This window comes from Capsicum annuum, chromosome 8 (assembly GCF_002878395.1).
Source record: "Capsicum annuum cultivar UCD-10X-F1 chromosome 8, UCD10Xv1.1, whole genome shotgun sequence".
Taxonomy (NCBI): domain Eukaryota; kingdom Viridiplantae; phylum Streptophyta; class Magnoliopsida; order Solanales; family Solanaceae; genus Capsicum; species Capsicum annuum.
In genome coordinates, this window is record NC_061118.1 from 4,414,377 (window position 1) to 4,486,465 (window position 72,089).

The following is a 72,089-nucleotide window of genomic DNA, read 5'->3' on the forward strand; positions in this document are numbered from 1 at the left end:
AATAACAAATTGTCAAAAGAATTGACGAAAATCTTTTTGCATTTTTCAGGTTTAAACTCCCTATACAAAACGAAACCTATGATTACCAAAGAAAAATCTTTTTGAGTTTTCAATTTTTGATTTTCATACGAAAATGAGATTTGAAGCTATTAACAAAAAATCTTTTTGTGATTTTCTTTTAAAAATGTATAGGAAACACCGACTTTAAAGGAAGAGTGAAGAAAATATTTTTTTTTTTGGATTTTTCAAATAAGATCCCCGAACCCACAATAGGCTGCCTACGTATCTCACTCCCGAGAAAGGAGAATCAGGGGTACATAGTTCGTCCAGATAGGACAATTAAGGATTAAATAACAAACTATACCCTGACTTGAGAGACACGACCAAAGACAGACGATGAACAATGTAAATAGAATCTTTTTCTTTCTAAGTTTTCAGTTTGACACGTAAAATAAAAATGACAACAACAAGTATGAAAGGAAAATCTTTTTGATATTTTTCCTATATGAAATGAACAAAATTTCTACCATCTTTTTGCATTTTCTTTTATAAAAACCTCCTATTGTAAAAAAAAAACTTTTTGGGGTTTTCGAATTGTGAATGCTTGCTAAAGGAAACAAAAAGAAAATCTTTTTGATGTTTTTTTATTTTTGAAAAATGAGTGCAAAAAGTAAAAATCTTTTTTTTTTTGAATTCTGAATTGTGGAAAACAAAAGTCATAAAGAACTGTAAAAACTACGAAACACTTTTTTGATTCACCTTTTTCTTTTTTTTCCTTTTTTTGATTTTTCCATGCCTACACACCCTACTTCTGACACAAGTTTTCCCCAAATCAGTCCATCATGACCACGTTGCCCTCAGATATGCAAAATTTAGCACGTAGGGATGCTTTAGAGGTGAGTTTCCTACGAAGGACCAAGTGGGCCCCACTAAGTATCAATGTGATGCACATAAGCATGACCTAAAGGCTGACCTACCTCGGGGTTCACTAACAAGGTTATTAGGGGGAGCGTATGGTCGATAGTGGCTGCGACAACTTTCCACCCACTCCATACGTCCGACGGCTCGCCCTCCTAAAATAAGAGCGACTCAACTAGAGTTCGTATACACGATGTGCACTTTGAGACTTGTTGTAGAAAGAATTGACTCGGGTAATGCAAATAATGCCAGATATAAAACGGTAACACATAAAGAAAAACCATAAATAAAGAGCACATAGACACTCAACAATGATAAAATAAATACAAACGATAATACGAACAATGTCTATACACCCCTAATGCCAAACTAATCCGATAAAACTCCCAAAAATAAGCTCGAATTCTGAAAAATCCCCAGCAGAGTCGCCAGAGCTGTCACACCCCTTATTTTTAACAAATCAGATATTGTTTTTGAGGTTTCAAAAGGGTTTTTTTATTGGGTGACAAAAGATGATTTTTTGTTTAGAAAAAAAGGATTGTTTTCATTTAAACTCAGAGTCGCCACCTGGCATAATTCGGGTGTGCCAAGTCACCCGTGGATATCCTTTTTCAAAATAATTTTGACTCTATAAAACTGATCCGTGAACAGAGATTCTGGTTAACAAATTCTGTTGACCGAGGGGAAGGTGTTAGGCACCCCTCAATCCCATGGTTTGACCACGATCGCTTGGTAGACAATATCGGCTAATTTGACACTAAGAATGTATAAACCACACAAAACACATAAACAAGCATCCAAACACACGAAACAAAATAAATTCAAAGTATAGTGTTTAGTCCAATTATACAGTCCAAAATAAATAAAATGCAAAAGTAAATCCTATCTAACCTACACTAATCCTAACTACGCTCCCGTGTTTTACCCGATGCCTCGGACCTTCATCACGAACATCTTCCACCAATATAATACGTCGGAGCATTTTTCGATGAATAAATACAAATGGCCTCGGGGCATTCCCCGGCTAAATGAATAAAATTGATCCAAATGCGGTAAACAAAACCACTCAACACATATTTCAAACATTCCATCAATCCACAATCCCTAAACTTGCCTACCCGAATTACCGTTTGCCTATCAACTCTTGATTTATCGTAATTCTATCACATCCAACATCATCAACGTAGCAAAATTAAAACAAATTCCTTATCAAGATTCACCCTTCCCAAATTTCTTTTTAATCCACAAATGTTCATGTTAAAATAACTATTCACCCATATCAACATCAAAGTTCCACCATGATAGTCTATTCAATCACCAAAGATTCACAAAAAGGGGAACTAAACATAATAATCAACCCACAATCACAACATCAATCACATATAATAAAATAAAAATGACAAGAGATAGAATTAGACCTCGATTCCGCTTTCAAATAAGTATTCTTTCATCAAACGGGATAGAGTCCGCATCGGAACCTTAACTCGAAACTCAATCACGTCAAACGGGTTAGGAGTTTCGCCAACAAACGACGTTGTAGTCATAGGGATGGACTGTTACGGCTTCAAATGGAGCTCCGACAAGCCTCAACAATGACGAACCCGATGGGGTTGAGCAGAATTGGGTCACGGGACTTGGTGCTAGTTATTAGAACTGGTAGTCTAGGCCAAAATCTGGTGGATTTTGACGTATTCCAGCGAGAGTTTGCCGAAAAAACTATTCACCATTGCTCTTTTCTCTCTCGACGCACCTCTCTCTCTATCTGGTTTCTCTACTTATTGGTCTTCTCTCTCCTTGCCTTTGGGTGCTTGTTTGCTTTAATGGAGTGTATGTAAATGTGTGTGTATCATCGTGAGAGGGTGTGTGGTTCTGTGTGTAATTCCAAGAATAAGAAAGGGAAAGATTATAGAATCCCCCCCCTGGTGAGTGTGTATGTATCTATTTATATAGTGATGAATGGGGGGTGAATTCTGTTTTGTACAGCTGTCTATTTTTTGTGTATATTCTTTTATGATGGATAAAAAAAAATGTGTGTAAAGGTAGGTGGAGACCACGTGGGTAGGTTGTTAGGATGAGGTATAAAGTTGGTTAGGATAGCATTAAAACAAAAATAGAATTTGTTAGAGATTATGTTAAGGGTTGTTATTTTTTATATTTTTGTAGGGTATAATCACATGGGTGAGGGTATATGGTAAGATGAGGGTAAAAATGGATAAAAATATTTTTGGGGAGGGACAAAATTAGGTGTCTACAGCTATGGAGAAGCTCAAACGGTGAAGATAAGAATAAATATGGAAAATGACCTGAAGGGCCATTACAATTTAAAATTTACTAAAGTAAAAGGTACATGCCATGGTAAACTTGGAGTTTGCTAGAATAAAAGTTCATAAATTGATATGAACGATTGTGACATCCCAAAGATGTGCATACTGAGTATTGAACATATGTTGAAGAATTAGAAAATTCTTCATTACTTTTAATGTTGCCTCTTCTCATGATAAGTTGGTTGGACCAACTAATTTTGGGATTAGATTTCTTAAAATCTGAAAAGTATAAAAGGTGAATAAGGGTCCGTTCACCTATCATGTGATATATTGAAAAGATATGCATCAATAAGATGATCACATGTACATTTATTATCAACCTACAGTTTGAAATTCATAAAGTTGCACAGTAAAATTAAGTTAAGAGCATAACTTTCAGACTGTGTAATCAAGATAATTCTTCTTGATGATGATGGTTTAGCATTGAATACCTTCGATAAATAGCTAAACCATTATAAAGTAATGTATCATAAGATTTTTAGCTTTCAATACAATGTAAGTAAATTAAATATAATAATGTATTAGTAATCACAAATAACTATAATGTGTCATGAACTGTAGTGTATCATGAACTCAATGTTATTAAATGAGATACTTGTTATCATTATACAATATATCATAAGTTTTCACATAATAGGAAAACTTATGATATTTGTTATCATAAGTTATTAAATGACGTATATTATGCAATTTAAATGGCAATTTCTTTAATTAAGTGCATTAATTGCTAAATTGTAGGCTTAATATTGTTTCTTTCCATTTTTAACCACAATTAAAGATTTTTTAATGTATCATAAACTAATGTATAATGACGTTAACTAATGTATCATATCCGAGATTTTATGTAATTATTATAAAAGTAGGGAGAGAGGGTAATTAGGTAGTAAAGTGTTGGGGTTTATGTTGTTTATACAATTTTTTCAGTTTTTGTATAGTTAACGGGCCTACTTGTGCAATGGCAAAATTAAAGGTCATAGTTATAATGTGTCTTTTTTTATTAGGTGACAACATTTGAGTGGCTTACTAATCCACGTAGGAACGATTGAGTTTTACGCCTGTAAGTTGCAGAATTGGAGTGTTTTTTGTTTCAACTTTTATATAGTTAAAGGGTTTTTTTGTGCACTGACAAAGTTAAAGGGCATTGTTATAATTTGGTATCAAGTTAAAGGTCCTGTTTATGTATTGTACTTTTTTTGCCACAGGAAAAATTAGATGAATATCTAGTTGATATTCAGTATCTGTATCAATGCTCGATTATATCTGAATTATGCATTGCATTGCAAGAGCGCTCATTCTCGAGGCAATACTCTCAATACAAATTTATTTGGCTATCATTAACACATTTGAAACATCATTGCTCCATTTGATCGATATTCAGGTATCTGTATTAAAACTCGATTATATCCGAATCATGCATTGCATTGCAAGGGCGCTCATCCTCAAGGCAACACTCCCAATAAAAATTTCTTTGGCTATGATTAACACATTTTAAACGAATGATGAGATACGTAAAGGCTGAGATAGAGGCAAAGCCATGATTTCAATTAAGGGGTTCAATATTTAAAGAAAACCTAGTCGAACAGGGGTTTGACACTTACTATAGATGCATAAAAAATAAATTTAATCATGTATAAATAGTATATTTTTCCATCGAAAAAGATTCGAATGAACCCCCTAGCTGAAGGCTGGCTTCGTCCCAGTGTGAGGGTTGATGGTGATAGGTTTGAGGAGATCGAGAGATCGAGGTAGACTAACAAAAAAATTGGAGATACATAATTAGACAGAATATGACACATCTTCAACTCACTGATCGAGGACATTGTCACACCCCTTTTTCAACTCCAAAAAGAATTATTTTTATGGGTTGCGAAAGGATTTTCATTATTAAAGTGACAAAATGAAGATAATTTGTTTTGAAAAGGACCTTTTACATTCAAAACTCAGAGTCGCCACTTGGCATAATCTGGTGTGCCAAGTCACCATTGGAAAATCCTTTTCAAAATCATTTGACTCTTTAAACTAGTTTGCGAACAGAGATTCCAGCCAAGGAATTCTGTTGACCGAGGGGAAGATGTTAGGCACCCCTCGATCCCGTGGTTCGACCATGGTCGCTTGGTGGAGCGTATCGACTAATTTTGACACTACGAATGTACAAACCACACAAAACATGTAAAACAATCTAACAAACAAACAAAACAAAACAAAAAAATGAATCAAAAGTACAGTGTCTAGTCCAATTTATACAGTCCAAAATAGAAAAATGCAAAAATAAATCCTATCTAACCTACACTAATACTAACTACGCTCCTGTGCTTTACCCGACACCTCAGGCCTTCCTCACGAACGTCTTCCTCCAACATAGCACGTCGGGGCATTCCCCAGTGAATAAATACATTGTGTCTCGGGGCATTCCTGGCTAAATAAATACATTTGAATTAAACACGATAAACTAGAAACCAAACATTCACACACACATTAAACATTCAAAACATTTAATAAACACATCACTCCGAAGTTTTGCCTACCCAAACCGACATTTGCCTATCCATTTCAACATATCATAATTCTATCACATTCCAACAATATTCATGCTCATTATGAATTAAACAAAACAACAATAAACCAAAGTTAATCTAAACTCAACTTTTTATCAATTTCTCAATTCCATCCCCAAATAATCAATTTTAATTCTCAAACGAGATACCATTTCACCAAACCATAATCAAGCAAACCAATCACGAGTCAAAATAAACACGCATTCATCACCAACAAGGACCAAATAACATGTAATATTCAATCCAACACCAAATATAATAAACAATGAAATAAAAAGAGAAAGAGAGTAAAATTGGACCCCAATTTGAAGCTTTCAAACTAAATGTTATTCGAATAAACCGCACCCAAGAACCTCAAGCCAAACCTTAACACCAACAATCCAACTCGATAATGTGAAATAATGACCCGTTCATCGTCACTTTTCACCGGCACTGTTCACCAACACTGTTCACACCGTTATTGTTCACTTTGTTACTGTTCACTCCGTTATTGTTCACGTTGTTACTGTTCACTCCATTGTTGTTCACGTTGTTACTATTCACTCCATTACTGTTCACGCTATTATTGTTCACCGGCACTGTTTACGTCGGATTCCCATTGTCCAGACCCTTTTTCTCTCTTTATTTTTTTCTCTCGCGCGATTCTCTCTTTCTCTCCCTCATTGTTTTTTTGTTCTTGTGAGGAAGATGATTTGGTGATTGTTGTTATTGTGGAGAAGAAGATGATGAAAGAATGAGTCTCCCTATTTTCCCCTTTTAGAATTTTCTTTTTATATTTTTTATTTAATTTTTCTTTTTCTTTATTTATTATCCTATGTGGAAGCATATAATTGGTGGCTTGTGGGAATAAGTGTGTGGCATATGGAAAAGTTAGTGTGGCATGTGGAAAGATGAGGGTGGCGTGTGGAAAAATGAGTGGGGCGTGTGTCTTTTGCATGTATCCAATGAGAAATGGAAAGTGAAGTGTTGAGGTGGCATAGTGAGGTGATAAAGATGCTATGTATTTAATTATTTTCAATTTTTTTGGGGGGGGATAAATTATCAATTAAACAAAAGTATGGTAGGGTGAATAAGATAAAATAAAAAAAATTAAATTAAAAAAATAAAATAAAAATAATCAAAATATTTATGGGAAAGGACAAAATTACGTGTCTACATCATGCCCCCTTTGGATGTAAACACATGGTGTTTTCATACGAAGCAGTAGACAACGAGACAGAATTTTATCCTGACCTTTATTCAAAAGCACGGAGCACGAGGAAGGAGGGAAACCAGGTCATGACTTAGGACATCCTACCTACCCAATTTATGAGGGAATCGAGTGACAGTTATCTCAAAGGATTGGAAGGAGATGGACTATGCCGAGTTAGAGAGTCGAGTGAGGTTCCATCGAGGTTTCGGTCCGCGGCTCTGTTATTACATCAAAAATGAAAATTACAAGTTAAAAACATAAATGAAATTACAAAATCCTATGTACGCAGCTTCTGTTGGACTCTTGACTTGAGTTTCATCACCCTATTCTTTAGGCGGGCTCCTGATTTGAAATTCCTTCAACTTGTTGCTTGGTTTTCAATTTCATCACCTGTTCTCCAGGTGGGCTCCTGACTTGATATTTTTGATCTGTTGACTTTCATTTTCTTCACTTTGTTACTTGACTTTCAACTTCTTCACCTTGTTGCTTGACTTTCAATTTCTTCTCCTTGCTGCTTGACTTTTCATTTATTCTCACTGTGCTTCAGGCGGGCTCCTGAAATCACATTAAAACTAGAAATAAAATTATCCCAAATAAAATTATTGTAAAGAGAAAATCGTTTGCCAAAAAAGTAAAGTTCCAAAACAGATATTAAATTTTATTTTTTTGCCCCAATTTACCATCAGAAGATTTTTGAGAAAGTTAGATCATACCTACTTGCATGTTGCAATAATGAATCAAGACTCTGACCAAGAAATGCATTTCTTGAGAGTAAAATTGATTGACCAAGACTAGGAAGTGCGTTTCCTAAGAATTAAAGTGAGGAATTCTGACTAGAAAGTGCGTCATCTAGAGATAGAATTTTAAATTAAAAAGTGTGTCACCTGACAAATGAAAACTAACAAGGAAGTGTGTCTCATAATGATTAAGTGCAATGACTCGACTAGAAAGTACATTTTCTAGAAATCAAGGAGAATAACTCGACTAAAAGGTATGTCTTATAGGAATCAAAAGAAATAACTCGACTAAAAGGTACGTCTTATAGGAATCAAAGGGAGATGGCTCGACTAAAAGGTACGTCTTATAGGAATCCAGGGAAATGACTCGACTAAAAGGTATGCCTTATAGGAATCAAGGGATATGACTCGACTAAAAGTTACGTCTTCTAGAGGTCAAGGGGAATGACTCAACTAAAAAGTATGTCTTATAGAAATCAAAGGGAGATGACTCAACTAAGAGGTACGTCTTATAGGAATCAAGAGGGATGACTCGACTAAAAGGTACGTCTTATAGGAATCAAGGGAGATTATTCGACTAAAAGGTACGTCTTACAGGAATCAAAGGGAGATGACCGACTAAAAGGTATGTCTTATAGAAATCCAGGGAAATAACTCGACTAAAAGGTACGCCTTGTAAGAATCAAGGAGGATGACTCGACTAAAAGGTGTGTCTTCTAGGGGTCAAGGGGGATGACTCGACTAAAAGGTACGCCTTATAGGAATCAAGGGGGATAACTCGACCAAAAGGTACATCTTCTAGGAATCAAGGGAGATGAGTCGACTAAAAGGTACGTCTTATAGGAATCAAAGAGAGATGACTCGACTAAAAGGTACGTCTTATAGGAATCCAGGGAAATGACTTGACTAAAAGGTATGCCTTGTAGGAATCAAGGGGGATGACTCGACTAAAAGGTACGTCTTCTAGGGGTCAAGGGAATGAATCAACTAAAAGAAATGCCTTATAGGAATCAACAGGGATGACTCGACTAAAAGGTACGTTTTCTAGGAATCAAAGGGGATGACTCGACTAAAAGGTACGCCTTATAGGAATAAGGGGGATGAATCGACTAAAAGGTACGTCTTATAGGAATCAAGGGGGATGACTCGACTAAAAGGTACGTCTTCTAAGAGTCAAAGGGAATGACTCGACTAGAAGGTACGTCTTCTAGGATTCAAGGGGGATGAATCAACTAAAAGGTACGTCTTATAGAAATCAAGGGGGATGACTCGACTAAAAGGTACGTCTTATAAGAATCAAGGGGGATGACTTGACTAAAAGGTACGTATTCTAAGAGTCAAAGGGAATGACTCGAATAGAAGGTACGTCTTCTAGGAGTGCAGGTTCAATTTAAGAAGTGCATCACCCAGCAAATGAAAACTAAAATCCCTGGACAGGAAAGTGTGTCTCCGAGGGATATAAGATGATGAATTTTTACCATGATTTAATTATCAAACAAGTGCAGCAACATTGCTTCCTGCATTTGTAAAAGCGAGAAATTAGGGGCCTTGATGTTTAGGCTTTGAAATCCTTGATTTAAAGGTAACATGTGTTCCTGTTTCATCAAATAAAACTTGTGAGTTTAAAACATGGTGGTTGATTTGTGTCTTTAGCTTTCGTGGCGATCACTCTTGCCCTCGACACATTTAACCTTGCTTCCAACCATTAGCATATATCATTGACTTGCTGAATCATTGACCCGAGCTCAGCTTATTAAGAGTGACTAAAACAAACACAGTATCTCTGCTTTGCCATGCTTCTCAGATAGACCCTTTGAACCTTGGTATTTCCATGAGTTCCCTGACTTCTCTGTTGACAAAACTTTCTGCATTCCCTCTTTTGGCTCACAATCATGTCTCTTTCATGTGCTAGCTTTTGTCTTACTTTGTCCAATTAAAGAAGCTGGTAGCTAGTTTTAAAATCTTTTCTCACTTCTTTTGACACGGACTAGACTTAAAGACGAGAAAAATAATGACAATGGTTAATATTTGGATAATTGACTCAATAAAATAAAAATAAAAAATAAATAAAAGACAATGAATGTCCTTATTTGAAACAAACAAGTAAAAATTTATCTAAAAATGACAGTCAACTCTAATGATTATGCCATGAATTTTGGATTAAGTTGCCTGATCTTTTCATCCAAATTTTCTGCCAATTGTTCTTGAGTTAACTGGGCTTGAAACTGAGTTGTTTCCTTAGATCAACTGCATTTATGACCCCATTCGGCTAGTGGCGCGTTGAAGGGTTTTCGCCAAAAAGCTTCTCTTATTTTTTTTTATCACCTCACCATTGCCTTATGGTATCCGAGAGGATTTTTCACCAATAAGATTCTCTTATTTTCATTTCTCTTAACTCACAGTCGTCTTACAGTGCCTGTAAGGGTTTTCACCGACAAGACTCTCTCATTTTAATCTCTCTCAACTTACCATCATCTTACGGTGCCCGTGAGGGTTTTCACTAATAAGATGCTCTCATTTTTATTTCTCTCCTAATTTCATGAGGAAGATGAGTAGTTCCCAATGTTATCATATCCATAGCATGCTTAGCCTTAACATTCTCAAAAATTGATCCGAAGGTCTTTCTTTGGTTGTAACTTGGCTTTTGGATAGGGTTGGAAAGAAAGGATGACATGGGGCCCAAACGATACTAAAAGTGGGGTAAGACTTACAACTTTTAGAATCAACTCAAACAATGAGGATTAACTCATGCCCCAGTTTCTTTTGACTGGGAAATTCTAAATTTTATTTGGTTGGACCTAGCCCAGAGTAGGGCAGCCTACGTATCTCACCCCCAAAAGAGGAGAATCAGGTCACGCGTAGTTCCGGCGGCTTGTTCTTTTGCTTGATTCTGATTTTTTCTTTTTTTTTTTCTTTTGTTGACTCTTTTATTGACTTTTTTTGTCTTTTTGGGACCTTCTGACTCTATTTTTTCTTGACGCACTTTTCTTTTCCTTCTTTTGGACACATTTTTTCTCTCATTTCTTTTTGAAACTTTCTGACTCTATTGTTTTACTCGAAACTTTTCTTTTGAGCTTTACTGACCCTATCTTGATTCCAAAAGAGGGGTATGAAAGAAAATCAGACTAAAGCTCAAATGGGGTTAACAAAGGATGACACGATGTTTGGATAGCAGAATGAAATGCCTTCGTCATATCAATTCTTGAAAATGCAAGTACATATCATGCAATATGAAAGTAAGAGATGAAGATCATTTGTGATTTTTTTACAATCAATTCTTGAAAATGCAAGTACATATCATGCAATATGAAAGTAAGAGATAAAGATCATTTGTAATTTTTTTACAACACTATTTTTAACTGAGACTGTGCGTCGCTACTTCTTCTGCAAACTCCATCTTTGTTGTACATTACTCATGCTTTCGTGGAGCTAATTTTTCTATTCCTTTTGATATAGGATCACACATCCACTATTTAACCTAATTGAGACATGTCTTTCAAATGCTGACCAAGTTATTCTCACGATTCTCAAAATAATTGCCTTAATTTTCAAAGAAGGCTTCAACTTGATCACCAAATGCCCCAGCACTCTATCTATTTTCTCAGACGCTTTTTTTTTCTAACTTTAACCCTCTGATTTAATGCTCATGCTTAAACTGGATTTTAAGATCTGGTTGAAAATTTCACTAGCATGTCATATCACTAGAGTCAAATAAAATGTACTATGTAAAGAAAACAAACAAACAACACATATTTAAATCACAAATGAAAATGGGACACTTCATTTAGTTGAAACAAAAAATAGAAGGGTTTGAACATAAATGACAAAAGGACAAAACAAGATAGATCCCGAACTACAACCCTGAAATAATTCGGATAACAGAAAATAAAACAAAATAAACTACCAGACCTTTTCCTAGTAGGGAGGGGTGACTTTTCAATTGCTCAGCCTGACATCTTAGCCATTGGTTTGCATATCAGCATGACTAGAGCTTTTCTTACTGTCAATGTTCTACACCATAATTGATTTATCTTGAATCATTTTTTTAATTTCTCTTTCAAAGCACGACAATCTTCAATACTGCGACCCTGAACATCAGAATGATATGCACATCGTACATTAGGATCAAAACTTCTTGCATGTGGGTCAGGAGTATACCCAAGGAGAGAAGTAATCATGCCTTGTTGTACCAATATCTAGAATAAATTGGCATAGGATTTCCCAATAAGAGTGAAATTGTCTTTTTCCTTCTTCCTCTTTGCGAACTTTAGCCTCAGATGAAACTTGACTTTAGAGGTTCCTTGGAAAATTTGTGGGGGTCGAGGACGATGTTGAGGGACAGGTGCATGCCATTGTGGATAAGAAGATAGATGAGTATACAATTATGCATTGTTCAAAGGATATTGAGGAAGTGGAATGGGATTTCTTGGATTTTGGGGAAAGAAACCTTGTTGCAAGTGGTTATGTGGATCTAATATGTAAGATCGGGATTGAGGCTGACAGTATTGGTGGGTTGGACCTCTTTAACTCTGCTTTGGCCCTGGCATGACAATAGGTGTATTTTCCTTCTTCTTTCCTTTAGGTTCCCTTGGTTGATTGCAATGTCGTCCCAAATGTTTCACAGAATCCTTCTGTCCATCAGGCTCCCCAAATTTTGATGTCTGAAAGCTGGAAGGAAGGTTAACACTTGAAGACATGCCTCAATTTTTATCTGAAACATCTTCGTAGCCAATAAGTCCAGGGGAATTTTTCATATCATTTTTTACACTCTTAACTTTCCCAACCACTTTCTCTAGCTCTTCTCGCATGCTAGGCTTCTTAGTAAGAAATTTTGGCAGTCCACTTAATTTAACGGTAGGCTCAAGAGTATAACAATGATCATCAAGAGTATTGAACGTGGATTCACTAGTAGACTAGGGAAGCACAATCGTTGGATTGATAGCCAAAGTAGAAGTCTTAGTAGAAGGTTGAGCAACAAAAGCACTGACTGTATGTGGTGCTATGAATGTGGTTGACTTATACTGAGGAGCTAAAGAAAGAGTGGTGGAAGTATTGAGGTGCATTTGACGTGGAATGGATTTTGAGGCATGCTGTGGTGCATCAACAACAGTTGGAAACTGACTTTGCAATTTTGGTGGAATACTCAAGGTATTTGCAAGGTCAAAAGTGGGGAACGGAGGTGGAGGCAGCCCACTGGCCCAAACTCGGTACATTTTCATCATTTGTTGTCTCAGTCTCAAATTTCCTTCCTTTAAACTCTCAATTTTCTGACTCTTTGTTTCATACGTGGTGTCACTCTCTATATCCTTGTTGGACACAACTAAACCTTTCTTGGATTTGCTGTGATATGGAGGACCAGCCAGGAAGCCACAAACCAACCACCTTAAACTAACTGAACAAGAGACAACAAATATGTTAGAGTTCAACATTTTTCAAAACCTCTCTTTTTTTTTTTAAAAGATCACCGAACCCAAGAAGGGCGCCTACGTATCTCACTCCCGAGAGAGGAGAATCAGGTGTGCATAGTTCGTGAAGTCTTGCCAAAATGGCCAATTAAACTCTTTTCCTTTTTCTTTTTTTTTTCTTTAAATTTTAAGAAGAAAAGAAAAATGACAAATTGTCAAAAGAATAGACAACATTTTTTTTTGAAATTTTTAGTTTTAATAACCTATACAAAATGAAACCTATGATTATCAAAGAAACTCTTTTTTTGGGTTTTCAATTTTGCATTTCATACGAAAATGAAACTTGAACCTATTAAAGGAATTTTTTTTTGTAGTTTTCTTTTATTGATGCATAGACACCTACTCTAAATGAAGCGTGAAAAAAATATTTTTTTGAATTTTTTGAAATAAGATCCCCGAACCAACAATAGCCTTTCTACGTATCTTACTCCGGAAAGAGGAGAATCAGGGGTGCGTAGTTCGTCCAGATTGGACAATTAAGGATTACTTAACAAACTACACCAAACTTGAGAGACACAACCAAAGACTAACGATGAAAAATGTCAATAAAATCTTTTTTGGAGTTTTCAGCTTGACACTTCAAATAAAAATGACACCAACAATTATAAAATGAAAAAAATCTTTTTGGTATTTTCATTACAATGAAATGTACAAATTTCTACCATTTTTTGCATTTTCTTTTATAAAAACTGCTAAAAAATCTTTTTTAAAAATTACGAATTATGAATGCATGCTAAAAGAGACAAAGTGAGAAATTTTTTTTGATGTTTTGATTTTTGAACAAATGAGTGCAGAAAATAAAAAATCTTTTTGAATTTTTGAATTGTGAAAAACAAAGGCCATAAGGAACTCTAAAACTACAAAACTCTTTTTTTTTCTTTTCGACTCACTTTTCTTCCTTCTTTTTTTTTCAACAATTTCTTGCCTACACACTTTGCTTCTAACTTATGCTTTTGCCCAAATCAATCTGTCAAATGATCTCATTACCCTCAAAGATGCAACATTTAGCATGTAGGGATGCCTTAGAGGTGAATTTCCTACAAAGGACCAAGTGGGTCCTGCTAGGTCTCCAATATGATACACCTAAGCATGACCTAAAGGCCGACCTACGTTGGGGTTCACTAACAAGGCTGTTCGGGGGAGCGTATGGTCGATAGTGGCTTTTTTGCTTTCCACCTACTCCATAACACCAACGGCTCCCCCCCCCCCCCCCCCCCCCTAAGGGTGACTCAACTAGAGGTCGTCTATAACACGTGTACTACGGACTTGTTGCAGAAAGAATAACTCAGGTTATACACATGATGCCAGATATAAAGCAGTAACACATAAGATAAAACTGTAAACAAAAAGCACGTAGACACTCAACAATGATAAACAATAACACAAAACAACACAAACAATGTCTATACACCCATAATATCAAACAAAGCTGATACAACTCAAAAAAATTAGCTCAAATTCTGAAAATCCCTAGCAGAGTCGCCAGAGCTGTCATACCCCTTTTTCAACTCCAAAAGAATTATTTTTATGGGCTTCGAAAGGGTTTTCATTATTAAAGTGACAAAATGAAGATAATTTGTTTCGTAAAGGACCTTTTACATTCAAAACTCAGAGCGCCACTTGGCATAATCTGGTGTGCCAAGTCACTATTGGAAAATCCTTTTCAAAACCATTTGACTCTTTAAAATGGTTTGCGAACAGAGATTTCGGCTAAGGAATTCTGTTGACCGAGGGGAAGGTGTTAGGCACCCCTCGATCCCGTGGTTCGACCATGGTCGCTTGGTGGAGCGTATCGACTAATTTTGACACTACGAATGTACAAACCACACAAAACACGTAAAACAATCAAACAAACAAACAAAACAAAACAAAAAAATGATTCAAAAGTACAGCGTCCTGTCCAATTTTTACAGTCCAAAATAGAAAAATGCAAAAATAAATCTTATCTAACCTACACTAATACTAACTACGCTCCCGTGCTTTACCCGACGATTCAGGCCTTCCTCACGAACGTCTTCCGCTAACATAGTACGTCGGGGCATTCCCCAGTGAATAAATACATTGTGTCTCGGGGCATTCCCCGGCTAACTAAATACATTTGAATTAAACATGATAAACTAGAAACCAAACATTCACACGCACATTAAACATTCAACACATTTAATAAACACATCACTCCTAAGTTTTGCCTACCCAAACCGACATTTGCCTATCCATTTCAACATATTATAATTCTATCACATTCCAACAATATTCATGCTCATTACGAATTAAACAAAACAACAATAAACCAAAGTTAATCTAAATTCAACTTTTTATCAATTTCTCAATTCCATCCCCAAACAATCAATTTCAATTCTCAAACGAGATACCATTTCACCAAAACATAATCAAGCAAACCAACCACGAGTCAAAATAAACACGCATTCATCACCAACAAGGACCAAATAACACGCAATATTCAATCCAACATCAAATATAATAAATAATGAAATAAAAAGAGAAACAGAGTAGAATTGGACCTCAATTTGAAGCTTTCAAACTCAATGTAATTCGAATAAAGAGAGTCCGCACCCGAAAACCTCGAGCCGAACCTTAACACCAACAATCCAACTCGACAATGTGAAATAATGACCCATTCACCGTCACTGTTCATTGACATTGTTCATGTCGTTACTGTTCACGTCGTTATTGTTCACTCCGTTACTGTTCACTTCATTACTGTTCACTTCGTTACTGTTCACACTATTACTGTTCACCAACACTGTTTACGCCGGATTCCCATTGTCCAGACCCTTTTTCTCTCTCAATTTTTTTTCTCTTGCGCGATTCTCTCTTTCTCTCCCTCATTTTTTTTTTGTTCTTGTGAGAAAGATGATTTGGTGATTGTTGTTATTGTAGAGAAAATGATGATGAAAGAATGAGCCTCCCCCTTTTTCCCTTTTAGAATTTTTCTTTTATATTTTTTATTTGATTTTTCTTTTCCTTTTTTTATTATCCTATGTGGAAGCATATAATTGGTGGCTTGTGGGAATAAGTGTGTGGCATGTGGAAAAGTTAGTGTGGCATGTGGAAAGATGAGGGTGGCGTGTGGAAAAATGAGTAGGGCGTGTGCCTTTTGCATGTATCCAATGAAAAATGGCAAGTTAGGTGTTGAGGTGACATAGTGAGGTGACAAAGATGCTATGTATTTAATTATTTTCAATTCTTTTTTTTTTGGGAGAAATTATCAATTAAACAAAAGTACGGTAAGGTGAATAAAATAAAAATTAAAATTAAAAATTAAAAAAATAAAATAAAATAAAAAAGATGAAAATATTTTCAGAAAAGGACAAAATTACGTATCTACAGACATGACTCAAAATAAAAGGTTTGAAGGTCGAAAATTATATTAAGGTTGACAAGTAGCAGGCTAAAGTGTATCTATCTGTTCCTTTATTAGTACTACTAGTCAAGCATACGTGCGTTGCACGTGTGTTTCATGTCAAGCCATCAATTATATAGAAACTACAACAAAATAATTGATAATTGAAATATTAGAACAATACAATTAAGTTTGATCTTTGGTGATTTGTAAACAACATCTTTAAAGCTCATCAAAAAACTAGTTATAAAAATATTTGTTCCACCAAATTTACCTTGTAAATGCTTTTATATTATTATAGAAAGAAAGAGTCCTCAATTTGTAGAAGTTCAAACTATCGTCCAAAAAAAATTAACTAATATGAAACATTTTTATCTGGGGTGCACTCATAAAATTTTTCTAATAATATTATAATATAAAAATAATAAAGATACCCAAGTATAGCAAAAATCCTGCACGTCTGAACAATAATATACTATTAATATTTTTTATTATGTCAAAAAAAAATAGAGGCCTAATACTATCAAATTTTGAAGCAAAAAAAATTTCGGGCTTTAGTTATTTTCCTTGTTTTAATTTATTAAAAAAAAGGCTGCTATTAAATTTTGTTATTTTAATTTTGATAAAAATCATCTTATTTTTCTTTTTTTTCCTCTTATTTTGTATTTAGGAATCCTTTCTCAAGTACACAAGAAGAAAAAAAAACTCATCAATAATAAATTTTCTTATATTTTTTCTTACCGTATATTTTAGGATTTCTTTATTTATTATAAATATAATAATATAATGATTGAATAAAATAAGTGAAAAGACAATTTTATCTATTGTGGAGATTTTTAATGAAGGGTAAAAAATTCAAATCACTTTTCTAAGGGTCTTTACACTTTTATTATAGTATAGATTATAGATATAGATAATAAATTATAGATATAGATAGAGATTATAGATATAGATATTGCGGAAATTTTTAATGAAGGGTAAAAAATTTTAATATCTTCACATTTTTAATATATTATTATTATTATAGATATAGATGCTTTCGATTTTATTACTACGGTTATTTCTTTTACTATGATTATATTTATATTTGTACTTTTTATATTTTTCTTTCTTTAATATTTTCCTTATGCATAGTACTATATAATTGGATAATTCTTAATTTAGATGTGATATTTTGTGGATCAGAATTTGTTGGGTCTTAGGACACGTTTGGTTCATGTTATAATTATATTATACTGTTTTTTTTATATATAAGGGGGTTACATAAATTTTGTCTATTTTATCTATCAATTTTTTGTTTTTTCAGATGAATCAAATTGCTCCACCTAACTATTGTATTGCCTTTTGTCTATTTTAGCTTTTATACTAATTTTTTTTTTTAAAGAAAGTTCAATGTGAGCCTCTGTCATTGGTATATTGACGTTGCAGTAATTTTGTGGGTCTTTTTTTTTTTTCACTTACTTTAGGTGGTCCTCTTTAGATAGATTTACTTTACGTGTTTTCATAAAAATTGAATATCTGCATATTTGACTTAAAATAAATTCAAAATTTTTATATGAGCTGAATTAGGCGGGTCAAATGAAGTATAGCACACAAATAACTATTATATTACCTTTTGTCTATTTCATCTTTTACACTAAATTTCTTTTTTAAGAAAGTTCATTCAAACGTGAACCTCTGTCATTGATATATTGACGCTGTAGTAATTTTTGTGGGTCTTTTTTTTTTTCACTTACTTTAGATGGTCTTCTTTGGATAGATTTACTTGAAGTGTTTTTATCAAAATCGGATATCTGTACACTTGACTTAAAGTAAATTTAAATTTTTTATTAGAATTGATTTAGACGGATCAAATGGAGTAAAGCACACGAATAACTATTATATTGCCTTTTGTCTTTTTAGCTTTTACACTAATTTTTTTTTTTTAAGAAAGTTCATTCAAACGTGAGCCTCTATCATTGGTATATTGACGATGTAGAAATTTTTGTGTGTCTTTTTTCTTCGCTTACTTTAGATGGTCCTCTTTGAATAGATTTACTTGAAGTGTTTTTATCAAAATCGGATAACTGTACACTTGACTCAAAGTAAATTTAAATTTTTTATTAGAATTGATTTAAACAGGTCAAATGGAACAAAGCACACGAATAATTATTATATTCCCTTTTTTCTTTTTTAGCTTTTACACTAATTTTTTTTTTTTTTTAAGAAAGTTCATTCAAACTTGAACCTCTATCATTGATATATTTACATTGCGGTCATTTTTGTGGGTCATTATTTTCACTTAGTCTAAGTGATCCTCTTTGAATAGATTTATCAAAATCTAATATTCATGCACTTACTATAAGTGGTATATATATTGACATTGTAGTCATTTTTGTGGGTCATTTTTTTTTTTCACTTTTTCTAAGTGGTCCTCTTTGGATAGATTTATTTTAGGTGTTTTTATCAAAACCGAATATCTATGCTTTATCAAAATCGAATATCTATGCACTTACTCTAAGTGGTTTATATATTGACATCGTAATCATTTTTGTGGGTCTTTTTTTTTTCCACTTACTCTATGTGGTGCTTTTTAAATAGATTTATTTTAGGTGTTTTTATTAAAATCGAATAATTTATGCACTTGACTTTAAATAAATTCAAATTTTTTATATATGCTGAATTGGACGGGTCAAATGGGACAAAGCACTCAAATAACCTACTTTTGGGGTCATCATTTAACTTGTATTCGTTTATTAGAATTTTTACAAGTTTAGCCACTTTAGAAATAATTTCAAATGTACTTGACTGAAATTAAAAATTTGTGTCTGACTTCAGAAATTTGTTTGAAGTTTTGCCGGCTTTATGAGGATGAAATATAATTAAGATATTTTTGTCTGAAGTTTGGAATGGCTTGTAAGGCTGATTTCGTATATTTTTAATATAAGTTGTGGATTTGACAAGGCCTAATTCAGATATATTTTAGCGAAGCCTTATCTGGCTTGACAAGTCTTAACATCAATTTTTTTTTTTTTCTGAAGATATGGTCTTGACAAGGTCAACTTTTAGATATTTTTTATTAAAGTTGTTAGGAGGGTGAAACTTCAATCATACATGACTGATGTGAATGTTAAAAACTAAAAATTATTTAAAGTTAAACTTCAATCGAGTATATCTAAAACTCTGAATATTTTTCTCATTGGCGCTCTTCTATTTATGAATTGGCGTGATATGCAAACGAAGAAAATTGAATTACAGATGTGAAGGTAAAATAGAAAGTACAGATCTAACAAATTTAATAGTTTTAGTTCAAATTTTATATTTTCGTTATATATATATATATTAATTTAAAACCTAAAAACTCCAAAGGTTTAGAATCTAAAATTCATAAAATTTCAAATTTTGAATTCTTTTTCTTTTATTGAAGTCATTGATGACATCAAGAATAATAAAATAAAACGTGTCCTTTTAAGGTTTCTTTTTCACTTTTCCTTTCCAAAAATGCTTGTTTAACATCAACATTTATATCTAGCTATATATATATATATACAAGAACATGCATGTGTGAAGAAAATTAAACATTATTAATTATCATTATTATCCAAAATGGCAACATCATTCCCTATGAATGCTGGTGATGGTCCTTATAGCTACTCAAAAAACTCCCATTTGCAGGTAATTGTTTCTACTTTTAAGGGATCGTTTGGTAGAGTGCGTAAAAATAGGGTTGAATATGGTGTATTAGTAATGTTGATATTAGTAATATCGATGTTTCTTTATTTGTGTAATCGGGTAGAGGGTTAGGGGTGGGAGCGTTTCTTTATTTGTGTTTGACGTTTCTTGTTCGTGGGTGTTGAGTGATGTCTATGTTTTCGGTTAGATAGTCTTTTAGCAGTATCTAGTGGCTGTTGTGTTACCTTGTGGATACCGGTGTTAGTTTATTTTGCATATTCTACTAATCTATACGCATTTATATTTTGTGATTTGCTATACTGTTATCGGTCCTAAGCCGGAGGTCTATCGGAAACAGCCTCTCTACTTCTTCGAAGGTAGTGGTATGGTCTGCGTACACTCTACCCTCCCTAGACCCTACTATGTGGGAATAAACTGGATATGTTGTTGTAGTATGCACTGTTTGGTTCGGAATATTAAAAGTAACATACATTGTATAGGTATAATATATGAACGTGTCCTTTAACTTGACTTCAACAGGGATAATCTAACACCATCCAACTTTGGGTATGCACAAGTAGACACTTAGGGGTCGTTCGGTGGGAGGGATAAGGATAAATAATCTCTCGATTAATTTAGAAGAGGAGCTTATTCCATGTTTGGTTGGGACAAAATACATGGGCGTTAACTCATCCCAGGATTAATCATCCCGATATTGTAATGTTTTTTCTTATTCCTTCATGAGGATGGGATAACTAATTTCGGGATTAGTAATCCAGGGATAACTTGTTTTCCAACCAAACGACCCCTTAAAGTTGTAGGCACAATTAAAAAAGTACCCCAAACAAGGTATTAATATACCCATAGCTGATGAATGCAGGATTTTTTTCTAATGCATCCGACCAAACGATCCCTAAGTATTTACTCTAAATACTTATCTTTTCCATAGATCCCAAACTCAAGATAAAAGTATTTGAAAAAAAAAGAGCAAACAACATAAATCCCGACAGTTTTGAGCTTAATTACAGAAAATTCTAACATTTTACATAATTACTGAAAATTCTGATTTTGAGTCTTTCAAGATACATAATTAGCTCCTGATACATCTAACGAAAATACATTTTTTTTACTTTGTAAAGATACATAATTAGCTTCAGATACTTTTTTTTTTCAATTTTGAATCTGTCAACATACATAATTAGTTCTCTGATACATTCAACGAACATACATAATTAGTTGAGATTTTTTGTAATTACTTTATAAAGATGAAAAATTGTGTAAATATGATAAGTTAAAGGTGTATATATCTTTTGGTATACCTCATCTAGTATACATGCATAACTTTATACCGAAAAATAATTTTTGGTGTCATACTAAAGTAACTGAACTTTTTCATCTATAATAATAGAATCACTAAACTTTACTGTCAAATGTGACTTTACTGTTATAATTGCATGCAGAAAGAACTGTTAGATAGTGCAAAAGACATCAAAATCATGTCTTCTTCTTCAAATACATTACACATTGCAGATTTGGGATGTTCAGTTGGACCAAACACTTTCATTGCAATGCAACATGTTGTACAAGTTCTAAGAGCTGTTTTAGAAGTACTTTTCGTCAATCATTTTGGAAGTGAAATAGCAGAAGAAGCTTTTACAAGGACGATTCTCAAAAGTGATGAAATTTCAATATGGATGAAAACGAATTACCAGAAAGCATGTCAGTTATTTGTCGCTTTGAAGCGTAAATAAGTTTCTGTGAAGAAATCTATATAGTATATAATTTCAGGTCTATTGAGTGATGTGACACGTTTCATAGACAGAAATTATTATTTGTGTGTTTTCTAATATTTTTGACCTTTTCATCGTATCTTTCACTTAATGTGTTCTACAAAGAAAATTGAAAAGTTTATTTATTAATGTTTTAGATATCCTTAGCAGTTTAGTTTTATTAACCCATTTTACTCCAATTGTCAATATATGATATAATTCAGGTCTATGGAGAGATAATTATGGCAAGTTTCACCAACATGGGTTGTGGTGCAGTGGATGAGGCTGCTCTACCCTTAACCAGAGGTCGAGGGTTCGACCCTGGGTATGGAGAAAACTCTGTTGGGAGCGCTGCCACCTTAATGTGCCCTTCAACGCACGATCCAAATTAGTCGAGGCTCCAATGGAGGCACCAAACATCGGATGGGAAACCAAAAAAAAAACTATGGCACGTTTCATATGTCTCGAATATCAAAAAATAGATAAATAAAAATATTTCAATAACGAAATTCTAGAACATAAAATAATATTATCAAATTGGACAAATATTATTGCGCATTTTTATTTTTAATAACATAAATAAGTAAATATGAACGGACAGAATAACATAATTAATTGGGCCAATGCTTGCCAATATTTCTATAAAATCAACATTGATTGGGACGATTAAACACATACATATATAGAAACTATATTATTGAGGTACCTTTTGCCACTATATTATTTCTATAATATATATAAGAGGGAGGTTGGGTGCTGAAGCAGATCGACATGCCTGCTTCAGCAGTCAGCTTCAGCTGCTTCAACCGTGTTTTTATAAATAATTCTCTTATTTATAAGAGGCAGTTGAGCAGCTGAAGCAGGCAGGAGGTCGATATGCCTACTTCAGCTGCTTCACCTGTAATTTTACTATATCACCCCTCAATTAATTATTATAAATTATCTATGTATTAAAAAATTAATAATATTTAATAAAAAATTAAAATAGACATTTATGATATATCTGCTTCAGCCGGTTCTGTCACACCCCTTTTTTAACCGAAAAAAAGATTATGTATTGGGTTCGAAAGGGTTTTTATTATTAAGTGACAAAAGAAAACAATTTGTTTCGAAGAAGGATTGTTTTTACATTTGAAATCAGAGTCTCCACTTGGCATAATCTGGTGTGCCAAGTCACCATTGGAAAGTCCTTTTCAAAACCATTTGACTCTTTAAACTGGTTTGCGAACAGAGATTCCGGCTAAGGAATTCTGTTGACCAAGGGGAAGGTGTTAGGCACCCCTCGATCCCGTGGTTCAACCATGGTCGCTTGGTGGAACATATCGACTAATTCGACGCTAAGAGTGTATAAACCACACAAAAACATACAAACCAATCAATCAAACAAACAAACAAACAAACAAACAAATCCAAAATTATAGTGTTCAGTCCAATTATTACAATCCAAAAATAGAAAAATACGAAAAATATAAATCCTATTCTAAGCTAGTCCTAGACTAAGCTCCAATGTTTCACCCGATGCCTCGGGCCTTGATCGATATCCGCCTTCGCCAACATGATACGTCGGGGCATTCCCCTGTGAATAAATACATCAATCTTCGGGGCATTCTCCGGCCAAATTAATACACTTCAATCCAAAAACATAAACCAACACATTTCAACAAAACACCCTCAAGTTTCAACGATCGCAAGTCATAAACTTTGCCTAACCCACTTATATTTGCCTATCAATGGTCGACCTAAACATGATACTACCATTTTTCAACAACATCTATGCTTATTCCGAACTAGACTACATATCACGTTCAATGTCAACGATTAATTAAAACAACAATATTCATTTTTATCAACTTTCAATTCCCGTTTTGCCCAATTCCATTGTCAAACTAGCTAACCAACTCTTCGACTATCAAATCCAACATCAACCACGTACACACAACAAAGATTCAAATATGCTAACCAAACAAGTTATTCACACCCATAACAAACAACTAAAATTCAAAAATAGAATAGAGAATGAGATGAGAAATGGACCTCAATGCTTTATTGATTAACTGATCTTTCCGAATAGAACCGCGTCCAACGGAACTCAACGTCGAACCTCAAAACGACGGAACCGCATCTCGGACTAGCCTCGGTATGAACCCACAACTTGAACAAAAATCCAAACCAGAGTCGAATGCCGACCACCAGAATCCAAACCCAATTTCCGGTAGAAAACTGAAAACGCGTATAAAATTGAACCCTGATGAGCTACCAGCTAGATTTCATCCAGAAATCAAGAAGACCGAGAAGATCTAGGGAATTTTAGGATGGATCAGGCCGAGACGATAAGCTTGACATCAATTTCAGTGAGATTTCACCGAAATCCAAAGAGAAACGATCGAACGAGGAATGGAAAACTAATTCCGACGAGCTAAGTCGCCGAAACAGTGACCAACGACTTGAAATCTTCACTCTCTCTCTTGATTTTTCACCCTCTCTACTTGATCAATCCCTTACCCCACTGTATCTTGCGAAAAAAATAAAGAACAGAAGAAAAGAAATGGTATTTTTCTCTTTCTCGTTCTCTCTCTGCTACTCTCTCTCTTATCGATCTATTCTCTTTTCTCTGTGTTTGTGTCTATGAGATGCTGTGAGGTGTGTGGTCCTTGTGGGAGTAATGATGGGTTTGCGATGGAGAAGAAAAGGAGAGGATAATCTGCTCTCAAAAATGGCATTTTTGAAGCCAGACCCAGGAAGGAAAAAAATAGTTCTTTTCGGGAGTTAAAGAATGATGATAATGGGTGTGATTATCATCCCGTGGATGTTCTATTGTATGAATTCTATGCATTCTCCATGGATGAATCCAAAATGGAATCCCTGTGTGCATTGTATATAATGAAAAAAAGAATTCCCCCTTCTATTCTGGGTGTGTATGGAATATATGTATATTGTGTAGGTGATGTGTAAATGATGGTCAAGAAGATATAACGTAGGGCCCTCCATTTTTGTTGTTTTCTTCTCCAAGGGATAAAAAATGTGAGTGGGTAGTGAGGTGGAAGCTTTTGATTGGGTAGGTTGTTAGGATAAGATAAATTAGTTAGAGGTATTTTTTTTGTTTATTTTTATATTTTTATGGGATATAATTACATGGGGTTGGAAACATGGTAAGGTGAACTAAAAATGAATAAAATTAGACTTCGGGAGGGATAAAATTAGGTGTCTACATCATGCCCCTTTTGAATGTAAACACGAACTGTTTTCAGACAAAGAAGTATACAGCGAGATCAAATTTTGACCCGACCATTATCCAAAGAAAGAAACAAAAGGAAGAAGGACAACCGGGTCTTGACTTAAGACATCCTACCTACCCAAGTTATGAGAGAATCAAGTCACGGGTATTTCATAAGATTGGAAAGAGATGGACTATACCAAGTTGGAGAGTCGAGTGAGGTTCCATCGAGGTTCTGGTCCACGGCTCTGTCATTACATTAAAAATGAAAATTACAAGTTAAAGCATAAATGAAATTACAAAAATCCTATGTATACAGCTTCTTTTGGACTCTTGACTTGAGTTTCATCACCCTATTCTTCAGGCGGGTTCCTGACTTGCTATTTCATCAAATTGTTGCCATGCTTTCAACTTCTTCACCCTGTTCTACAGGCGGGCTCCTGACTTGCTATTTTTCAATCTGTTTAACTTTCAATTTCTTCACCTTGTTGCTTAATTTTTCATTTATTCGCTCTGTGCTTCGGGCAGGCTCCTGAAATCACATCAAAACTAAAAAGAAAATTATCCCAAACAAATATTATTATAAAGAGAAATTCCGTTTGCCAGAAAACTAAAGTTTCAAAAACAGAAATTAAATTTTTTTTTTCAAGTTTATCATTAGAAGACTTTTGGAAAAGTCACATCATACCTACTTGCATGTTGCAATGATGAATCAAGACTCTGACCAAGAAATGCATCGCTTGAGAGTAAAATTGAATAACCAAGACTAGGAAGTGCGTCTCCTAAGAATTAAAGTGAGGGATTCTAACTAGAAAGTGCGTCTTCTAGAGATACAAGTTTAAGTTAAAAAGTGTGCCACCTGACAAATGAAAACTAGCAAAAAAGTGCATCTCCAAAGGATTAAGTGCAATAAATTGACTAGAAAGTTCATTTTCTAGAAATCAAGGGGACTGCTAGGAAGTGCATTACGCAAAAGCAAAGTTCGAATTACCCGATCAAAGAAATGTATCTCCTTACCAATGTTGCTTGAATAATCAAAATAAGGAAGTGCATCTCCTTACCAATGCCACTTGAATTACCAAACCAAGGAAGTGCGTCTCTTTACCAATGCCACTTGAATTACTCAAACAAGGAAGTGCGTCTTCTCACAAATGTTTCTTGAATTAACCAAACAAGGAAGTGCATCTCCTTACAAATGTTGCTTAAATTGCCCAAGGAAGGAAGTGTGTCTCCAATGTTGCTTGAATTACCAAAACAAGAAAGTGCGTCTCCTTTGGAAGTGTGTCTCCTTACGATAGCGCTTGAATTACCAAAATAAGGAAGTGTGTCTCTTTACAAATGTTGCTTGAATTGTCCAAACAAGGAAGTGCATCCCCTTGCAAATGTTGCTGGAATTACCCAAACAAGAAAGCGCGTCTCCTCACAAATGTTGCTGGAATTACCAAACAAGGAAGTGTGTCTCCTTACAAATGTCAATCAAATTACCAAACAAGGAAGTGAGTCTCCTTACAAATGTTGCTTAAATTATCAAACAAGAAAGTGCGTCTCCTTACAAATGTTGCTTAAATTATCAAAACAAGGAAGTGCATCTCCTTACCAATACCGCTTGAATTACCAAACCAAGGAAGTGCGTCTCCTTACCAATGCCGCTTGAATTATTCAAACAACGAAGTGCGTCTCCTCACAAATATTTTTTGAATTAACCAAACAAGGAAGTGCATCTCCTTACAAATGTTGCTTGAATTGCCCAAGCAAGGAAGTGCGTCTCCAAGGTTGCTTGAATTACCAAAACAAGAAAGTGCGTCTCCTTATGATAGCGCTTGAATTACCAAAATAAAGAAGTGTGTCTCCTTACAAATGTTGCTTGAATTGTCCAAACAAGGAAGTGCGTCCCCTTACAAATGTTGCTGGAATTACCCAAACAAGGAAGTGCGTCTCCTAACAAATGTTACTGGAATTACCCGAACAAGGAAGTGCGTCTCCTTACAAATGTCAATCAAATTACCAAACAAGGAAGTGCATCTCCTTATAAATGTTGCTTGAATTTTCCACACAAGGAAGTGCATCTCCTTACAAATACCGCTTGAATTACCAAACAAGAAAGTGTGTTTCCTCACAAATGTTGCTGGATTTACCAAATAAGGAAGTGCGTTTCCTTACAAATATTGCTGGAATTACCCAAACAAGGAAGTGCGTCTCTTTACAAATGTTGCTAGAATTACCAAAACAAGAAAATGTGTCTCCTTACAAATGTCGCTTGAATTACCATGAGTTTGAATACCAAATATGTGCAGCAACATTACCTCTTGCATTTGTAGAAGTGAGAATATTACGGCCCTTGATATTTAGGCTTTGAAATCCTTGATTCGAAGGTAGCATGTGTTCCTATTTCATACAAAGAAAACTTGTTAGTTTAAAAATATGGTGGTTGGTTTGTGGCTTAGCTTTCACGGCAATCGCTTTTGCCCCCTTCACATTTAACCTTGCTTCCAACCATTAACATAGGATGTTGACTTACTGTATCATTGACCCAAACTCAAATTATTAAGAGTGACTCTGAAACAAACACAGTATCTCTGCTTTGCCATGCTCCTCAAATAAACCCTTTGAATCTTAGTATTTTCATAAATTCCCAGACTTGTTTGTTGACAAAATTTGTATGCCTTATTTAGGCTAACAATCATGTCTCTTTTATGTGCTGACTTTTGTCTTGCTTTGTGCAATTGGAGAAGCTGGTAGCAGTTTTGAAATATTTCCTCACTTGTTTTGATAAGAACTTGACTCAAAGACAAGAAAAAAAATGACAGTGATTTTTATTTGGACAACTGACCCAAGAAAAATAAAAATAAAAATATAAAGAAGAAAGAAAAGACAATGAATGTCCCCATTTGAAACAAAGAAATTAAAAATTTATCTAAAAATGACTGTCAACTCTAATGATTATGCCATGCATGTTGAATTAATCTGCCTGATCTTTCCATCCACACCTTCCACCAGTTGTTGTTGGGTTAATGGTCTTGAAACTGAGTTGTTTCCTTGGGCCAATTACATTCGGAGACCTCATTCGGCTAGTGGCACCTTGAAGGGTTTTCACCAACAAACCTCTCTTATTTTTCTCTCATCTCGCCATCGTCTTATGGTGCCCGTGAGGGTTTTCACCAATAAGACTCTCTCATTTTTATTTCTCTCAACTTACCATCGCCTTACGGTGCCCGTGAGAGTTTTCACCAATAAGACTCTCACTTTTATTTCTCTCTTAATTCCTTGTGCTGAGGAAGACAGGTAGTTCCCAAATACATCATCATATCTCTTGCATGCTTTGCCTTAACATCCCCAAAGATTGATCTGAAGGTCTTTCTTTGGTTGTAACTTGTCTATTGGTTAGGGTTAGAAAGAAAGGATGGCATGAGGCCCAAACGACACTTAAAGTGGGTTAGGACTTACAACTTTTGGAATCGACTCAAACAATGAGGATTAACTCATGCCCTAGTTTCTTTTGGCTGGGTGATTCTAAATTGTTTATTTGGTTAGACCGAGCCCTTAGTAGGGCAGCCTACGTATCTCACCCTCGAGAGAGGAGAATCAGGTCACGCGTAGTTCTGGCAGCTTGTCCTTTTGCTTTGATCTGATTTTTCTTCTTTTCTTTTTTTCTTTTATTCGCTCTTTTCACTTTGCGATTCTTTTTTTCTAACTCTATTTTTCTTGACACTTTTTTTTGAAACATTTTTGTCTCTTTTTTGTAACTTTTTTACTTTATCTTTTTACTCGACACTATTCTTTAAACTTTGCTTACTCTATCTTGACATGAAAGAAAATAACACTAAGGCTCAAATGGGGTAAACAAAGGATGACACAATGTTTGGATAGCAGAATGAAATGCCTTCATCGTATCAATCCTTGAGAATGCAAGTACATAACATGCAATTGGAAGTGAGAGATGAAGATCATTTTCGACATCTTTTCAAGAAGATTGAGTCTGTGCGTCACTACTTTTTCTGTAAACTCCACCTTTGTTGTACATTCCTCACATCAAATGACTCATGCTTTTGTGGAGCTGCTTATCTTCTTGCTTCTCTTGATATAGTGATCACACGTCCACTATTTGACCTAATTGGGACTTGCCTTTCGATCGATGACCAAGTTGTTCTTGTGATTCTCAAAATAATTGCCTTAACTTGTCACCAAATGTCTCAGCACTCTATCTATTGTCTCATATGCTCTCTTTTTCTAACTTTAACCCTCTGATTCAATGTTCATGCTTAAACTGGATTTTAAGATCTGGCTGAAACTTTCACTAGCATGTCATATCACTAGAGTTAACATAAAATGTATATGTAAAGAAAACAAACAAACAAACAACACATATTTAAAACACAAAGAAAAATAAGACACTTCATTTAGTCGAAACAAAAGATAGAAGGGTTTGAACATAATCAACAAAAGGACAAAACAAGATAGATCCCGAACTACAAACCTGAAATAATTCAGACAACAGAAAAATAAAACAAAACAAGCTACTAGACCCCTTCCTGGTAAGGAGATGGGTGATTTCTCAATTGCTCAGCCTGACAAATTAGCCACTGATTGGCATATCAGAGTGACTAGAGCTTCCCTCACTTTTCAGGTTTTGCACCATAATTGATCCATCTTGAATCATCTTTTCAATTTCTCTTTTCAAATCTAGACAATCTTCAATACTATGACCCTGAGCATCAGAATGATACGCACAACATGCATTAGGATCAAAATTTCTTGAACGCCGATTAAGAGTGTGCCCAAGGAGAGGAGTAATCATGCCCCTATGTCTCAATCTCTGGAACAGACACGCATAAGATTCCCCAATAGGAGTAAAATTATCATTTTCCTTTCTCATCATTGCGAACTCTGGCCTTGGATGAAACGTGGATTTAGAGGTTCCTTGGTAAATTTGTGGGGGTTGAGGATAATGTTGAGGGACAGGTGCATACATACCATTGTGGATAAGAAGACGGATGGGTAAACAATTGTGCATTATTCAAAGGACATTGAGGAAGTGGAATGGAACTCCTTGGATTTTGAAAACAGGTACCTTGTTGCAGATGAGTAAGTGGATTTGATATGTAAGCTCGGGATTGAGGCTGACAATATTGGTGAGTTGGACCTCTCAAACTCTGCTTTGGCCCTGACACGACAATAGGTGTGTTTCCCTTCTTCTTTCCTTCAGTTTCCCTGGATTGATTGCAATATCATCCCAAATGTTTCACAGAATCCTTCTGCCCATCATGTTCCTCAAATTTCGATATCTCAAAGCTTTGAAGAAGGCTGATACTTAAAGACATGCCCCAATCTTTATATGAAACATCTTCTTTACCCACAAATCCCAGGAAACTTTCCATATCATTTTCTACACTCTTCACTTTCCCTACCATTTTCTCTGATTTTTCTGGTATGCTAGGCTTCTTGGTAAGAAATATTGGCGTTCCTCTTAACTTAACTGTAGGCTCAAGAGTATAGCAATGATCATCAAGATCCTTGAACATGGGTTCACTAGCAGATTGGGGCAGCACAACTGTTGGATTGATAAGCAATGTGGACGCCTCAGTAGAAGGTTGAGCAATAAAAGCACAGACGGTATGTGGTGCTATGAATGTGGTAGGCTTATACTGAGGAGCTAAAGAATGAGAAGCGGAAGCATTGGGGTGCAGTTGACGTGAAATGGATTCTACGGGATGCTGTGATGTATCAACAACAGTAAGAAACTGACTTTGTGATTTTGGTGGAAGACTCAAGGTATTTGCAGGGACAAAAGTGGGGAACGGAGGTGGAGGTAGCCCACTGTCCCAAGCTCGGTACATTTCCATCATTTGTTGTCTCAGTCTCAAATTCTCTTCCTTTAAACTCTCAATTTCCTGACTCTTTGTTTCATCCATGATGCCACTCTCTATATCCTTGTTGGACACAACTAACCCGTCCGTAGATTTGGTGTGATGTGGAGGACCAGCCAGGAAGCCACAAACCAACCACCTTAAACTAACTGAACAAGAGGTAACAAATATGTTAGAGTTCAACATTTTTTCTTCAAAACCTTTTTTTTTTTTAGAAAAGATCACAGAACCCAAGAAGGGCACCTACGTATCTCACTCTCGAGAGAGGAGAATCAGGTGTGCATAGTTCGTGAAGTCTTGCCAAAATAGCCAATTAAACTCTTTTTCCTTTTCTTCTTTTACTCTTTTTTTTTTAAACTTTGAGAAGAGAAAATAACAAATTGTCAAAAGAATTGACGATAATCTTTTTGAATTTTTCAACTTTAACATCTCTATACAATATGAAACCTACGATTACCAAAGAAAAATCTTTTTGGATTTTCGATTTTGAATTTCATATGAAAGTGAAACTTGAAACTATTAAAGAAAAATCTTTTTGTAGTTTTCTCTTGAAGATGTATATGAAACACCTACTCTAAATGAAGAGTGAATAATTTTTTTTTTTTTGAAATAACCCGAACCAACAATAGGTTGCCTACGTATCTCGCATCCCGAAAGAGGAGAATCAGGGGTGCGTAGTTCGTCCAGATCGGACAATTAATGATTAAATAATAGGCTAGACTCTGCCTTAAGAGATACGACCAAAGACAGACGATGAACCATGTTAATAAAATCTTTTGAGTTTTCATTTTGATACTTCACAGAAAAATGACATCAACAACTATGAAAGAAAAATCTTTTTGGTATTTTCGTTATACAAAATGTAAAAAATTTCTATTATACAAAATGTAAAAAATTTCTAACATCTTTTTTTTTTTGCATTTTTCTTTTATAAACACATCTTATGAATAAAAAATCTTTTTGAAGTTTTTGAATTGTGAATGCATGCTAAACGAGACAAAGGAAAATCTTTTTGATGTTTTTTGAGAAAATGAGTGCGAAAGGTAAAAAAGTCCTTTTGAATTTTGGAATTGTGAAAAATAAAAGCCATAAAAAAAAACTCTAAAAACTACGAAACTCTTTTTTTTTCTTGTTTTTTTTTCATTACCCACACACTTTACTTCTAACACATGTTTTTCCCATATCAGTCCGTTAAATGACCACATTATCCTCAAAGATGCAACATTTAGCACGTAGGGATGCTTTAGAGGTGAGTCTCCGACAAAGGGCCATGTGGGTCCCGCTAGGTCTCAATATGATGCACATAAGCATGACCTAAAGGCTGACCTACGTTGTGGTTCACTAACAAGGCTGTTCGGGGGAGCGTATGATCGATAGTGGCTGCTTTGCTTTCCACCTATTCCATAACACCGACGGTTCCCCCCCTAAAATAAGGGTGACTCAACTAGAGGTCGTGTACAACACGTGTACTACAGACTTGTTGCAGAAAGAAGGCCTGGGGGTTGGGGGTAGACACATGATGCCAGATATAAAAGCGGTAACATATAGGATAAATACTGTACAGAAAGAGCATGAAAACGCACAACAGTGATAACAATAACACAAACAATAATCACAAACAATGTTTATACACCCATAATGTCAAACAAAGCCGATACGACTCCAAAAATAAGACCGAATTCTGAAAAGATCCCCAGCAGAGTAGCCAGAGCTGTCACACCCCTTATTTAATCGAAAAAAAGATTATGTATTGGGTTTGAAAGAGTTTTTATTATTAAGTGACAAAAGAAAAGGATTTGTTTTGAAGAAGGATTGTTTTTACATTTGAAATCAGAGTCGCCACTTGGCATAATCTGGTGTGCCAAGTCACCATTGGAAAATCCTTTTCAAAATCATTTGACTCTTTAAACTGGTTTGCGAACAGAGATTCCAGCTAAGGAATTCTGTTGACCGTGGGGAAGGTGTTAGGCACCCCTCAATCCCGTGATTCGACCACGGTCGCTTGGTGGAACATATTGGCTAATTCGACGCTAAGAGTGTATAAACCACACAAAAACATACAAACCAATCAATCAATCAAACAAACAAACAAATCCAAAATTATAGTGTTCAGTCCAATTATTACAATCCAAAAATAGAAAAATGCGAAAAATATAAATCCTATTCTAAGCTAGTCCTAGACTAAGCTCCAATGTTTCACCCGATGCCTCGGGCCTTGATCGAGATCCGCCTTCGCCAACATGATACGTCGGTACATTCCCCGGTGAATAAATACATCAATCTTCGGGGCATTCCCCGGCCAAATGAATACACTTCAATCCAAAAACATAAACCAACACATTTCAACAAAACACCCTCAATATTCAACGATCGCAAGTCATAAACTTTGCCTAACCCACTTATATTTGTCTATCAATGGTCGACCTAAACATGATACTACTATTTTTCAACAACATCCATGCTTATTCCGAACTGGACTACATATCACGTTCAATGTCAACGATTAATTAAAACAACAATATTCATTTTTATCAACTTTCAATTCTCGTTTTTCCCAATTTCATTGTCAAACTAGTTAACCAATTCTTCGACTATCAAATCCAATATCAACCACGTACACACAAAAAAGATTCAAATACGCTAACCAAACAAGTTATTCACATCCATAACAAACGACTAAAATTCCAAAATAGAATAGAGAATGAGATGAGAAATGGACCTCAATGCTTTATTGATTAACTGATCTTTCCGAATAGAACCGCGTCCAACGGAACTCAACGTCGAACCTCAGACCGACGAAACCGCATCTCGGACTAGCCTCGATATGAACCCACAACTTGAACAAAAATCCAAACTAGAATCAAATGCCGACCACCAGAATCCAAACCCGATTTCCGGTAGAAAACTGAAGACGCGTACAAAATCGAACCCCGATGAGCTACCAACTAGATTTCATCCAGAAAACAAGAAGACCGAGAGGATCTAGGGAATTTTAGGATGGATCAGGCCGAAACGATAAGCTTGACGTCGATTTCAGTGAGATTTCACCGAAATCCAAAGAGAAACGATCGAACGAGGAATGAAAAACTAATTCCGACGATCTAAGTCGCCGGAACAGTGACCAACGACTTGAAATCTTCACTCTCTCTCTTGATTTTTCACCCTCTCTACTTGATCTATCCCTTACCCCACTGTATCTTGCGAAAAAAAATGAAGAACAGAAGAAAAGAAATGGTATTTTTCTCTTTCTCGTTCTCTCTCTGCTACTCTCTCTCTTATCGATCTATTCTCTTTTCTCTATGTGTGTGTCTGTGAGATGCTGTGAGGTGTGTGGTCCTTGTGGGAGTAATGATGGGTTTGCGATGGAGAAGAAAAGGAGAGGATAATCTACTCTCAAAAATGGCATTTTTGAAGCCAGACCCAGGAAGGAAAAAAATGGTTCTTTTCGGGAGTTAAAGAATGATGATAATGGGTGTGATTATCTTCCCGTGGATGTTCTAGTGTATGAATTTTGTGCGTTCTCCATGGATGAATCCAAAATGGAATCCCTGTGTGCATTGTATATAATGAAAAAAAAGAATCCCCCTTCTATTCTGGGTGTGTATGGATTATATGTATATTGTGTAGGTGATGTGTAAATGATGGTCAAGAAGATATCACGTGGCCCCTCCATTTTTGTTGTTTTCTTCTCCGAGGGATAAAAAATGTGAGTGGGTAGGGAGGTGGAAGCTTTTGATTAGGTAGTTGTTAGGATAAGATAAATTAGTTAGAGGTATTATTTTTTGTTTATTTTTGTATTTTTGTGGGATATAATTACATGGGGTTGGACACATGGTAAGGTGAACTAAAAATGAATAAAATTAGATTTTGGGAGGGACAAAATTAGGTGTCTACAGGTTCAACCATAATTTTACTATATCACTCCTAATTAATTATTATATCTTTAATTAAATATTGTAAGTCATTTATGTATTACAAAATTAATAATATTTAATTAAGAAAAAGGTAAAAATACACATTTATGACTGTTTCAGCTGATTCAATCGTAATTTTACCGTAAGAGGGAGTTGAGCAGCTAAAGCAGGCATGAGGTCGACATGCCTGCTTCAGCTGCTTTAACTAATTTTACTATATCACCCCTAATTAATTATTATAAGTCATTTATGTATTTTAAAATCAATAATATTTAATAAAGAAAATTAAATAGACGTTTTTGACATATCTCCTTCAACTGTAATTTAACTATATTACTCCTAATTAATTATTGTATCCCTAATTAAATATTGTAATTCATTTACGTATTACAAAATTAATAATATTTAATTAAAAAAAGGTAAAATAGACATTTATGACTATTTTAACTACTTCAATAGTAATTTTACCATATCAACAAAGCAAGCATGAGGTCTGCATACTTGCTTCAGCTGCTTCAACTTTAGTTTTACTATATCACCCCTAACTAATTATTACAAGTCATTTATTTATTGGGAAATTAATAATATTTAATAAAAAATTAAAATAAACATTTATGACATGTCTGCTTTAGTTGCTTCAATCGTAATTTTACTATATCATCTCTAATTAATTATTATATCCCTAATTAAATATTATAAATTATTTACATATTAAAAAATTAATAATATTTAATTAGAAAAAAAGTAAAATAGACATGTATGTCTGTTTCAATCGTAATTTAATATACCATTGCTAATTAATTATTATACATTTTTATAGTAATTTTGCTTTGTCGCTTCTAATTAGTTATTACAAGTCACTTAAGACGTGTATGCTTCATTGCTTTCATCGGGATTTTACTATATCGCCCCTAATTAATTATTATGATCGTCTAAGTATTGAAAAAATTGATAATATTTCATAAAAAAAATAAAAGAGACATAAAATGATATGTCAACATAAAAAATTTGATTGACTATTGAAATTATATTAGTGCACATAAATTGGGATGGGACAGAGCAAGACATAAAATAACGTATATTATTTGAAAATAAAATAAAAAGTATTATAAATCACAATAATTAAGAACTTAATATAAAAATATATATGTAAAACAAATTTGATTGACTGTCGAAATTTTATTTGTGCCACATAAATTGAGACAGGAAGAATATTCATATATTATTGAAAAATAATGTAAAAGACATTGTAAATCGCTTAATTAACAACTTTAGAAATTTAAAAAGTATAAATTATTTGACTGACTCTTGAAATTATACCAGCATTATTTAAATTGAAACAGAAGAAAAAAATATTATAAATCATTATAATTAAAAATATAAATTATTTTAATAATTTAAATTAAGATTAAAAAATATATATATTGGGCCCGTGCTGGCACGGGCAATCGATATCTAGTAATATATATAAGAGGGAGTTTGGGTGCTGAAGCAGGCAGCAGGTTGACATGCCTGCTTCAGCTGCCAGATTCAGCTGCTTCAACCTTGTTTTTACTTTATCACCCCTAAATAATTACTATAAGCCATTTACGTATTAATAAATTAACAATATTTAATAAAAAAAAACTAACATAAATATTTATGACATGACTGTTTCACTTACTTCAGTCGTAATTTTACTAAATTACCCATATTTAATTATTATAAATTATTTAAGTAATAAAAAATTAATAATATTTAATAAAAAGGGTAAAATGGACGTAAAATGATAAATTAATTTTTGATGCTTTAAATTAACATAACGTCTTATATAGAGCCACAAAAAAAATTCACAAGTATTTTTTATAATAATTTTATTATGTCACTTCTAATTAGTAGAATAGAAACAAATATCATAAATCACAATAATAAAGAACTTAAATTATTTAAAATATATAATTGACTATCAATATAACAAAAGTTTGAACAACTTAAAATATCGTTATGCAAATTTCATCAATCTAAATATAATATTATATATCTAACTTAGAATTTATCAATCAAACAAATAAAACTTTTAATTAAATGATAAAATTATACATAACATAAAAATTTTAAAGATCAACATTGGATCGTGCGTAGCACGGCATAAGCCGGCTAGTTATTTCTATAAAAAGGAAATTTGTGGGGACACAAACGGAACTTATTAAGCTAAAAATAATCGTCAGAAATATTATAATAATATATGTATGATCGTATATAATCTAATATACACCAATTATTAGAAAATAAAAGTTATTTGTGTGACTGATCAATCTTTTAACTGCAGAACAGCACACAACAATTAAGGTTGAAATTTTGTTAAAATATACTCTTCAATATTAACCTAATTCGTAATACCAATTAAGTACAATCGAATTTTCTTTTTTGAAAAATTATGTTCAAGATATTCTTTAGGATTTATTGCACAAAATTATACAATTAAGTATATTATATTTTTAGCCAAACATCTAATGCATATCTATAAATACCTTTTTCCCTTTAATTTATATAAAATTAAAAGTATGAGTGATGGACCCCAATTGGTTGATAGTATGTCAAAAGATGATTCTAATCAAACAATAATTGGAATTGTGTGGACAATTTGTAGACATCCACTTGCCACAAGTACTGTAACATGTATTACTGAATATGGAATCTGATAGAGTGAGATCTTTAGTAAGCATTAAATTTTTTTTTTATCTTAAAGAAATAATTAATCGAAATAATGAGTCATTGTTGATATCGACACATCCGAGATCATCAAATGCTTAAGAGCTCCTCTATTCAATTCTTTTTATTTTTATTGCTGGATATCTCATTTGTACAGATCTTTTCTTTGTTTCTCGAGCCTGAATGTATTAGTAATATAAAAATCAATTATGCTAGAATATTCATAAATTTGGATAATTTATAAGGGTGAAGAAGAAGAAGCATATATGGCAACATCTTTCCCAATGAGTGATGATGATAGTGTTTATAGCTACTCAAAAAACTCCCAAATTCAGGTATTAATTTAATTTAATTTAATTTCTTGAATTTTTATATAATCTTTGATTTGAAAAATCTCTCCAAGTTCATAGCCAACAACTTCAAAGCACTCCCTCACTCCTTTTAATTTTACTTAATCTCTGTTGACTCGTCACATTTCGTATAAAAAAATAAAATAAAATTAATTAGAGGTGTATTTTACTATACTAACATTAATAATGATGTTTTGGAATTCTGATAAAGTTTGGGATTAACTTTATTTCATGTTTGGTATGTATGAACTAATATTTAGACTACTATTATATACCAATTGTAGTAAAATGCTGGGATTACTATCTCGTATGAAGGGAAATAAAATAGTCTCGTGGGATACGATCCCAACACGTGTGATATCCCCATCTATCCACTCCGATGTATCAAACAACGGGTTGGTGGTTTAGTAGCTATTTAACACCGTACTAAGGCTAGTATGAGAAAAAAACAACAAATCTCTCTTGATTTGTGAAAACGGCTAAGTAAATTGAAATATCTACTTTTATTATAGGAGCCAAGTAAACTAAAACGGAGGGACTCATGTTTTGTCTTTCTTAAAAAAATTGAGGGCAAGAGAGAGGGATTATAAGGTGTCACCAATAAGATAGAAAGTTCAGATAGTCAGCTAATTGAGCTAATTGAATCAACAAGACAGAAAGTTCTGATAGTCAGCTTAGAAAGTTCAGATAGTCGGCTAATTGAACCAACAAGACAGAAAGTTCAGATAGTCAGCTAATTGAGCTAATTGAACCCACAACACAGAAAGTTCAGATAGTAAGCTAATTGAACCAACAAGATAGAAAAGTTCAGATAGTCAGCTAATTGAATCATCAAGACAAAAAATTCAGATAGTCAGCTAATTGAGCTAATTGAACTAATAAGATAGAAAGTTCAGATAGTCAGCTAATTGAGCTATAATCGAAATAATGAGTCATTGTTGATATCGACATATCGACATTCAAGGGGATGTTATAAATGTATTTACATTATAGTAAATGTCTATATAGATAAGATCTATCAGAATTTGAAGTATGTCAGAAATTAAGGGTAAATAAGAATTACTATCTATTCTCTCTCTATTCTTCTTCCTTATTCTTAGTTATTTCATAACAAAATGGTGTACGACGATCATTTACATATATATATTTTACTTATTATTCTCACTTAATTACCTGATAGCTTTCTATATTAAAGATATTTGATAACTCTATCCATTAAGGTTTAGTTAATATATTTCTATTAGAAACATATATTGGCGGTATATATTAATTTCTTGCACTACTACAATGAGTGAAGTTAAATTACTTTAATAATGGGTCAAAATTCCCCCCCCCCCCCCACTTTGTCTTGAAAATCAAACTTCCCTCTCAACTTTGAACAATAATCATATTCCCCCTTTATCCTAATTGACTTTTTAAAATTCTTATTTTACCCTTTATCATTAATTTTTTTTTTTTTTTTTAACTTCTTTAAAATCATCATATTTTTATTTTTAGAAAAAAATCATATAACAAAATTTCATAAAAACACAAACATTATCTTCTGGAAAAAAAAAGTAAGAAATATTAATTAAGTATATAAGCTAATGATGATCTCTCTGAAGTAAATTAGCATGATAAGAAAATTAATTTTATTAATAATAACCAAAACTATAATATTTATTTTACATTTTCCCCACTAGAGAAGTATCCTGACCTTTAACAGCCATATGAAGTGCGGTTTGACCCTTTTTATCTTTGATCGATATAATATCTGGATGTCGCTCTATAAGTGCTTTTACAATATCTAGAAGGCCATACCGTGCCGTTGTGTGAAGTGCAGTTTTCCCATTCTTCCTAACAATTCGTATGGAGCTCACGTCTGCATCTAAAATGGCATTCACCACATCCAAATGTCCCTTGACGGCAGCTGAATAAAGAGGGCTCGTATTTGACGAGTTGCATACTTCACAAAGTCCAGGCCACATGGCCAAAAGTTCCCCAACAATACCTGAACGACAGCATGTGTTATATGGTCAAACATCCTCCAAATTATACAAGCATGGGACTAATAAGGTACTCAAGACCAAGGCGTAAGAATTTACAATCGAGCATGTCAGGTACTTCTCGTTAGCTCTCGCTAAATTCTCAAGGAACAATAATGGAAAAATGTCCTATCGATTAGTGCAATAAGGTAGTTTGAGATTGAGGATTAGTTGATCGACTGATTGGTAATAGAAACGCGAAAAAACAAGCACAAAAAATATCACAAGCACCTGGATCCGATACTTGGATTGTCTATGGTCTCAGAAGATCGAAGTTGGTCTGGCTTATCAGAAGCCCAATGAAAAATAATTGAAAATTTGAAACTGAAGTAGCCAATTAGAAACTACTGAAGTTCTACAAACTAAACACATGCTGTTTTTTGTTTTTTGATAACTACTCTCTTGAAGGGGAGCCTTGGCGTAGCTCGGTAAAGTTGTTGTCATGTGATCACGAGGTCCCAGGCTCGAGCTGTCCTTTTGCAGAAATGTAGGGTAAGACTACGTACATTATACCCTTGTGGTCTGGCCCTTCTCTAGACGTTTTTTTTTGGGGTGTGTGGGGGGGAGGGGGTAACTACTCTCCCAACAAAATAAATGATTTAGAGTCAAATCACTTAAAATATACTTGATAATATATTAACATTAGAGAAAGATGACCTCCAAAGCCTATTATACAAGCTGGCATCGGGGGCTAAACATAAACTTCATGGTTTTGCTTCAGCATTTTTGTTAAATTGACGTTATCATACACATTACCCAATTTGAGCATAGTTAATCAACAAAGTCAAGAAACGTGATTAAACCCCGTCCCCTCACCACCCCAAGGGCGGAGCTAAACTATAGCTTACAAGTTTGGCAGAACCTAGTATTTTTGGTCCAAATTGTGTATTTGTTTTAAGAAATTCATTCAATATGTACAAATTATTAATTTTGATAAATAAATGGATCATGGGCGCAACTCAACCCTAAAAGCTATAGCTCATGCGGGGAAGATTGCCCAAGACCTTACTATCCCTAAATGAACGTGTGGAACTCCCAACACTCCCGCAAGCCTAGGGCCTGACATCCAACGTGAATAATACACAAAGCAGTTTCCCCTCCCATCACTCTGTAAACTCAATAAAGAAGACAAATCCAACCCTTCATTCTTGATAATTATTTTAAGATATTCAAGATCTCCACATCCAACTGCTGTAAAAAATGATGATTTTAAGTCCATGTAATTAGGTTAGAAGGTTAGAGCGCGTGGGTGAGTCGTGGCCATTAGTTAGGCGTGCTTTGGGGTAGCCTTGCTAGTAGTTATAGGACTTTGCACATAGGATGGAGTCTATAGTTAGGTGGGTTGGGGGAGGTGGGTGCTTGCAGTTTGTTAGTGTATAGTACTTCTTTGTGGTGCCTTATTTCTGTTATTTCAGCTTGTCTCATGTTTTATTACGACCTTATTTACTATTTCTGTGTCTTGAGCCGGAGGTCTAGCAGAAACAACCTCTCTACTTCTTCGGAGGTAGTGGTATGGACTGTGTACATTTTACCCTCCCCAGACCCCACTAGGTGGGAATTCACTAGATATGTTGTTGTTGATGATTTTGAGTACATTTACCCCTTCAAAATTCAATCTTTATTGATCCTTAAATCCTAAAATCTATAAGCTTCAAATCCCGACTCTGCCTTATTTGAGCATTATTAATCACCAAAGTCAAGAACTGTGATTAACCCCCCCCCCCCCCCCCAAATCCACGGGCGGAGCTAGACTAGGTTTGACCGAACCCGGAAATTTTGGTCCCAACTCTATATTTGTCTTAAAAAATACAACAATATACTCAGTGTTGTCCCACAAGTAGGGTCTGGGGAGCACAGCATGTATACAGACCTTACCTCTTACCTCTAACTACTAAATTAAAAGGACTAATATTCTTAAACCTATAAGCTTCAATCCCAGCTCCGCGCCCCCCATCTCACCCCACCCCAGCCCCAAACACCCTTAAAAGGGTCAAAAACAGATCAAAAAACACTTTTATATCATTAAAAACATGAAAAATCAAGAACATAATTCACTTAACACATGACAAATCAAGAGTATAATTCACTAAACACATGACAAATCAAAAACATAATTCACTAAACACAACACTAATCAAGAACATAATTCACTAAACACAACAATTCATAATTCACCAAACACAACACTAATCAAGAACAAAAACTCACTAAACACAAAACTAATCAAGAACATAATTCAGTAAACACAACACTAATGAAGAACAAAAACTTACTAAACACAACACTAATAAGAACATAATTTACTAAGCACAACACTAATCAAGAACAAAAACACATGACTAATCAAGAACATAATTCACTAAGCACATGACTAATCAAGAAAATAATACACTAAACACAACACTAATCAAGAACATAGTTCACTAAACACAACACTAATCAAAAACATAACTCACTAAACACGACACTAATCAACAGCATGATTCACTGAACACAAAATTAATCAAGAACATAATTCACTAAACACAACACTAATCAAGAACACAATTCACTATAACCATATACTAAAAAACACCACAGAAAGACAACATACCCAAGTGACCACTTTTAGTAGCAACGTGAAGAGCATCAAAATTCACTAACCACAAATTTAATCAAGAACATAATTCACTAAACACATGACAAATCAAAAACATTACTAACTAACACAACACTAATCACCAGCATAATTCACCAAACACAACACTAATCAAGAACATAATACACTAAACACATGACAAATCAAAAACATAATTCACTAAACACAACACTAATCAAAGAACATAACTCAATAAACACCACTAATCAAGAATGTAACTCACCAAACACAACACTAATCAATAACATAATTCACTAAACACAACACTAATCAAGAACACAATTCACTGTAACCATATACTAAAAACCACCAAAAGCAACACAAACATACCCAAGTGGCCACTCTTAGCAGCAACATGAAAAGCATCAAAATCAGCTTTAGACCTAATCAAAGCAACCTCCAAATCACAAAACCCAAGCAAGTAACTAACAATCTCCTCATAATTATTTGCAGCAGCAACATACAAAGCTGTTTCCCTCCCATTCTATAAACTCAATAAAGAAGATAAATCCAACTCTTCATTCTTGATAATTATTTTCAATGACTCAAGATCTCCACATCCAACTGCTTTAAAAAATGATTGATGGGTTATTAGTCTTAGTGAAATTGAGTCCATTTACACCTTAAAAATTCAATCTTTTTTTTCAATCAAAAAAGTATTGATTTTTTTTTTTTTTTTGGGAAATTTCACTATGGGGGTGTTTGGCAGAGTAGACAATCTTGATTCTTGAGTAAAAATGGATTTCTTTTGGATTGATGATTATTTATTTATTTATTTATTGGTGGAAAAAAGAAAGAACTTATGAGTAAGATGTTGGAAGTTGATTATCAATAGTGGAGAAACAGAGCAGATGAAAATGGAAAAGAAATAAATATTCCCTCCATAGATTTTATTATATTAAAAATAAATATTTAACTATACTTGTTTTCATTATTTTCATGTATTTTCATGATGTAAATTGTAATATTTGAATAAATTATATTATTTTTTATTATTATATAATTTTATAAATTAATAATTTTTTATGTAAATTTTACTATACTAAAAATATGTGAATTTTAGTATACTAAAAATAGAAATTCAAACAATATTTATTCACTTTAAAAAATAATAAATAAATTATTAGCTTTACACTTGAATAATCGTTTCATATTCAAAAGGAATTTTATACTGAAAAATGGACCAATTTTAGGACTTGGTTTTTTGAAACCTATACTCAGGATGAATTACGAAATATTTCTGAAGAATTTTATGAAATGTGTGTTCTGCATAATCAAATTATCTTTTTTGTTCCTTGGTTTATGTCAGCTTATCTGCCGTCGTATATCAAGCTTATAGAACGTTCCTATCAAAATCCTGACGGTTCAGTCACTCAAGCCTGTTATCCTCCTCAATCGTCATTTATTCTCCCAAATAACACAGGCATGACTTTTTCAGCCTTTCAAAAATTCATTAATGACGATGTAGGAAAAATTACTGTCTCTGAAATAAATAATCTTATATCTCAAAATAATTATCTAAGTCTTTATGTTAAAGTTCTCGGTGAACATATTTCCTCTCTGGATACCAAACTCGATGAACTTATTGTTCTGGTACACCAGCTTAGTACCAAAATTAATTCCGCTGATATTCCTTCTACTTCCAAACAACCTGTTGATGAAAGTTTTATTCTTTCAAAACCCTGTATTCAACGACCTATTGAAATCGATGGTTTTACACAAGACTCTCCAATCGATCAATTAGAAAAACTCCTAGATAAAAAATTCTCGCATTTACACATTCAACCACTGAATATTTCAAATGAGTTTGTTCACAATCTTGAATCCAACTTTGCGGATGATCTTGACTCTTCTGACAATCCAAGTAAGGTTCTCTCGACTGAACTTTACAAACTCAAAGGTATTTTTAAACAACAGCCAGGGAAAAAATACGCGGATATTCCCCGTATGTCTACTGCCTATTATCCACGTCCTACTCCCCAAGATGTTCTGATAGAGGAACGGGACTGGAATCAAACAAATACGTCTTATAGCGGTGACGCTATATATGAATGGAATATTGACGGATTATCCGACCGACAAATCTCTATCCTGATTCATCGTATGTCTATGTATGCTACAATCTCTTTAGCCACTAAATCCACTGGTTCTAGCACCACTCGAAATGACCAAACAATTTGTAAAATGATTGTTGCGGGTTTCACTGGTCAACTCCGAGGTTGGTGGGATAATTTTCTAGATGATACAAAACGCGAAGCAATCTTTAATGCTACAAATGATCAACCGGGGAAAGATAATCTTGGTCGTGCTCTCCCGGCAGGTAGATCAGATGCAGTCTATACACTCATGCTAACTATTATTGAACATTTTGGCGGACGATTTACCAATCAATACGAAAATATTCGAACACTTCTTAATGGTTTAAAATGCCGCCATCTAGGCGAATTTCGTTGGTATAAATACACCTTTCTTAGTCGAGTCATGGACTTACCCGAGAGTAAGTATGAACATTGGAAAGCTAAATTCATTGACGGTCTTCCCCCTCTATTTGCTGAACGTGTTCGTAAAACTCTTAGAGGATCTTATGGCGAAATTCCTTATTCTGAAAAAACTTATGGTCAACTAATTGTAGCTTGTACACAAGAAGGCTTAGCCCTCTGTAATGAGCTAAAATTAGCTAGACAAGTCAAGCTGGATAAGCTCCGAGAGAAATCTCAATTGGGCGACTTCTGTGAACAATTCGGCATGGAAAAATCCTTGGTTCAAAAGTCCCGCAAATATTCAACATCCAAACCTTACTACAAATCCAAACACTCTAGGCATCGGAGTAAGGAAGAGCGCGAAGCTCGAAAGTCCTTCCGAAAGTCTACTAGATTTGCTAAAAATCATTCGAAGCATGATTTAGCAAAAATCAAATGCTATAAGTGTAATCAATATGGTCATATTGCTCCCAATTGCAAATTGCAAAAACTTAAGTCATTAAGACTTTCTGAAGAAGTTCATGACCAAGTTTATAATTTATTATATACTTCTGATTCTGAATCTGATTCTACTTCTGAAAATAATTTTGAATTACCTAATTCAGGTAGTGAGCAAGATCAGAATAATAGATGTAATAACTGTGCTAACGATTTGTGTAATTGTGATGAAGTGATGTATAAACTTCAAGCACAATTCGAAGACCTCGATCTTGATGTTAAAACTCTTACTGCTGAAAATATTCTTGAATTACTTAAAGAAGTTTCGGATGAAAAACTTCGTGAGAAAATCCTTAATCTTGCTACCCAAAAAACCTCTGCTTCTTCTAGTACGTCTAGAGATAATACTTTCGAAAATCAACCTATGTCTTATTCTTTAGCTGAAGTAAATCGGCGGCTTGCTATAAGTAAAACTCCTGGTAGAGACACCTCTTTTAACGATTTAAAGGTCGAAGTTGAAAAACTCAAAAAGGAAATTATTTCGTTACAACAAAATCAGATGGTTACTGATCATCGACTTTCAAAACTCGAAGAATCAACAACTTCCTCTTCAAAAGGAAAGGAAAAAGATTTTGAAATCTCAAAAATTCTGAGGATACTCTTCACCTTGAAAATTACAATACCGAAAATTCGAAAAATAATTCTTTTTTAGGGATGATGCAAATTGTCTCTTCCCATAAATGGTATATTAATTGTACCATATTGATTAATAAAAACTTCTTTATTACTAACGTTGCTATGATTGATAGTGGTGCGGACGTTAGTTGCATACAAGAAGGTCTGATTCCTACAAAATACTTTGAAAAAACTACTCATGTTATTAGATCTGCATCAGGACATTCTCTTGATATTAATTATAAACTGCCTAACACGCATATTTGTCGAGACAAGGTATGTATTCCTCATTTCTTCTTCTTGGTCAAAAATCAAATTTATCCGCCTATTATTTTAGGTACTCCTTTCATAAATGCTATTTATCCCTATACGCATATTGATGCCAATGGTTTTACGGCTACGTATAAAAATCAGCCAATTTCGTATCCTTTTATCACTCATCCAGTCACTAGGGACATAAACGCTCTTATTAATATAAAGCAAAATCAGCTTAATTTCTTACAATTAGAAATAATGAGCATTAATATTTCCGACACCTTGAAATCGGTTAAAATAAAAGAAAAAATAAAAACTATTTCTTCCCAATTAATACTTGATATCTGTGCTGATCATCCAAACGCTTTCTGGAATCGAAAGAAACATATTGTTTCGCTTCCTTATGAGGAAAATTTCAGCGAAGACACGATCCCTACAAAATCTCGACCCTGTCAAATGAATACAAACTTGGTCGAATTTTGCAAAACGGAGATAGATAGTCTCCTACAAAAGGGACTTATTAAACCCTCTAAATCACCTTGGTCTTGTACTGCTTTTTATGTTAATAATGCTGCTGAAAAAGAAAGAGGTATTCCTCGGTTAGTTATCAATTATAAACCTCTGAATAAAGTTCTAAAATGGATTCGATATCCAATTCCCAATAAAAGGGATTTACTGTCTAGATTATATGACGCTAATATATTCTCTAAATTTGATCTCAAATCTGGCTATTGGCAGATTCAAATTGATAAAAATCATACTTATAGAACTGCTTTTAATGTCCCCTTTGGACAATACGAATGGAATGTTATGCCGTTCGGGTTAAAAAATGCTCCTTCTGAATTTCAAAAAATTATGAATGATATCTTTAATCCTCATATGGATTTTATCATTGTCTATATAGATGATATTCTAGTATTCTCAAAAACTCTTGAAAATCATTTTAAACATCTGCATATTTTTAAGCAAATCATTATTCAAAATGGTCTAGTCATTTCCAAACCAAAAATCAGTCTATTTCAAACTAATATACGATTTCTTGGCCATAATATTTCTCAAGGGTCAATTGAGCCAATCCAGCGGGTACTTGAATTCGCTACCAAATTCCCTGATGAAATTACTGACAAAAGGCAACTGCAAAAATTTCTTGGCAGTCTTAATTATATCTCCCCCTTCTATCAAAATCTGTCTCGAGATCTAGCCCCGCTCTATGATCGTCTGAAAAATGATCATAAAACTCCGTGGACTAAAGCCCACACTGATTTGGTAAAATTAATCAAAACTCGAGTACAATCTCTTCCGTGCACTTCTCTTGCAAACCCTAATTGGTTGAAAATTATTGAAACTGACGCCTCTAATATTGGATATGGCGGAATACTTAAACAAGTAAATCCCCATACAAAATCTGAATGTTTAATTCGATTCTATTCTGGTAAATGGACCGAAAGCCAGAAGAAATACGCTACTGTTGCTCATGAAATGCTTACCATTGTTAAATGTGTCTTAAAATTTCAAGATGATCTTTACAATCAAAAATTTGTCATTCGCACAGATGCTCAATCGGTTAAATTCATGTTTGATAAAGACTTTAAACATGATGCTTCTAAAATAATCTTTGCAAGATGGCAGGCTCAGCTAGCCCCTTTTGATTACGAAATTCAGTACAAAAAGGGTAGTGAAAATTCATTACCTGATTTTTTATCACGAGAATATTTAATATGACTTTCTATACCCGTTTTCTCTCTGAAAAAACAATTTTTGCAATTCTTCAAAGTATTCCTTTACCTAAAGATATTCAGAAATTGATATTAGAAACTCTCATTCATAAGCTTGTTCTGAATGACCTATGGTGGTTCCAACTAATTCATGATGAATTATGGTGGTATACCACCCCTGAAAATACTGATAATGACTGGTATGATATTGATATAAATGACTAAATAATGATGCTTCTTTGCAGTATGGCTGATCCCCCTTGGCAAATAGCCAGAGGAAGAGGTCGAGGTAGAAATCAAAACCCTGCATATTTGCACCATGGAGGACGAACGAATCCTTCTTATCCGCGAAGTAATACCAGAAACTCTGCTTATAGCACAACAAGTTCTAATTTCCCTGTACTCCAACATGGGAATCGAACTCTGGTTAATGCTCGAATCTCTCAGGAGGCATCGTCCTCACATTCGCAAACTCCGAATATTAATCTTGATGATATTCCTGAAACTCATCCTTTATTCCAGCAGATTAAGTCCTATTTATCTGATCAGAAAAAGGCTGCAGATTTCTTTGCATCAATCATTACTGAAAATGAAGATAAACCTTCATATGAGAAACTCGAAGCAAGGGAACTCATTATTTATCTAGAAAATCAGCATATCCCCTCACAAGAAAACTCCGAAGAAGCTTGGAGAATCTTAAAAAATTATTTAACCGCTAATGTTTATATGGCAGGAGAATCCTACAAAACACGGACTTTTTATGAGCAAATTTTAATTAACACCGCCAGTGCAACTTTTGAGCACAGCCCTCTCGGTGAATCCACCCCTGGAGTACATGGCTACTCCAAAATAGTCATCAAAAAGCTCATCCCTATTGAGGAATGGGGAATTTCCTCTATGACACAACGAAGTCTTCCCATGGGTCCGCAAGGACAAACTATTGCCAATTTCACCTACTGGGATTACATTAAAGCCTTTACCTCTGTGTTATACTACAATAATTACAAACATAAACACACTTGGTTTATCAAAATCTGTCCCAAAGTTTTTGAAAAACCTATTCCAAATTGGTTCATTCGTTGGTGGACAAATCACGGCCCATCGGTAAAAATTTTGCCAGCAGAATATACCTCCTTATATAACTCATGGAAAAAATCCTCTCCATTTCTGACCGAATTATATCTCTCTGACCATATCTGCAAATTAGACACTATCGATCAGATGTACTTTTACATCGAATTCTCTATTCCTTGGATACATCGTTGGTCGATTGAAATTGGTTACGATTCACAACAAATCCCAGCTATTTATCGGACTTTTTATTGTAATTTCTGGGATAAACTGCTCAGAATAGACCCCGACACCAAACTTCCCTATAGACATGACCAAAAGGAAGAAATCAAGGAAAAAATCTCCGCATATGAAAGGACACCCAAAAAATCTATTTTAATTGAAGATAAATCACTCAATTATGTCTCCCGGCGAATCTCTGCTCATGATGGAAATAAGCTCCAACTCATTGAAGAATATCTGGCCGAAGTCCGAGACAAATTACTTCATACAGTCGAACAAACCTCGGATACATCTATGAATAGCACGGAGCGAAACACTGATGATATCACGGATTCCCAGCCACCAGAAACCCTGAACGCAGAAGAAGTATTAGCCAACGCAGAAGAATTTCTACGATGGGGCCACAAAAAATAAATCTGCATATGTAATAATTGTAATAGTTGAAATAGTTGAAAATACTGTTTCAAATAGTTGAAAATACTGTGGTAAAACACTGTGCACAGGACCCACATATTACTGTGCAAGATTCCTTTTCCCTTCTATAAAAGAAGCCTCATTCTAAAGAAGGGAAAGTAGGAAGAGTTTTAGAAATTCTCTCTTATTCTCTCTTGTAATAATCTTAGAAAAGCAATAAAAGTTGGCTTTGTGAATATTATTCCGGCATCTCTCCGGCAAGGTACATACATATTTACTCTTTACTTTTCACTTTGATTGTCTTCTTTTATTCTCTCAGATCTACGCCGTGACTATGTCCGGCTAAACTCTTTTTTTTTATGTTCATACAACAGTTCTAACCTCTCGAAGTATATGAACTATGAAAGATCCAGACTCTACTTAGATAATACAAGAAATTTTATGGTTTCCCGACTTGGTTCCGAAATGGAGGTACAGTCGAGATCAACAGTTTTACGATAGCTCTGTCTCTGTGACTCCGTCTAGTAAGTTGTGCCCTGGAAGCCCGTACTGACGAAGAGGAAGGGCGATTTTTGCACAATTAGAACTACTAGACACATGGACTAACAAAAAATTGTTTGATTTCTGACAGGCCCCTTGTTCGGGTGAAAGATTTACCATACAGTCAGAAACTTCGAGATTTCTTTGTTATTTCGTATTGTCCAAAGGGGACATTAAAAGCAGGATAATAATTTATTGTAAAAATTAATTATAACTGATGTAATTAAATAAAATTTATTATTTATTTAATTTCATATCAAACATATAATTTACTTTCTTTCTTGTTTGTTATTACATTTTCACCTAATTTAAATTTTTTCCTAATATATTCAATCGTGATTTTACTATATTATCTCTAATTAATTATTATGGTCATCTAAGTATCATGTCACTTAAATTGGAGTAGAAAATTTTTTACACAATAATTAAAAAATTAAATTATTTTAAAAGATATTATTTTTCTTTTCTTTTCTATTTTATTATATATATATATATATATATATATATATATATATATTTAGTTTTTTTTTCTTCTCTTTTCTTTTCTTTTCTTTTCTATATATTAGAAATGATGGTTTTGACATGTTAGCTTATGGGTATTAAAACAAAGTTTTAGGATACTAAGGTCTATAAAATACTTTGCAAGATTAGTTTGTTTAGGAAAATTGTATTTTGTGTTTTAATATTTGGACCTTATCAACAACTATAAGAAAAGTCCTTCCATTTTGAATTAATTACAACTCATGTCATTCCAATAAATTCCCACTTTTCCATTGATGTTATTCCTATTGAATATGATGGAGCCCACATATAATTAATTATTATAAATTATTTATATATTAAAAATTAATAATATTTAATTAAAAAATCAAATAAATATTTATGACATGTCTGCTTCAACCGTAATTGTATCATATCACTCCTAATTAATTATTATATTATTTCTAATTAATTATTATAAGTTATTTATACATTAAAAAATTCATAATATTTAATTAAAAAATAAAATAGATATTTATAACATGTCTGTTTCAAAGGTAATTGTATCATATCACTCCTAATTAATTATTATATTATTCCTAATTAATTATTATAAGTTATTTATACATTAAAAAATTAATAATATTTAAGTAAAAAATAAAATAGACATTTATGACATGTCTGCTTCAACCATAATTTTACTATGTCACCCCTAATTGATTATTATGGTCATTTAAACATTGTGCCACATAAGTTGAAACAGAAAAAATAATTTAATATGTTATATATTTCAAAAAAAATTACATGAAAAATACTAGAAATCACAATAATTAACAAATTAAAAAAATTAAAAGATATAAAATATTTGGTCGACTCTTGAAGTTATTTTAGTGTCACTGAAAATGGAATAGAAGAAAAATATTATAAATCACAATAACTTAAAACTTAAATTATTTTTAAAATATAATTGATTATCAATGCCACAAAAATTTGGATAAGAAGAATAACGTATTCAAAGGGCAAAAGAGTAAAATTTTCATGACATTTTAAAAATAAAAATAAAAATTGCTACATATACTCAAAGGGCAAAAGAGTAAAAATACATAAGAGATAAATGTTGATAAATCAAGAAGCACCAAATGTTACAAATGTATTATTAACATCTGTAACATTCAACACATTTCTAAATGTTTCCAAATTCTTCTTGAATCAACACATACACATAATAAAAATAATAAATAATAATTATTATATTTTACTATATCACTCCTAATTAATTATTATGGTCATTTAGGCATTGTGCCACATAAGTTGAAATAGAAAAAATATTATAAATTACAATGATAAAAAATTTAAATTATTTAAAAAAATATAATTGACTATCATCGACACAAAACTCTGGACAAGGAGAGTAGCATATATTATTAAAAAATAATTATATAAAAAGTATTATAAATTACAATAGTTAACAAGTTAAAATATCTAAGAACAATTTAATATGTTATATATTTCAAAAACATTACATGAAAAATACTAGAAATCACAATAATTTGCAATTTAAAAGATATAAAATATTTGGTCGAATTTTGAAATTATATTAGTGTCATTGAAATTGGAATATAGAAGAAAAGTATTATAAATCACAATAATTAAAAACTTAAATTATTTTTAAAACATAATTGACTAGCAATGCCATAAAAATTTGGACAAGAAGAGTAGCGTATTTAAAGGGCAAAAGAGTAAAAACAAACAAGAGATAAATATAGAGAAATCAAGAAGCACCAAATGGATTATTAACATTTGTAACATTCAATACATTTTTAAATGTTTCCAAATTCTTTTTGAATCAACACATATACATAATAAAAATAATAAATAATAATAATTACATTTTACCGTATCATCAAAATAATTTAATATGTTATATATTTCAAAAAAATTACATGAAAAATACTATAAATTACAATAATTAACAACTTAAAAGATTTAAAAGATATAAAATATTTGGTCGACTCTTGAAATTATATTAGTGTCACTGAAATTGGAATAGAAGAAAAGTATTATAAATCATAATAATTAAAAACTTAAATTATTTTTAAAATATAATTGACTATCAATGCCACAAAAGTTTGGACAAAAAAAATAATATATATCATTTAAAAATTACATAAAAATATTATAAATTACAATAGTTAACAAATTAAATTATCTAAATACCTATTAAAAGTATGATTGGTTATCTAAATTCTATTTGTGTCATATAAATTGAGATAAAAATTAATATATTGAACCCGTGCTAGATCTCGAATGAATCTTAAAATGTATTATGCAATTCTTTTTTTAAAAAAAACTTTTATTTAAATATATCAAAATCGAAAAAGTAAATTTTAATGCAGCACGTTAAACAATGTATAAGAACTAATGTTAACATAAATAATACCAGTATTTACTAATAGAAGCATTACTAATACAAATATTACTAATATATTCTATTCAAAAAGAAAATTTATACACTATAACAAATGACTCCTACGTTTCAATAGAAGGAATATATACAAAAGAAAAGTTTGATAAAAAATTTACAGAAATATATTTTATAAGTATATTTTATCGTACCAATGAAAACATTCTACTGCTCAAACTTCCTACTCCAACATAAATTCTAAAACTTAAAAATTGCAATCCACATGTTTTATTATTGGGCCCGTGTTGACACGGGCCTTGCACTTCTCGTATATATATAAATAGATAGACAAATAGATAGATTTTTCTATAGAAATTCATTTACGCTTCAAAGCGATAAATAACTGACATGATCTCTCATAATTCGCTTTCATCCATGTCGAAATCTCATCACTTTTGAGAATAGTTCTCGTACAAGCTTCTTCTGCAATTTTACATCCGAAGTGATTGCTCAAAACTCCTTCTAAAATAGCCCTTAGATTTATCATTATAGCCTTTGCATCAGCTTCATCCACAAGTTTCGATTTTGGATATGTCAATTCTACTTTCTCTATGTTAAAACAACCATTTTTCTCGACCACTTTAGTCATGTCTTCAGGTGATGGAAAATACATTGGCAAATTAAACGAGTCAACTAAAAATTCATCTAACTTTCCCTGTATCCCAAAAAAGGAAAAAAGAAAAAAGAAAAAAACATACATTTATTAATTGTAAATATTTAGTGAAATTTTCAACACATATATAGGTCTGAGTCTTGAAGTAACCGATAAAGTTGCTATCATGTGATTAGAAGGTCACGGGTTCGAGTCTTGGAAACAGTCTCTGGCAGAAATACAAGGTAAGACTGCATACAATATACCCTTGTGGTGGGTCCTTCTTCGGACACCGCACACAGCGATAGCTTTAGTGCGTCAGAGGTTTTTTTTTTTTTTTTTTTTTTTTTATATATATATATAGGTCTGAGCTAAAGATACTTTATTGAAAGATACAACATTATAGACACATAAGAAAATATACACTTTGATTCATCAGTTTCACTTTATGTGAACATTTTGATATAAGATAATAATTAGATGTATATATACATGCATATTTCTTATCACAAATATTGGATTTGAGCCAAAATCATGTTGATACCATAACTTGTAGATCCATTAGCTCGACTTTAGAGTGACGATATATATAACGTAAACTCAAATAAATAGGGAAAAAAGACAGTCCGATATACCGAAACCTTCGCTATACGTATGGTCTGGAGAAAGACTCTACCACAAAGGTGTATTGTACGCAGACTTACCTCTGTCGCAAGAGGCTGTTTACCAAGGCTTGAACTCATAACCTCCTAATCACATTACAACAATTTTACCAACTTTACCAGTTACTCCAAAACTCTGATCACTCAAACTCAGATTTAAAAAAAAATTGTGTTTTAGGAAATATTTACTTACCTCATTCACCAAATCCATAAGACTAGAACCAAAAAATTTGAAGAGACGTAAATAACTTTCAAATGGTGTAACAAGTACCATCATTCCACCTTCAACAATCTCTTCAGCTCTTGCATTTAACAACATTTCCATGTCTTTTTCAAATTGTGCAACATATGCATTCAATACTTCAACATTTGATGTACCCATATAATGAATCAAACCTTTATTCCATGCTGGGGATTTTTCATCTAACAGCTCTTCTGGACACTTAGATAACCAATGTATAGAGTTGATAGAATGTGCAAAATGTATCGATCGCGATGGAAATAATCTACCATGGAATGTTCCTGGAACTCCAGATACATAGTAGGATCGATCGATGGGTAGTGATTGAAAGAGGGTGTTGAAATCATTTGTGACATGATCATTGAAAAATATTTGGAATTCAAGAATGTTGTTATTATGGTATTTTTCCTTTAGAACTTGTACAACATGTTGCATTGCAATGAAAGTGTTTGGTCCAACTGAACATCCCAAATCTGCAATACGTATTGTATTTGAAGATGATGATAACATGATTTTGATGTCAAGGTTTTGAATAATTGCATCTCTCACCATTCTCTTTGCACCATTTAATGCTTCTTTCTGCATGCAATTATAACAGTAAAGTCACGTCTACGGAAAATTATACTACGGTTAAAATTATCTTTTCTCTCTCTCTATATATAGTTGATGTTGAACCGCCTTCGACTAGTTCTATGTTTACTTCTGAACCTCCTTAATAAAAATTCTGGCTCTGCCACTCAGGAGCGGAGCTACATGGATCCCAGGGGTTTATCCAAACCCTTTCGTCGAAAAATTACAATATATATATATATATATAAAGTTTTTTTTTTTTTCTCTATGTGTATATATATTAAATTGAACTCTTGACATAAGCAAAAAAACTTGATTCAGTAGGAAAGGGATTGCAAACTTTAACATAGAGGGCTTCATGGACTCGAGTTCGAGCCCCTTTCACGACAAGTTTATAATTTTTATTTTTTGCTTCCTATGTGTTTGAGCCCCTTGATAGAAATCCTGTCTCCGTCACTACTCACATGTGAGGTTTTGGGAGGGTATAAGATGTACACACACCTTATCCCCTACCTTCTTAAGATGGATAAGTTCTTTTTGATAGCAGTGATGGAGCCATCTTTGCTCCAAGGATTCGAACCCCTTTTAAAAAAATTATATTATTTTACTTGATTAAAAATGTTTTTCATGTATATATTAGAAATTGAACATTTTTCGATTAGTTCGTACATTTACTTATTAATCTTCTCAATGAAAATTTAAGTTCCACCGCTGTCTGATAGACAGCTCGACTCAAAAGAGGTGTAATTAAAGCATGTTTAGTAACTTTATTAATATAGATAGTGAAGTTTAGTTACCTTAATATGATAAAACACAACTATATATATGACTTTTCTATAATTTGTAAATAAACTAATTCAAATTCAAAATGATAATATTATAATATATAATAAAGTGCAAGAAATTAATATGTACCGCCAATGGGGAGTTTTTTGAGTAGCTATATGGACCATCACCAGCATTCATAGGGAAAGATGACATTTTTGCTAAATATATACTATATATTAATAAATATATAATATACTTCTTCTTTTTTCTTTGACTTATTGTTTTGTGTTTTTCTTCACACAAAGCATTATGCATGTTCTTATATATATATATATATATGTAAATTTTGCACTGTTCAACTCTACCTTTTGCCAAATCAAGATTTGTGTGAAAAGGGAGAAGACACGTTTCATTTTACTATTGTTGATGTATTTTATTCTCTGATTCACGTGAGATATTAGTTAGTATCAAAATTATTTATCTCATTATTTATATTATAGTAATGAAATAAATTATTTCATATACATTTTGGAATAACTAAGCTAGAGGTACCACCAAATGATGTGATACATCGGATAGAGCGGCTCCTCCCTTAATCAGAGGTCTCGAGTTCGAGCCTTGAGTATGGAAAAATTCTTGGTAGGGAGTGCTCTCCCACTTCCCCCGAATAGGGCCCTATGCGGCTCGAATCCGGATTGATTGGAGTCCAATGCGTGTACCGGATATCGAATGAAAAACCAAAAACAAACAAAACATAAAAACTAATCTCGAGATAAATAATTTTGGAATTCATTATTCTGTAGTAACTCTTTCCCAATCAAACAGGTATTAGTCTTACTTAAATTACTTTAAAAAGTTTGTTAAACATGTCACGTAACAAATATAATTAGTTGCGTGAGTCTCTCTTATGACTTCTGTTAGAGTGCGTGCCCTACTGATTTTAATATTATACTCTACTAGTTAAGCTAACGTGGTAAAAGATGAACACGCTATTTTTACGTGAAAAACCTCGGCTCAAGAAAGGTGTAAAAAATCACGACCTGTACATCTACAGAATTTAACCCCAACTTCACTATTACTCTTAAGCATTAACAAATTACCAGACTTCTTATAAACTAGGAATTAAAATTTCTAACTCCTGTTTCTACAAAAAACATAAATCTTCTCAAGATAAGTGTTCCAAGTTTTCGAGTTCCCTAACTTGAAGACACAACTCCTAACTCAGTTTATACTTTACTGAGACTAGAACAAAAGACTCGTTACAACTTGAAGAACCAACCCCTTGATGGAGTCCTTTACATGATGTACTCTTCTATTGTCAATAGGACTCGCAAGTAGTTTCACTCCTTAGCTGAATAGAACTCTTTCTCTCATATTCCTAATTCTGGTAGAACTCCTTTATTAATTCAAACTCTAACTGTTGCACTTATCTTCTCGTTAATCTTTTTGTTGTATGTGATAAGCATTGGTAACATATCTGAGTTTCCTTGCTTATCCACTTTTGTCTTAACGTCTTGTGAGCCTTGCATCGACTTCAATATGCAATACATGTGAGAACCAGTAACTTCTATTTCTTCACTTGTGTGGACCAGCTTGCACAACATGTTTCATCCATATGTCTATCATCAAAATTTCAAATTCTCTAACAGCTTCATATAAATGGATTTGTAGTTCCACTTGCTACTTAAAAATAAATAAAAAAGACAATTCGAAAAACAAATGTAACAATTATAGTTGTGATTTTTGATTCATAATTGTTTTGATTATTTTATCTTTTTCGTTGTTGCATTTTGATGTTTATGATCTACAGATCGGATGACATGGTTCTCGAGGTGATTGGTTGAGTTTTGACTCGTTTTGGAACGCTTTAGAGTTAAATGGTCAACTTTGATGGATATTCAAAGACCAAAGAGTTGCGTGAAAATTTTGTCAGTTTCATTAGGTTTGAATCATCAATTTTGGATTAGTAGCATAGTTGATTTGAATTCTGAGGCTTTTTGTGTGATTTTGAGCATCTGAACGAGATGTTGAAAAGTTAAAGGTCTAGAGCTGACTTCGGTCAATATCGGTTGATAACAATCATCATTGAAAATTCTGACTACTTCACTGAATCTGCAATATCGAATTTGATCTAATAGTATAGTTGAATTGTGTTTACAGGATTTCAAATGCATTTTGAGGATCCAATCGGAGTTTTTAGACACGAGCATCATCATTACTATCTTCCCTATTCGATCACATGACATGCATGCATCATACTAATCATTTCATTCGATTTATTATAACGAGTGGATATTGAACTTTAACACTGATTATTATTCTCTTGATATGAATTATCTTACATGTTGAAAAACAACCAATAATTGATCACACGATCGTAATAGCTCAGTTGAATAACTAGTTAAATTTTCATCTAATTAATTAGAATTCGATTTTGTATTTTATAATCCTCTTCCCTTACCCCATTTTTTTTTTCCAAAAAAAAGGGGTTGATGTTTCCGGAGGCGGGCTCCTCTCCAGTGTGCTTTGTGTCCAATTCTTCCAGTACATTTCTAATCAAGTGACACCTGTCCACACTTAAAATCACACGCACACAATTTGCTTAATTAACACATTCTTCTAAACCACGGTTAAAAGGCTATAAGAACTGACCAATAAAAAAACATATTTTACTGTTTCCCTATAGCCAGTAACTATATTGGCAAGAATCTTGGTTTCCTTTGCTGTGCAGTGAGTTCTTTAAAAAAAAATAAAAAATTGTTGTTTCATAATATTTTGATTTAATTATATTAACGGGTAATTACTCCCTTCATTTCAAAATAATTGAATTATTGAAAATTTTTTTAGTATTCAAAATAATTAAGTTGTTCATTATTCAAGAAAGATATTGAATTTTTTTTCAATTTTACCCTCCATTTCAACATCTATCTTGAATAATTGAACAATTCAATTATTTTGAACACTAAATTTTTTTTCAATAATTCAATTATTTTGAAATGGAGGGAGTAATTACCCATGAATATAATTAAACCAAAATATTATGAAACAATAATTATTACTCCCTCCATCTAAATTATATGTCGCTATTTGACCGGACATGATATTTAAGAAATAAGTATTGATTTTGTTAAAGTTACAAAATTACCCTTTTAAAAAAAATAATAATATTTTAAATTATGTGGGATCACTTTTAATTAAAAAATAAATAAAAAATGTGTAATAATATTTAAAGTTAAGTGGATAAAATTGTAATTGTATTTTTAAAAACTTACCAAATAAAGAAAGATATATTTTTTTTGAAACGGATCAAAAAAAATTACAATACATAATTTGGAACGGAGAAGTATTTTTTTTTTAAAAAGAACTCAATGCACAGAAAAGGAAACCAAGATTCTTGCCTATATACTTACTGGCTATAGGGGGAGAGTAAAATATGTTTTTTTATTGATCAGTTTTTGTAGCCTTTTAACCGTGGTTTAAAAGAGTGTATTACTTAAGCAAATTGTGTCCCTGTGATTTTAAGTGTGGACAGGTGTCACTTGATTAGAAATACACCGGACGAACTGGACACAAAGCACACCGGAGAGGAGCCGCTCCCGATGTTTCCCCATGATATGCATGTCACATGTTATTAACTAAATTAGGAAATATCCAATTATAATTTGGACTCTTCAAATTCATGAATAGTTGGGACACGTGCAAACAAGTTGCAATAGATTATAGACAAGAAAACAAATATCTCCGAAAAAAAAAAAAAAAACTATTACAAAGTAATTATATCCATACAATTATACCATATACCTATCCCGAATGAATTTCAAGTGGTTTATCCGAACTTTCATGATGAGAAATTATATTATTTATATATGATTAAAATTATTTTTTTTGTATATATATAATTAACGTTGAATCTCTTTTTGTTAGTTCGTATGTTTATATAAATTGTCAACAACATGTTGCAGCCTCATAACTTTATTGTTCATGCTTATATAAAGTGTTCGTTAATTAGGTGTGAGTTATAAGGAATAAATGATTCGAAATAAAATGAAGAATTATTTTATTTCACATCTGATATGAGGTATTAGTTAGTATCATAATTCTTTGTGACATCACTTACATCAATGAATAGTTGGGACAAAGTGCAAACAAGTTGCAATACACAAGAAACAAATATTTTTTCAATAATTAGAGAACCATTGCCAATTTATTATTATCCACACAATTATACCATATACTTATAATGAAGGAATCCTACTTGATGGAAAAAGTTCAATATCTCACGTAACAAATTAATTAAATATTAGTTGTGTGAGTCTCTATTATGTCTTGATAAATGGATTTGTTTTCCAAATTCCATTTTTAACAACTCATAAAAACACTATTCAAATTTCTCATATATAGGTATAGAGTAATGTGAGGACAACAAAACTCTATTATTCATGCTTATATTAAGTTGTAAAGTAAGATAGAAAAAGTATCGAAATATATCTAAATTTTAGCGAGAATTGTTGTAACACGTCTCAACTTTGCGGGGGATCCTATGACCTGTCCTAAATAATTTTAACCGCATTTTTGTGGCATATAATTGCCAGCTGGATCACTGCATGAATACACGCACACAGAGCACGTAAGGGTCTGAAGTGGTCCAACTAAGCAAATATATGCCATGAAAATACAGTAATAAATGGTCTGGGAGGTCATAAGACGCCCGCAAAATTACAGCGTGTTACAACAATTTTCGTCAAAATTTAAGTATATTTCGAAACTTTTTCCCTATATATATGAACCAAAAGAGTCTGCAAGAACCAACAAAATCCTTCAACTAGCACATGGAAATGGTCCTCATCACAATGTCACATCTAATTATCCAAATTTGGAAATATTCAATTATAATATAAACTCTTCAATAAGTTTGTGATAGAAAACCAAGTAATGTTACAATTGGGATTGGGACATGTGCAAACAAGTTGTAATAGAGAAGAAAACAAATAAAAACAAGTCGGGACAAGGCATTTCAATCTTGATATTTTTTTCAAATATATTTTTTCAAAAAATAAATTAAAAAGGAAATTAAGAAAAATTAACAAATTAAAAGAAAAATTTATCTTTTCAATCTTGATACATCTGTGCTTATGGCATAATGCATAACAACTAATTAAGGACTCCATAAGAACAAGTGTGGTGCAATGCATAAGAATATATTTGTCTCGTGTAGTGGCGGAATCAGAATTTTTATTGAGAGAGTTCAAAAGTAAACATAGGAAATAGCTGAAAGAGGTTCAACATCAGCTACTGTATATACATAAAAAAATAATTTTAATCATATAAAAATAGTATAAATATAGCGTATAATTTTTTGTCGAAGAAGGTTTGGATGAACTTCTGAATGAAAGGTGATTTCGCCCCTGATCTTGAGCAAAGGGTCTCTTGGAACAACTTTTCTATCTCACATTTAATATAATGATACGAACTATATATACTTTTTTTTTTAATCCCATTTTATATAAATAGACTGAGTATATTGTTGTTGTAACCAAATGAGTCCATAAGAACAAACTAAATCTCATCCACTAGTATATGAAAATGGTCCAATGTCACGTCTAATTATACATTTAAATTAGATAATATTAAATTATACTATATATGGACTCTTCAATAAGTTCATGATAGAAAGATGAAAGGTAACCCTATGTATATCTTATCTTCATTAAAAATCTTGTCCACACAATTCAATATACTCCTTTCGTTTAAAACAGAATGACCCATTTTACTTTTTATTTAATTTTAAAAAGAATAGCTCTTTTTTTTTTGGGAATACTTTAATTTCAATTCTTAACATGGCGTGTTTGATACAGTAAGATTAAAATAAATTTTGATACATTTGACATGATTTTAATTTTGAGAAAATATTTTATTACCACCTTGAACTATAAGCGAAAAGACTGAGACACACTCGAACTTTAGGAGGGTTCTATTACCCTGAACTAATTAAAATCGTATTTTTAACAACCTTAGTGTCTATGTGGCACATGGCACACACATGTGCCTACATGGACCATTCAGTGTGTTGTGCCACGTAGACACTAAGGTTGTCAAAATACGATTTTAAATATTACTCCAAGGGGGTAATAGGACCCTCCTAAAGTTTAAGTATATCTCAGCCTTTTCGCGTATAGTTCAAAATGGTAATAGTGTATTTTCTCTTTAATTTTAAATCACATGATTCAAAAATCTTCTTTATTTATTTAAATTCTCTGCAAAATAGTTCTAAAGTTTAAGTATATTTCAACCTTTTCGCGTATAGTTCAAAATGGTAATAGTGTATTTATTCTTTAATTTTAAATCACATAATTCAAAAATCTTGTTGATTAATTTAAATTCTCTGCAAAGTAAATTATTCTTTCTGAAACGAAAGAACTACACAATTTTGATTTGATTGAACCAATCTTGCATTTCTACTTTTCTACTTATATATAGAGTTTGATCACATTAGGTATGATAAGAAAATATAGTAACTCCCTTTGTTCAATTTTTTCTTGTTCAGTATATTAAAGTAGTTCTTTAATTTTACGCATCTAGGTTGAAAATTAAAGAGGTTGTTATTATTTTGTGTTTGTTTTTGTTTTTACCTTTACTAATATTTAGATGACATAACTAAAAGGGGTGATAATGTAAAATATTTCTTCTATTTATTACTTTTTAAGAGCAGTGGTGGAGCCAAAATTTTTATTGAGGGGGTTTAGAAGTAAATATACAGACTAATCGAAGGAGGTTCAATATCTACTACATATATATAAAAATGTTTTTGACCATGTAAAAATAGTATAATCTTCCGACGAAGGGGGTTCGGATGAACCCCTGACTTCAATGTGGCTCCACCACTGCTTAAGAGTGTATTTAAGTCAGAAATAGACAAGTAAAGATAGCCGGGAGAAATAATAGTGAAAAAATTATGCTAAAAGTAATGGAGAAAAGAACAGTAGCAACAATAAATAATTATAAAGAAGTCATAAGACAATAACAATAATACAACAAATAATAATATGATTGCTTTAATTTTGCAACTAATAACTTCTGCACGATTCGAATAAATAGACAAATTCATTTGCGCTTCAAAGCGACAACTAAATGACATAATTTCTCGCAATTCGCTTTCATCCATACCGAAATCTCTTCACTTTTGAGTATAGTTCTTGTACAAGCTTCTTCTACAATTTTCTTCCAAAATGATTAATAAATAATCCTTCTAAAACAGCCTTTAAATTTATTATTAAAATTTTTGCATCAGCTATTATAATTTTCGATTTTGGATATGTCAATTTCATTTTCTCAATGCTAAAATAATTATTTTTCTCCACCACTTTAGTCATGTCTTCAGGAGAGGAAAAATATACTGGCAAATTAAATGAATCGATTAAAGATTCATCTAACTTTCTCTGCATAAAAATAAATAAAAATAAACATCAATTATATATTTATTACTTGTACATATTTAAAGAATTTTGAACACATATACATGTATAAGCCAAAATACTCATTAGAAGGAACACCTTTAATATATTAAATACTTACTATTAGAAGCCAAAATACAATATATTTCTCATTAACCTTTAATATATTGAATTTGAGCCAAAATTTTGTCCATAAAGTAGATTCCTTGTTCTTAAGTTAGCTAAAAAATTTATTAGGGAAAATGCTCTATTTCCACCTTAAATATATACGAAAAAGATTGAGACATACCCGAGCTGATTACCCCTTGGACTAATTAAAATCGTATTTTTAACAACCTGGAGTGCACATATGTGGCACACACGTGTGCCTACGTGGACCCTTCATTGTGTTGTGCCACGTAGGTATTAAGGTTGTCAAAAATACGATTTTAATTAGTCCAGGGGTAATAGGACCCTCCTAAAGTTCAGATGTGTCTCACCCTTTTCGTGTATAATTCAAGGAGGAAATAGAGCATTTTCTCATTTTATTATAGTGACGTTGTATATAACTTAAACTTAAATGAGGTTTATATCTTGAAAATGGTATTGAAGGAAACATTTACTTCATTCACCAAATCCATAAGACTTGAACCAAAAAATTCTATGAGAGGTGTATAACTTTCAAATGGTGTAACAAGTACCATCATTCCACCTTCAACAATCTCTGCAGCTCTTGCATTTAACAACATTTCCATGTCCTTTTCAAATTGGGTAACATATGCATTTACTACTTCATTATTTGATGCCATATAGTGAATCAAACCTTTATTCCATGCTGGTGATTTTTCATTTAACAACTCTTCTGGACACTTGGATAACCAATGTATAGAACAACATGAATATGCAAAATGTATCGATCGCGATGGAAATAATCTATCATAGAATGATCCTGGAACTCCAAATGCATAGTAGGATCGATCGATAGGTAGTGATTGAAAGAGGTTGTTGAAATCATTGGTGACATGATCATTGAAAAATACTTGAAATTCAAGAATGTTGTTATGGTATTTTTCCTTTAGAACATGTACAACATGTTGCATTGCAATGAAAGTGTTTGGTCCAACTGAACATACAAAATCTTCAATACGTATTGTATTTGAAGATGGTGATAACATGATTTTGATGTCAAGGTTTTGAATAATTGGATCTCTAGCCACTTCTTTTGAGCCATTTAATATATCTTTCTGCATGCAATTATAAAAATATAGTCACCTTGATGGATACACTTTGTTGTTAATAGCGAATAATATACCAAGTGTAATCTCATATGTAAGGTCGACCTATTACCGCTACCTTTCTGTGGTAGATAAGTTGTTTCTGATAGACCCTTAGTAGAAAATGTGTGTAGGGGGTAGGGGGTGGGAGTGGGGCTGGGGTGGGGGTGGGCAGGGGCGGAGCTACACCTGGTCGATGGGGTTCATCCGAACCCCCTTCAGTGAAAAATTATACTATCTATACATAGTTAATTTTTTTTTTTTTAATGTATATATAATAAATGTTGAACCCCTTGGATTAGTTCGTATGTTTACTTCTAAATTCCCTTAATAAAAATTCTGACTCCGCCACTGGGGTGGGTTGGGGGAACATAACTATGCGACTTTTCTATAATTTGTAGATAACTAAGTCAAATTCAAAATGGTATATATAATATAATACAAGAAATTAATATGTACCGCCAATTGGAAATTTTTGGAGTATAGCCTATAAGGACCATCACCACCATTCATGGGGAAAGATGTTGTCATTTTTGCTAAATATAAATATATAATATTCTTTTTCTTTGTATTTTTGTTTAATGTTTTCTTCACAAATGCATCTTCTTATATAAGTGGATTTTGCAATGTTGAATAAGGATTTTGTGGTTAGGAAATAGACACGTTTGATTTTAGCATTGTTGATGTCATCAATGACATCTATAAATAGATGAGTTCACATCAATAAGTAGAGTCGGAATCAGGATTTAAAGTTTATGAGTTCAAATATCAATAAGTAGAGGCGAAACCAGGATATGAGGTTTATGGGTTCACATTAATAAGTAAATATGGAACCGGAATTTGAGGTTTATGGATTCACATACATTAATAAGTAGAGGTGAAATCAAGATTTGAGGTTTATAGGTTCACATCAATAAATAGAGGCGGAATCAGGATTTGAGGTTTATGAGTTCACATCAATAAGTAGAGGCGAAATCAGGATTTGAGATTTATGGGTTCACATCAATAAGTAGAGTCGAAATCAGGATTTGAGGTTTATGAGTTCACATTAATAAGTAGAGGCGAAATCAGGATTTAAGGTTTATGGGTTCACATCAATAAGTAGAGTTGGAATCAGAATTTGAGGTTTATGGGTTCACGTCAATAAGTAAAGGCGGAATTATGGATTCACGTATCAATAAGTAGAGGCAAAATCAGAATTTGAGGTTTATGGGTTCACATCAATAAGTAGAGTCGGAACCAGGATTTGAGGTTTATGAGTTCACATCAATAAGTAGAGGCGAAATCAGGATTTGAGATTTATGGGTTCACATCAATAAGTAGAGTCAAAATCAGGATTTGAGGTTTATGAGTTCACATCAATACGTAGAGGCAAAATCAGGATTTGAGATTTATGGGTTCACATCAATAAGTAGAGGCGAAATTAGGATTTGAGGTTTATGGGTTCACATCAATAAGTAGAGTTGGAATTAAGATTTGAGGTTAATGGGTTCACGTCAATAAGTAGAGGCGGAATTATGGATTCACATATCAATAAGTAGAGGCGAAATCAGGATTTGAGGTTTATGGGTTCACATCAATAAGTAGAGGTGGAATCAGGATACGCGGTTTAATTTATGAGTTCACATCAATAAATAGAAATGGAATCAGGATTTGAGGTTTATGGGTTCACATCAATAAGTAGAGTAGGAATCAGGATATGAGGTTTATGAGTTCACAACAATAAGTAGAGGCGAAATCAGGATTTGAGATTTATGGGTTCACATCAATAAATAGAGGCGAAATCAGGATTTGAGGTTTATGGGTTCACATCAATAAGTAGAGGCGAAATCAGGGTATGAGGTTTATGAGTTCACATCAATAAATAGAGATGGAATCAGGATTTGAGGTTTATAGGTTCACATCAATAAGTAGAGTTGAAATCAAGATTTGAGGTTTATGAGTTCACATCAATAAGTAGAGGCGAACGGAATTTAAGATTTATGGGTTCACATCAATAAGTAAAAGCGAAATTAGGATTTGAGGTTTATGGGTTCACATCAATAAGTAGAGGCGGAACCAGGTTTTGAGGTTTATGGATAAGTAGAGGCAGAATCAGAATTTGAGGTTTATGGGTTCACATTAATAAATAGAGGCGAATCGAAATTCGAGGTTTATGGGTTCACATCAATAATAGAGGTAGAATCAGGATTTATGGGTTCACGTCAATAAGTAATGGCAGAACTAGAATATGAGGTTTATGGGTTCATGTCAATAAGTAGAGGCAGAATCAGAATTTGAGATTTATGGGTTCACATCAATAAGTACAGGCGAAATCAGGATTTGAGGTTTATGGGTTCACATCAATAAATAGAGGCGGAATCAAGATTTGAGATTTATGGATTCACATCAATAAGTATAGGCGGAATCAGGAGACGAGGTTTATGAGTTCACATTGATAAGTAGCGGTGGAATCAAGATTTGAAATTTACGGGTTCACATCAATAAGTAGAGGTGAAATCAGGATTTGAGGTTTATGGGTTCACGTCAATAAATAGAGTAGGAATCAAGATTTAAAGTTTATGGATTCACATCAATCAGTAGAGGCGGAACCAGGTTTTGAGGATAATGCGCTAAATAAGTGACTATCCATTTTTTTTTTTTTATGGATAGTGCACTTATTTAGTGCACTATCTATTTTTTTTTGTATAATGTACTAAATAAGTGCACTATCTTTTTTTTTATATAAAATTATATTTATTTTGTGCCTTTTCTAAATTGTGCACAAATTTTATACACTTATATATATAAAAAAATCATAATGCACGTAAATTAACAAATATCAGCTACTTGGAGCAATTTAATTGAAAAGTTCAAGTATGACTAATTACTTGCGCCGTATTTGTATGTCATTTGCCGTAATTGATGTCAAATTTAATTAATTTAAGTGAGAAAAGTTGATTTATATAATTGGAAAATGCAAGAGTAATAGCCTACCACTTGTGCCTATGAAATACTTCAATGTAAATTTTATTTACACACTCAAACTGTTATTTACGCGAACACATGATAAAAGTGTTTCTATTAGATATTTTCAATTTAAATTTTAAAACAACATTTTATGCATGCTCTCAAGGTTGATAGTTAAATTCTCCGTATAATATTTTACCTCATTTAATACTACAGAATATGACACATCTTCAACTCACTGACCGAGGACATAACTCAAAATAAAAGGTGTGAAGGTCGAAAATTATATTAAGGCCGACAAGTAGTAGGCAAAAGAGTATCTATCTGTTCCCTTTTTAGTACTACTAGTCAAGCATACGTGCGTCGCACATGTGTTTCATGTCAAGCCATCAATTATATAGAAACTACAACAAAATAATTGATAATTAAAATATTAGAACAATACAATTAAGTTTGACCTTTTGTGATTTGTAAACAACATCTTTAAAGTTCATCAAATAAATAGTTATAAAAATATTTGTTCCATCAAAATTTACCTTGTAAATTCTTTTATATTATTATAGAAAGAAAGAGTCCTCAATTTATAGAAGTCCAAACTATCGTCCAAAAAGAATTAACTAGTATGAAAATTTTTTATTCGGGGTGCACTCATAAAATTTTTTAAATAATATTATAATATAAAAATAATAAAGATACCCAAATATAGCAAAAATCCTGCACGTCTGAACAATAATATACTATTAATATTTTTTATTATGTCAAAAAAAAAAAAAATAGAGGCCTAGTACTGTCAAATTTTGAAGCAAAAAAATTTCGTGCTTGAGTTATTTTCCTTGTTTTAATTTATATAAAAAAGGCTGCTATTAAATTTTGTTATTTTAATTTTGATAAAAATCATCTTATTTTCCTTTTTTTTTTTTTTTATATTTAGGAATCCTTTCTCAAGTACACAAGGAGAAAAAAAATTCATCAATAATAAATTTTCTTATATTTTTTCTTACCATATATTTTAGGATTCCTTTATTTATTATAAATATAATAATATAATAAGTGAAAAAATAGTTTTGTCTATTGTGGAGATTTTTAACGAATGGTAAAAAATTCAAATCACTTTTCTAAGGGTCTTTACACTTTTAATAAATTATTATAGATATAGATGCTTTCGATTTTATTACTACTGTTATTTCTTTAACTTTGATTATATTTATATTTGTACTTTTTATATTTTTCTTTCTTTAATATTTTCCTTATGCATAGTACTATATAATTGGATAATTCTTAATTTAGATGTGATATTTTGTGGATCAGAATTTGTTGGGTCTTAGGACACGTTTGGTTCATGTTATAATTATATTATACTGTTTTTTTTATATATAAGGGGGTTACATAAATTTTGTCTATTTTATCTATCAATTTTTTTGTTTTTTTAGATGAATCAAATTGTTCCACCTAACTATTGTATTGCCTTTTGTCTATTTTAGCTTTTATACTATTTTTTTTTTTTTTTAAAGAAAGTTCATTCAAACGTGAGCCTCTGTCATTGGTATATTGACGTTGCAGTAATTTTGTGGGTCTCTTTTTTTTCACTTACTTTAGGTGGTCCTCTTTAGATAGATTTACTTTACGTGTTTTTATAAAAATTGAATATCTGCATATTTGACTCAAAATAAATTCAAAATTTTTATATGAGCTAAATTAGACGGGTCAAATGGAGTATAACACATAAATAACTATTATATTACCTTTTGTCTATTCAAGCTTTTACACTAAATTTCTTTTTTAAGAAAGTTCATTCAAACGTGAGCCTCTGTCATTAATATATTGACGATGTAGTAATTTTTGTGGGTCTTTTTTTTTTTTTTTTCACTTACTTTAGATGGTCCTCTTTGGATAGATTTACTTGAAGTGTTTTTATCAAAATCGAATATCTATACACTTGACTTAAAGTAAATTTAAATTTTTTGTTAGAATTGATTTAGACGGGTCAAATGGAGTAAAGCACACAAATAACTATTATATTGCCTTTTGTCTTTTTTAGCTTTTACACTAATTTTTTTTTTTTTAAGAAAGTTCATTCAAACGTGAGCCTCTGTCATTGGTATATTGACGATGTAGAAATTTTTGTGGGTCTTTTTTCTTCATTTACTTTAGATGGTCCTCTTTGAATAGATTTACTTGAAGTGTTTTTATCAAAATCAAATATTTGTACACTTGACTCAAAGTAAATTTAAATTTTTTATTAGAATTGATTTAAACGGGTCAAATGGAACAAAGCACACGAATAATTATTATATTGCCTTTTTTCTTTTTTAGCTTTTACACTAATTTTTTTCTAAAGAAAGTTCATTCAAACGTGAACCTCTGTCATTGGTATATTTACATTGTGGTCATTTTTGTGGGTCATTATTTTCACTTAGTCTAAGTGGTCCTCTTTGAATAGATTTACTTGAAGTGTTTTTATCAAAATCAACTATCTGTACACTTGACTCAAAGTAAATTTAAATTTTTTATTAGAATTGATTTAGACGGGTCAAATGGAACAAAGCACACAAATAATTATTATATTGCCTTTTGTCTAGTTTAGCTTTTACACTAATTTTTTTTTTTTTTAAGAAAGTTCATTCAAACGTGAACCTCTGTCATTGGTATATTTACATTGTGGTCATTTTTGTGGGTCATTATTTTTCACTTTGTCTATGTGGTCCTCTTTGAATGAGTGCGGAACCTAAATATGCCACTATATTTAAAAAGATATCAATGTATGTCATTGATTTAAAAAGTGACAAAAATGAATTGTTTGCATAAAATAGTGCATAATGTCTTTTTCTCCGTCAAAACACCGTTAAAATATGATAATGCACTAAATCTTTTTTTTTATATAAAATTATATTTATTTTGTGCCTTTTCTAAATTGTGCACAAATTTATGCACTTATATATATAAAAAAATTATAATGCACTTAAAGTAACAAATATCAGCTACTTGGACCAATTTAATTGAAAATTTCAAATATGACTAATTACTTGCGCCTTATTTGTATGTCATTTGCCGTAATTGATGTCAAATTTAATTAATTTAAGTGAGAAAAGATGATTTATATAATTGGAAAATGCAAGAGTAATAGCCTACCACTTGTGCCTATGAAATACTTCAATGTAATTTTATTTACACACTCAAACTGTTATTGTTTACGCGAACACATAATAAAGTGTTTTTATTAGACATTTTCAGTTTAAATTTTAAAACAATATTTTATGCACGCTCTCAAGGGTTCATTAGATAGTTAAATCCTCCGCATAATATTTTATCTCATTTAATACTATAGATCAACCACAATTTGAACAAATATGAGGTTTACAACTTATTGAGGCTATAATGCTTAGAAGACTTGGTTCTATAGATTTGCGGTGGGATGGATTGGAGGTTTCTGAGTTTGAGTTTTATATATGTAAAAAATTCTGGGAGTGTTTTCCCCAAATTAGTTGAAGCAACAATGTAAATACCAAACACCGAATGAGGAAATAGAAAAAAATAAAAAATGCATGCCCATGGTCAAGAATATGAGCAAATACGAGTTTACATCATAATTTGGCATATTTAAGTGTCAAATTAATTTTTTTTATATATACGTGCATAAAATTTGTGCATTATGTAAATTATGTAAATAAAAGACGTCTTTGACTATTTAAGTGCATTATAATTTTTATAGATATATAAGAGCATAAAATTTGTGCATTATGTAAATTATGTAAATAAAAGACGACTTTGACTATTTAAGTTCATTATAATTTTTTTATATATATAAGTGCATAAAATTTGTGCACAATCCAGAAAAGGTACAAAATAAGTGCAATTTTATATATGTCTCACCCCATTCTCGACTCCCAAAAGATATGGTAAAAATTAATGTTTGAAAGGGTTTTAATTATTAAAGTGACAAAAGATGAAAATTTGTTTCGGAAAAGGATTATTTACATTTTTACTCAGAGTCGCCACTTGGCATAATCTGGCGTGCCAAGTCACCATTAGAAAATCCTTTTCAAAACCGTTTGACTCTTTGAACTGGTTTGCGAACAGAGATTCCGGCTAAGGAATTCTGTTGACCGAGGGGAAGGTATTAGGCACCCCTGACCCCGTGGTTTAACCACGGTTGCTTGGTAGAGTGTATTGACTATTTTG

At 32.7% G+C, this 72,089-nt stretch overlaps 3 protein-coding genes and 2 long non-coding RNA genes across 6 annotated transcripts; 2 read left to right on the plus strand and 3 right to left on the minus strand.

Moving 5' to 3' along the window:
• The first annotated feature begins 20,109 nt into the window (after nucleotides 1-20,109).
• On the plus strand, nucleotides 20,110-22,428 carry LOC124886362 (probable S-adenosylmethionine-dependent methyltransferase At5g37990). Of its 2 annotated transcripts, none has more exons than XM_047394298.1 (2): nucleotides 20,110-20,209; nucleotides 21,667-22,428. In XM_047394298.1, exons 1-2 carry the CDS (start codon nucleotides 20,141-20,143, stop codon nucleotides 21,955-21,957), a joined length of 360 nt encoding a protein of 119 aa, XP_047250254.1. In that variant the 5' UTR covers nucleotides 20,110-20,140; the 3' UTR covers nucleotides 21,958-22,428. The 2 variants fall into 2 exon arrangements, 1 of the variants encoding a protein (XP_047250254.1); XR_007043447.1 differs by having other exon boundaries at nucleotides 20,129-20,209; nucleotides 21,737-22,428.
• A 2,908-nt stretch (nucleotides 22,429-25,336) lies between these two features.
• Nucleotides 25,337-34,786, minus strand: LOC124886363. The gene is made up of 2 exons (XR_007043448.1): nucleotides 33,773-34,786; nucleotides 25,337-31,202 (listed from the first exon to the last, which is right to left on the minus strand). It is a non-coding gene; the product is annotated as an uncharacterized LOC124886363 (long non-coding RNA).
• A 2,850-nt stretch (nucleotides 34,787-37,636) lies between these two features.
• LOC107856663 lies at nucleotides 37,637-58,414 on the plus strand. Its single transcript, XR_007043449.1, has 2 exons — nucleotides 37,637-37,993; nucleotides 58,068-58,414. It is a non-coding gene; the product is annotated as an uncharacterized LOC107856663 (long non-coding RNA).
• LOC107856660 (loganic acid O-methyltransferase) lies at nucleotides 53,532-56,562 on the minus strand. The gene is made up of 3 exons (XM_047394297.1): nucleotides 56,405-56,562; nucleotides 54,872-55,498; nucleotides 53,532-54,079 (listed from the first exon to the last, which is right to left on the minus strand). The coding sequence occupies exons 1-3, from the start codon at nucleotides 56,468-56,470 to the stop codon at nucleotides 53,741-53,743; spliced, it is 1,032 nt and encodes a 343-aa protein (XP_047250253.1). The 5' UTR covers nucleotides 56,471-56,562; the 3' UTR covers nucleotides 53,532-53,740.
• Nucleotides 58,415-63,250: 4,836 nt separating the features above from the next.
• LOC107856662 (loganic acid O-methyltransferase-like) lies at nucleotides 63,251-65,524 on the minus strand. Its single transcript, XM_016701636.2, has 3 exons — nucleotides 65,421-65,524; nucleotides 64,389-64,931; nucleotides 63,251-63,693 (listed from the first exon to the last, which is right to left on the minus strand). The coding sequence occupies exons 1-3, from the start codon at nucleotides 65,490-65,492 to the stop codon at nucleotides 63,466-63,468; spliced, it is 843 nt and encodes a 280-aa protein (XP_016557122.1). The 5' UTR covers nucleotides 65,493-65,524; the 3' UTR covers nucleotides 63,251-63,465.
• Nucleotides 65,525-72,089: the final 6,565 nt, after the last annotated feature.

Bases quoted from the DNA above. Each gene is read 5' to 3' on its own strand.
- LOC124886362 (XM_047394298.1), top strand. From the start codon at position 20,141: ATGGCAACATCATTCCCTATGAATGCTGGTGATGGTCCTTATAGCTAC. The intron at 20,210-21,666 runs GTAATTGTTTCT...AATTGCATGCAG, and splicing joins CAAAAAACTCCCATTTGCAG to AAAGAACTGTTAGATAGTGC.
- LOC107856662 (XM_016701636.2), bottom strand. From the start codon at position 65,492: ATGACAACATCTTTCCCCATGAATGGTGGTGATGGTCCTTATAGGCTA. The intron at 64,932-65,420 runs GTACATATTAAT...AATTGCATGCAG, and splicing joins CCAAAAATTTCCAATTGGCG to AAAGATATATTAAATGGCTC. The intron at 63,694-64,388 runs GTACTTGTTACA...ATTTTTATGCAG, and splicing joins TTGTTGAAGGTGGAATGATG to AGAAAGTTAGATGAATCTTT.
- LOC107856660 (XM_047394297.1), bottom strand. From the start codon at position 56,470: ATGTCATCTTTCCCTATGAATGCTGGTGATGGTCCATATAGCTACTCA. The intron at 55,499-56,404 runs GTACATATTAAT...AATTGCATGCAG, and splicing joins CAAAAAACTCCCCATTGGCG to AAAGAAGCATTAAATGGTGC. The intron at 54,080-54,871 runs GTAAGTAAATAT...TTTGGGATACAG, and splicing joins TTATGGATTTGGTGAATGAG to GGAAAGTTAGATGAATTTTT.